Source organism: Lissotriton helveticus, chromosome 6, assembly GCF_964261635.1.
Source record: "Lissotriton helveticus chromosome 6, aLisHel1.1, whole genome shotgun sequence".
Classification (NCBI taxonomy): Eukaryota; Metazoa; Chordata; class Amphibia; order Caudata; family Salamandridae; genus Lissotriton; species Lissotriton helveticus.
The window spans coordinates 1,607,836,550-1,607,908,638 of record NC_136067.1 but is presented as its reverse complement, the minus strand read 5'-3'; positions in this window follow the sequence as shown (position 1 = coordinate 1,607,908,638).

Sequence of the window (72,089 nt, the reverse complement as noted above, 5' to 3'; positions counted from 1 at the left end):
AGGTCATGCTCGTTAAGCATGTCATTAAGAACGTTTCCCTGTTTAGTGTGCTCAAAATGAAGTCCCGATATCAACAGACAACCCAATGTCCCTATGGCATTAAGCTTGGGGTCGCCCCATAGATGCACGTTAAAGTCTCCTGTGATCATCAGGTTCTTCCTTAGAAGGCCACAGCGCTGATCAACAAAGTGAATCAACTTGGTGATCCCTCACCCCTCTTTTGTATGGGTAGCGTTCTATAAATGTATCACATAAAGGCTACAGTCTTTTTGCCCCAGAGAGATAGCCTGTATATTTCTGTTATCGGAAGGTATAACCCTGATGCTACATCTTAAAGCCAGCGAGGTAAAGATAGCCAGACCTCCCGATGCTCTACCGCTACTTGCTCGAATCGCTGGGACAAAGAAGGCTCTATACCCCACCAGAGAGATGTTGCAGTTGACAAGCCACGTCTCCTGGAGACATATTATTGAGAAGTGGCTGACAAACTGCACCCATAAGGTGTCCAGAACCTTCCCCGCCAACCCCGTGATATTCTAGGATAGTATGTTATGCTCCAGGGTATACTCCTTTATGCTCATGGGATCATCGAAATGCTCCCCAGGGGGAACAGCCAATATATTTTCAGTGGAATTATCTTCCCCGTGCCCTATTTTAGGGTGGAAGCAGACGTTTCCAGATTTAGCTCCACAGATGGCAACTCTGACACTGGACTTTCTTCAGAGAAGTGCCAGTCAGATGGTAAATTAATGCAATTTTGTGGGACTAGAATTTCTTGTTTCCCTCGCAGTCAATCGCAGTCATTAAGATCAGAGAGAGAAGCATATCTATTTGGGCCCGCTGGGAGCGGAGAGTAGCCGTATCCACCCCGTGTGTGGCCCATATTGCCTCAGGAATAGGGGACTCGTCCTGGGTTGACCTCTGTGATAAAGTGGCCTAACATGCTGACCCACATTCTAGTGATCCGAGTTGCCTCGGGTCGCTGTCCTATAAAAGAAACCTAGTGGTAATACCTCTATACCTTGACCCCTGAATGCTGTTCCTAACTCCACCTCCCTGAATATCCTTTCTACTGGCATGGGACTGTTAAAGTTTATCACTATGCAGTCTCCATTTCTCGATTTTCTAGAGCTACCCAGCCATGAGACTCGACAAGCCATGAAGACATTGTGCGCAGCCATATGTCACCCAACTGTATTTCGAGACAGCCAATGGGTTACCTTGTTTTTAAGTTGACTATATTCCTCGTTGACTCCCTCAGGGAGGGTTGTACATTTCCCAGTACTATCACCAATGGGGTAGATTGAGGGGGTAGGTCGATAACGGGGAGGTTTCCCACCCAGCGAGTAGTCTTGTCTATATTTAGATTTCCCTTAACCTGTGTGTGTGGTGCAGTACTAATTTTCCCGTATTTTCTATTAGACCCCTCAGCATGATTGTTTCTGAAATCTCCCGGTGTTTTGAGTCTCTCAACACCTGTACTATGTTTCCGGTTAGTTGAATTACCTTGCTCCTCAACTGCGCTAATTGGAATTGTGCGGGGCATAGGAGGTGAACTGTTATTAGACTCTGTACGTTTTCTGGAATATGAGACAGGGCCCCTGGTATTCATGCAAGTTGACAGGCTTTCCAGTTTATGGGTGTTATCTAGGGTAGCCAATTGTAGCTTTCCTAGGATCTTGTTTATTACCTTGAGTCTCTCTACAAGTGGGAGCATGAATGACTTTAATAACTACTCCATTTGATTAACAAGTCCTTCGTCAGTATATGATACAGGTATAGAGCGTTTAAGTGGCTGTAGGGTGGCATTGGGGATAGTTTTTGAGAGTACACTCTGCGGGACATTGGGGGCATTAGCAGCTGAGAAATTTACAGAGGGGGTTAATTTAACAGCAGCATTGGCTGTTTTGGATACCTTTGGACGTCTGCCCTTTTGTCGTCCCCCCCCTCTTTTTTTTCCCGAGATGTTTAGGGCTTGTTAATGGAATATTTACTGAAGGATCAATTCGGGCCTTTGTTGAACTTATTTCAGTGGGCTCACTTTCTTCAGATGATAAGCTGCTGCCTAATGTAATATTCACAGAGGAAATAGTGTTCTGCCCAGATGGACCTTTGCTCACTTCTGGCAAACTGGTCCCACTGTATCTCTGACTATCTAAATGTTCTGGAGTTACAGTGTTCTTCATGTTACCCAATGATGACCGCTTTGAGCCAAGTAATTCCAGTGATAGCCGCTTTTCGGTAAGGGCTATTTCACGTTCTAAGACAACCGCTATTCTGGTTATGAAGTTGTCTAGTGTCCCGGGAACGCTACCCCCTATGTTGTTCGGCACAATCTTCCTCCCCTTCTTAAGGCGAGGTGCCATGATCATTAAATCTGAGATTACTTAATAAAAACAAAACGAATACCAACAGTGAAGCAGACATACAGTATTTACGACCCTGTTCACATACAGACACTCTCGCCTGCAATTCAATACACGTTAAAGGGGTGGTCCAGCCCGGCCTGCTCTGGCTTGTAACGGCCTTGGATGGTCCTGCCCTTGTCCCGGGCTTAAGCCGGCGTGATCCGCTTGCGATCCCGCGACGCGGGGGCTCAGCTGTGATTTATGCGCCTCCGGGTGCAGTGAGGGCGGAGGCGGCTTCCGCCGCTAGGGATCCTGGGTCTTATGGTCTCCCCGCTCCTCCTCGCCATGCAGCGTTGTTGTGGGCTGCGGTGGCAGGAGGGGACCAAAACAGGCAGCAGCAGGGCAAGAGAAAGCGGCAACTCCACAGTAAGTTGTCCCTACAAGAAGTATCTGGACCCCCGCTCCACCGCGGCTCAGCTGTGATTTATGCGCCTTCGGGCACGGTGAGGGCGGAGGCGGCTTCCGCCGCTAGGGATCCTGGGTCTTGTGGTCTCCCCACTCCTCGCTTGCCGCGCAGCGCTGTTGTTGGCTGCGGCGGCGGGAGGGGACCAAAACAGGCAGCAGCAGGGCAAAAGAAAGTAGCAACTCCACAGTAAGTTGTCCCAACAAGAAGTATCTGGGCCCCCTGAGGACAATAAGGCATTACCTATCACAGAGATTGGAACAATACACAGAACACAATGACATGATTATGCAGTTGTTGGAACATTGTTTAACTAACAATATCTTCATGTACATCAATTTGTTATATCGCCAGTTGCAGGGAGTGGCAATGGGGGCCAGTTTTTTACCAAGCTACGCCTGTCTCCCCATGGGCAGCTGGAAAGAACTGGTCCTCAAAGTCAAGTACCAAGCGATATGGGAGGAGAAAATTGTTAAATGGTTACGATATATTGATGACCTGTTTGTTGTGTGGAGGGTGTAATGACCTACTTCTCTGTATGTTTTGGTGCTTCTGTCAGTCACCAGGCCATTACTTACCACACCCTTTCTCAGGATCCAGAAAGACACCACATTTCACAATACTTACCCAAGAAAGGAATAAACACTGACAACATATCAGACCATTGCCGAGGAGCTTGCAAATAACAACAAGTCACAACACCTCCCCATCCGAGAGGGTATGCAGCAAATCACAACACTTCCCCATCTGAGAGGGTACACAGCGCATGCTCCTCCTAGCAATGTATGGGATAGAATAATTAGACTTTAGACATCCCTGCTAGGAGCCAATTTCCCTCTCGTATCAACAATTACCCATTAGAGGGGAATCGCCCATCCCTCTGTAAGTACTTGGTAAAAAAGGGGCCTGACCTTCCTTCACAAGGAATAAAGACAATGATATGCTTCAAGGGTTCTTTATTACATGATAATAGGATGACAAAAGAAAGAAATAACTAAACATCACAGTAAACATTAGTAGCAATCATCAACACATACATATACATAGAGCCTGAAAATAAAAGACATAGTTAGATACAATAAGTATACATGGAACACCTCACCATCTTGTCATATGAAGAAGGGTCCGTCACTCTTTCCCTCTCTGGTTGGGTCAGGACTCTCTGTTCCACAAACACGACTGCACGTCTGCACCGTGATGTATCATCAGACCGCCAAAACCACCAGACTAGCATCTCGCCCTCTCTCGGACCCCCTTTCTCTAATATAGAATGCAGCTCTCTATCGAAGTTTCTTGCTAACTCCGCCTACAGTTCTCATTGGATTCCTGTACCACCTCGTACCAAGAGAGCACAACAAGCAGCTGGCCAAGCGTTTTGCTATGACTCTGGCATCGAGTGAGCACATTCCTCTGATAAGAACCGGTCCTTTCTGGTTCACTGCTGGTGAACGTCACATGAAAATGTGATGCCCTGCACTCCTGAACTGTTAATGTGGTTTTTTATCTCTAGTACTCTTACTTAATCCACTCTGTTTTAAATGTGGTGCTGCCACTCAAACTGACTGGCTCCTGTCAGTACAAAATTACCCAAACGAACAGTATACTGCTCGAGAGTGGCGCACTTGTCACCTGCCCCGAGGGTGCTCCTTATAAAAATATTTTGTTAATACTATACTATTTTGTACATCATACAGTGATACCTTAATTGATAAATCAAAAAATTGATAAACAGTAAACACAATTCAATGAACAAATAACACATATTGTGCTTCTTCATCCAGACATTTTCTTTATACGTATTCTTCTGTTGTATGCAATGAACAACATTACATCATGTTTTCTTTCGTTTCACAGCATGTTGTATTTTCTGTCCCAATGCATTTCGGTATATTGATACCTTCTTCAGGGGAATACTGTAATTAAACCAACAGAAACCAAATCTATATCTATAAACATGAATATTAACATTTATAGGGATACAATAGACCTTCACCATGGATTTACTCCAGTGTGTGGGTGATTTTGTTAAAAAATTAATCAAACCGAGATTATCCAAATCCGTGCTTCCATCACAGTGGTGTTACTGCGTGCTACCTTAATCCTTAGCATTCATCTATCAAGTACCTTAAACTGACCTGTATGCTGTGATGCTCCTAAAAACAAACATAAGTACGAGCGTCAACTCCTTGCATCTTACGGAGTAGTTATGCAATATTTCATCACTGTTCCTCTGTCTCTATCCTACCTGAGCTTCCTTTTGCAATCCTCTTCTGATGAAAAAATCGCGTTACAGGACCATAAAGTTTCACTACCCCAAATACTGTAAACACAAAAACGCAAAATGTATGGTATCAGTACTTCCTACAAGCCTCCATGTGCACTACTACACACAAAACCATATGCAATCGTACCTGAGTTTCACTTTACTTGTCGCCCTTCACTATGGTAACGGAACCGATCTTCTCTGTCCTCACTCGACATTGCAATACAAGTACAAAGCGCTTAGTCCAAGTGTGTCCAACACGTGAACCTCCAAACATCGGACCCACTCTTTCACCCCCATCTTACCTAGACGCTGGGGGTCACGTAACTACTTTCCTCCTGACTTCTCGATACCTCGTAAACCGCGCTCACTCTCCAACCCGTCAACATACCATGTATGTATCGCGTCTGACGTCATAAACATAGACACTAAAAGCGGACCACCATAGTACATGGCCAGCATGATGCCGCCATCTTAGACTAGTAAAAAGACGAAATCCCTTCTAACTGAAAATATATGCGATTCTACCCCTGTCGTAAACATTATTCTGAAAACAAGAAAGGGAATTGCTAACCCTGGAAATGAATGTTGTTGGTGTGCCCATGTATAATCGATCTAACTATTTATAATAGCTGAAGCAGAAAGTGATAATATTGCTGCCTAATTATATGGATCCAATATCTTTCAAAAGTACTTGAATGAATCCCTATGGGTAATCCTAGGAGATTAAGTGTACAAACCACCTAACTCCTCTGTAGTACAACCTCTTTGATTCATTTTCCACCAAAATATAAACCTCACAATTTGATATTGCAAAATTGGCCATTGAAAAACAATTGCATATAATCCTAACTAACACATTTGCATTAAAAATTCAATTGTCATGGTTTCATAAAAAACATAACATATCCAATTTGTCATTCAGACCACTCGGTTCAAGTGTATTCAAGTGACGAATCCAATATGTTTCTCTTTGGGACAATTGGCGGTTGACATCAGCATGACATGTCTCATCAATTATTTCCAACACTGTAAATCGTAATTGCGGAATAGAGTTTTGTCTGTCTTTCCAATGTACTGCCAAATTGGACTTTGAATTGCAGTTTCTGATCATACTCTTATGCTCTGTGATGCGAACTTTTACCTTTCTAGTGGTTTTACCCACGTACACCAGCCCGCAGGGGCATTTTATAGCATACACTACCATGTGTGTGTTACAGTCCGCTGTGTGCCTCAGCTTAATTTGTTTACCTGTGTGTGGGTGTGGAAACACATCCCCTACTATGACGTTACCACAGTGACTGCAGTTATGGCATTTTACCATTCCTTTGTGATGTGATATGCCCTGTCTGCCATGATGTTGCTTAAAAATTTCCTTCAATTTTTTTGACCTGGTGTGTGCAAACATAGGTTTGCCTACAAAGACTTGGTGGAAATCTGCTGGTGAACAACACATGGAAACTAAAATTTACCTCTCACCTAAAGAGGCTCAGAAGATGGCTACAGTTTGGAATATGGAGTTTCTCAAGCATAGGCCTCTACTCCTGCAAAGAGCTAAAATTAGTATGCAAGAAGACATAAGATCATGCCAAAGCCAATAGGCAAGTCCCTTCAGGTCTACACATCACTATGTCTATGTGATGATATGAATTGCAAAGCAAGATAACATGAAAGCATGTCAAAGGCAATAGTCAGCACTGCCATAAAACAAGGTAGAGTCAGAAACAGGCCTAAATATCACTATATTAGGCTAAAATATGCTGAGATGGTGGTGGGCAACGGTCATAATCAGACCGATTATCTACCAAAAATATCAGTCACTACATTCCACCCATGACCATTGTCCAACACCATCGACGCTTCAAACAATATGCAAACAATTACTGAAATAATAAGAAACATAACTGACAGAATGAACAAAAGCAGTTCTAGAGCAAAACATATTCAAAAGACTAGGCACACATTGAATACAACAGCATAATGCAACTAAAAACGGATTACTAAAAGATACACCACCCAAGATAAAACAAAGCATCAGGTAACCACCCAAGGAGCTAATCCCACAGTCCTTTATCAAGTGTCTATTGAACTGCAGATGACAATCGTGCAAAGCAGTGATATGAGACTATAAAAGTAACATCTTTATTAACCTCAAATGAGGGAGACTACGTCACACAGAAGCCTTAGCAACTGAATGAGGCTGTCTGAGGAGTACAGAAAACAGAGGCCTTATATATGCTTAGGGTTACATAGTCAGCATAAGACCAAGGGGCAGTCCTGGCAAATGTAAGCATGCAAAAATGACTAATATGGGCAGGCAAGATCTGCTTGCTCAACAAAGTGGGAGGAGCTAACAGCTGTTAATTCTGGTGAACACATCCTGACATTCATAGACTAGAAACAGTTGCAAGGACAGCTGCAAGCTCAACAGAGCATGTGCGAAGGTAGAAGATGCTAAATATAGTTTGTTTCTAGGCAGATTACAAGAGCAGTCAACACTGAAGGAGGACAGAGCACATGGCGAGCACGTGGCAGCACATGGCAAACAAGATGACTGTCAGAAATACAAAATGGCTTTCAGCTCATGCTAACAAATCCCTCCAATATTTAACAGATGGTCCTTTTAGCATGAGTTAAAGACATTCCTATGATGCAGTAGGAACATAGAAAATATTTGCACATTAATTTTCATATATTTATCAATATCCTAATTCATTGCTAGGTGGGCATTTTCCATTCTAAACATTTCATTAAGCGGGTATATGTAAGGTATAAGCAGGAATACAAAGAGAACAAAGCATTAGGTCATAATTAACATACAGACAGTAGGAGAGAGTAATGACCACTATCACAAACAGAATTATCATTTTTCTAGTCCTAAGCAAAAGCAAATCCTAAAACCATCTAGTAAACATTTCAGGGCTACTTGTCCATTTTCCTTTTATGAGGGCTAGAACATCAATCATATCTGGGACCAGGGGGACCACACAGGGCCATAGGAATTAGGACGAAGAGCTGCAAAGGGCTGCTCCTCCTCAAAAATGGGATGACTAAAGGGGTACATTATTGACAAGAAAAACAAGAAGTCCTTGGGGAAATTGAAGCCGCTGTACAACCAAGCCAGAGGGGAGTCTTCTCCCTGTGCCCGTTTGAGCCTCACAGGCAGTTTCTTATTGTTTTCACGGTGGAGCTGCACAACTCGCAACTCAAAAACTACAGCCCAGTTTCAAGAAAAAAAAGTCTCTTCTTTCAGGACAGGGCAGTCACCCACCAGACAAATGCTCTTAGCGATCCTGTCCAGTGTCTCAGGCAGTGCACCAGTTTTCTTCACTTCAATCTAACAGGCACCAGAGACACAGCACCTGTACCCTGAACTCAAGTCCTTCCCTAACTCCTGTATTGCTCTGCTGGCGCACTGCTCATTCGTTGGGGCCACAAATTACATCCAGTGTGCTCAGGTATCTCTTGACCAACAAACAAAGGAGCAAACTTGCATTCACTTTAGGACCAGGATTCAGAGGCCTGATGCTAGGATCTCTGAAGGAACCCTTGTTTCAAAAGGGGTCACCTCAAGCAAAGCCTCCTCGCCATTCTGGTCGGTCTGTGACTCTCAGCTGGGCATGATCCACAATTTCTCCTTTCTGATTTGTGACCCCGTCTTTCGCCCAAGACAGCGGCAGGGGTACACTATTCATTTCAGGGATTACGCCTTCACTGAGGTCCTAGTTGGCAGCAATGCCTGTGCTGGTTACCTTCACTTTGGTTTCAAGCTGGACTGGTGCTGACGCTGACTCCCCAGGCTGAATCTGATGTCCGGGCCCCTCTGGCAATGGTTGTAAAGCAGCAAATATCTATTGGTGGACAGAACAAAAGGTCTTTAGACAAGGCACAGAAACAGTCTATCAACAGAGAGGATAGTGTCAGAATACCTCCTAGTCTTGGGACGCCCCATATATAAGCAAGGCCCCCAAGAACCACTTTCATCTATATATGAGAGAGTAAAAAAAAACAACAGCCTGGACCTATTGGCAGGTATAAAAGGAACTCTTTGGCAAGAGTAATACATCACCCAATCCCAAGCAGCCAAGGAAGTCTGTATTCATTTACTAAATTGTGAGGAAAAGAGAAAAACAACACAGACATACACTAAACCCTTACATTGGTGTATTCCTGTGTGCTAATCTGAAAACCCTAAAAACAAAAGAAATGTTCTACACTCATAAACTTTACATTACTTGTACAGGACTGCAGACACTTCTAAAATGAGTCTTCTTAATAAAAACACCTACATTGTACGCTTAGGACCATGTTCTCATGTTATACGAGCAGCAGGAAAATCTAAAACTGCTAATTTAACAGGTTTCTTATCTATAAAACAACATTTCCTTTAAAACATTTTTTGCAAAGGATCATGGGCATCTTCCCTACGTTCTACTTTTCATGATCCAAACTATGCAACATCAGCTCTAATAAGGACTGTCAGTTTATTTACACAGACTAGCTAATAAAAAGCTAACGATGCCCTTGCAAAACTATGTAGCATGGAATAACATACAATAATGGTGTTATCACCTTAGAATTTTAGAGAAAAATCTCCTCATTACCTGTCTACATAAATTGCAATTTACATATTACATACATACTAATCAAAAGTTGGCCAACGCAAATCTGAGCCACAGTAAGTGTTACTAAACTACCTTACCAATCCAAGGCATCAAAACCAACAGCAAGTGCCGCAGAACGACTCTTTCCAAACAAATGGTTGTCCAAATTCTAACAGCCAAGTACTGAATGACCTAACGGTCTTTTTAGAATACTCACGCCAAAAAGGTTCTCAGTCAGGAGTGACATCATATGGAGGATCAAAATCAGAAAGACCAGAAATATACTGGGCTGCAGATACAGAGAATCCCCAGAATCTCCGTGCACAGAGTACTATGTAGATTTCTGTCTCCTGACAAGATCAATCCTTAGATAGCCACTTCTATGATGAGCCCAACGTTGGGCGCCATTTGTAGAAAATAGAAACCTTCTCAGGGGTCCCACTGATTCTTGGTCCCTTTAAACCAACAAAGAAGAAATTGGCACAGAAGCTGAAATATAAAAGTAACATCTTTATCAACCTCAAATGAGGGAGACTACGTCACACAGAAGCCTTAGCAACTGAATGAGGCAGTCTGAGGAGTACAGAAAACAGAGGTCTTATATATGCTTAGGGTTAAATAGTCAGCATAAGACCAAGGGGCCGTCCTGGCACATGTAAGCATGCAAAAATGACTAATATGGGCAGGCAAGATCTGCTTGCTCAATAAAGTGGGAGGAGCTAACAGTTGCTAATTCTGGTGAACACATCCTGACATTTACAGACTAGCAAGGACAGCTACAAGCTAAACTGAGCATGTGCGAAGGTGGAAGATGCTAAATATAGTTAGTTTCTAGGCAGATTACAAGAGCAGTCAACACTGAGGGAGAACAGAGCACATGGCGAGCACTCAGCTCATGCTAAAAAATCCCTCCAATATTTAACAAAATGACCCTGTGATAGGCCCTACATTACCTTGCAAAGCATCATTAACTTTCAGTAGAGCACCATCCATGAAAGACCGCTTAGTAAACACGAGTCCCGAAGTTATTGGAAAAACATCCTGGCTTTAAACGAACAGCGGTTTTTATAAATGTAAGACAAGTAAATCCTGTGTCCATGGCATTAATGTCAAAACCTACAAGGATGCATTCAGTGACAAGGAACATCAGATCAACAAAGTGTTCACATGTAAAACCGAATTTGCTATATACGTTTTAATTTGCTCATGTGGATTAAAATACATGGGTAGTACTAAATTAGCAGTACATAAACATATTTTACAACATCTCCGAGCCATAGCTAACCATGATAAAACTTATCCTGTGGCGAGGCATTTTAAAGAAAGTCATTGCAGTAACAATTCAGGCTTAAAATACTTTGTGATTGATGCAGTCAGTTCCAGCAGAAGAGGTGGGGCCAGGGAGTCTAAGTTGAGTAAATTGGAAACCAGATACATTCTGCAACTAGACTCCAAGAGTCCCGGAGGCCTGAATATCACAGAGGACTTACATACTTGCTTAATATAATGACCTTCATGAAACACATACAGTAGAGGATATATAACACCTTAGTATTTTGTTGTATGAATACCAAGCAGTCACAATTTTAATATCTTTTATATCTGCAGTATGCATTTTATACAGTTGTTAGTGTTATTTATTCTATTTATAGCTCTGTGCGTGTTTTTATATATGAAGTCACCAGTGGATAGCGAGTGACATAGAGCTGCATCCGTCCATTCCCCCATTTAGATGTAAGAATATGATTCTTTTTAAAAAAAAGATTTTTATTTCAGTTCATAGCAGACAAAAAGAAGAAAAATAAATAATTAAATAAATTAAAAAAATAAGATGTAAAGTCTAAAACATGAAAACAATACAATAGCATTATAACAGATAATAAACAGATAATAAACAAAAAGAATGTTATCCGAATGACAATTCAAAATGTTGGAGCATTGGTTGCCATATCTTCAATCCCAGTTGGTTTTTTTTCGTGGATTTAATACGATATAAATTATATTCTAAATGAAACACATTATACCTTGGCTCTCCACATTTCAAAAGCGGGTGGTTCGGGTTTCAGCCACATTGTGGCAATGCATAGTCTAGCTACCGCCATAGCCATAAAAATAAAAAATCGATGGGGATAATAGTTCTGTACAGTGTCGTCATCCATACCAACCCCAAAAAGCAGCAATTCACAGCTTACATGAAATTGCACCTTCATAATCATAGATAAGAATTGCTCTATACTTAGAAAAAAAGGAGAAAGTGCTTTACAATTATAAAATATATGAACAATATCAGCAGCATCAGCTTGACATCGAAAGCATTTACCATCATAAATACTTCCCCATTTCATCATTTTTACCGGCGTATGGTACAGATTAAATACAGTCTTATAATGCTGCGTACGCAAGTTAGCAGACAGAACTATTACCCCTGCCATGTCAATGGAGTTTTGCAAAAATACACCCGAACATCCCAGTCGGTTTTGCCATTTGGGATCCTGCAGTTCCATATTGTCCGATTGTTTTGATAACAAAATTTCGTATAAGACACCAATCCTAGCACCTTTTGAGAGAGCTTCGATGAATTCATTAATTACAATGGGTTGTGATTTGCGTTTATACATAAAATCCCGTATTTGCAAATATTTAAAGAAGTCACTTTTCGACACCGAATACATCTCCATTAAATCCGTGAATTGAACCATTGTACCATCCTTAAAGAAATTACTCAGATGGGATATCCCTTTGCTTTTCCAAATTCGCATCTTAGCGTCCCAAAAAATGGATGGTAATATATTCCTAGAATCTAAGGGTGTATAATAATTAACCCGCTGAATATCCAAGATTTTCCGAAGTAACTTCCATCCCTTATAGGCCGTGATCATAATTTAAAATCTGGTACGTTTAAAACAACTAGGCTCAAAAAATTTCAACAGGGCTTTACGAGCCGGTTCTCCAATTAACATTTGATACACATTAGGTGTCTCATACAGCCGTGTGGTCCCCCCAATTAGCATAAACCTAGAGTTTTGTATAAGACAAACTAAATAATAAAAGAGAAAATTCGGGACACCCCAGCCTCCACGATTTAAAGGTAATGTCATGTATTTAGATGCACGGCGAGATTTCTTCCAACCCCAAATAAACCTATCCGAGATGCCTTGCAATTGCATCAATTCTGGTCTAGATAACTCCAAGGGAACTGTCCGAAAATAATACAGTACTTTGGGGAGAATACACATCTTAAGTACGTTACGTCGCCCAACCATTGACAAATGCAAGCATTCTAACTTTTCTAGCTGGCTCTTAACCGACCCTATTATATCATTCCAGTTAACATCTATTATCTCCTGTATACACATTCTGATTTTGATCCCCAGGTACTTAGCCTCTTGCGTCACACGTGGCTCACTAGTGCACAGCCCAGTTGAACAAACAATTTGAGTTTTTAAGATATTGAGTTTGTAGCCAGCAACTTGTCCAAATGACTGCGTCAAAAGTTCAACCTCCCGTATTGCTGGCTCAGGATCTGATGTTACCACAGCGATATCATCAGCATACGCGAGTACGCGAGTACACGTGTTTCATAGTCTCCTACCATCATTGATTTTATTAAGTTAGTAGATTCCAAATGCTGCAATAGTGGCTCAATATATATCGCAAAAAGTAGAGGCGAGCAGGGGCACCCCTGTTGCGTCCCCCGGGTAATATGAACTGTTGCTGACTCCTGTCCCATAGTACAAGTTTTAGCCCGGGGATTCCTATACATAATCTGAACAGCCTGCATAAACAGCCGCCTAAATCCCATTCTTCCCATTATAGCCCATAAGAACGGCCAAGCAACCCGGTCAAAGGCTTTCTCCGCATCCCAAAAAATAATACCCATATTTTTTTGTGATGCGGTTGCGTGATCAATTAACGCTATAACACGATGGAGATCATTTATAGTACTTCTCCCAGGGAGGAACCTGTGCTGGTGATGAGATACTAACTTTAAAATAACTTGGAGTAATCGTGTAGCTAGAATTTTAGAATATATTTTTACATCTGCATTTATTAATGATATGGGCCGGTATGACCCGGGAAGTTCGAGTGGCTTATCTTTTTTTTTTAAAAACTACAATATTGGCATCGTCCTAAGATGCCGGCGGACTACCTCGTTGAGCCATAATAAAGGTAGCTAGCATGTCCTCCTTAATAACACTAAATAATAAGTGGTACATCTCTAGAGGAAGTTTATCGGGCCCAGATGCCTTTCCTAGCGCTAGGTCTTCAAAAGCAAGCTGTAGTTCTTGTATAGTAATTGGAGCCTCAAGTATTTCCCTCTCAGAGAGCCCAAGTTTAAGAATATCCAAGTCGTTAAGATAAGTTTCAATCTCTTCTAGAACTATGGTATCTTGTGTATATAATTCTTGATAATAACTACGAAAGATTTCCAGGATACCATCTGGGGTTTCAACCGGCTCTCCTCTAGCATTCTCCAACAAGGAAATACGTTGAGCCGCCTGTTTACCCCGCATCCTGTGAGCCAGACATCTCCCCGTTGTCTCTCTGTATTCGTATCTTTCGGTTTTATAAGTATTATACTGAGAGGCTATATTTTGACTCCACACCCCATTGATCCTAGCTTTACAGCTAGCAACCTTAGTTTGTTGCATATGAGAGTCAGCATTAGACTGGATTATCGTCATAAGCTAAAATTCTGCCAGTCTGAGGTCATCTAGCATTTCAGCTATCCTAGCTTTTTGAATTTTTTGTTTAGCCCAGCCATAGCTACACGTTTCCCCCCTAATCCCCGCTTTCAAAGAATCCCATACCATCGGCTGACTAGCAGTGCCTCTATTAAAGTCTAGAAATTGTGCAGCCCATATCTTAATATGCGTGGCAAACTCGTCATCACCTATAAGTTTTTATTAAAAGTAAAAGTATGGATTGGACGAGTCGGCTGCATACATATCACCTCCAGGACAATCGGTCTGTGATCTGACGTCATTCGGGGCATAACTTGCATCTTCGCACCTATAGTTAAATATTGGGGCATGAAAATATAGTCCAACCGTACGTATCTAGAGTGGGGAGAGGAAAAAAATGTGTATCCTGAATTACTAGGATTTAGTTTAGCCCATCCATCAATTAAACCATGTTCGGATACTAGCTGATAAAATGCCCGATATACCTTTGGCTTACGACCGTAATATCTCTGAGGCCGGGAATCCCAAGTATGATTATCTCCGTGAATATTAAAATCTCCCAGTAGTATTAAGGGCAAGGGCCATTGCACTAGCTCAACATTTAAAAATTCCAGAATATCTGGCTCATCAAGATTAGACCCATACACAGTGCATATCTTAGCTTTCATATCCCCCATAATACACTCACAAATAGCCCAACGTCCAAAATTATCGACCCGTATCCTACTCGTACCAATTACGGCCTGGCTGCCCATTATGGCTACCCCGCGGTTCATAGTAGATTGTTTGGACACCGCTAAGATTGAATAGCCTAGTTCTAATACAATTTTGTGATTAGACCAAGGAATATGCGTTTCCTGCAGGCAAAGTATATCTGGTTTGATTAAACGTAGTTCATGTTTCACCCTTTTTCTTTTCATAATATTGTTGAGACCACAAACATTAAATGAGCAGATTCGTAAATTTCTAGCCGCCATATATAGGAATAATTTGCAGGGCATTAATAAACATATATATTTGAATCCTTGCTCCCAAAAATCTAAAACCACTGCTATGAACTGATAGTTTTTCCCTTTTTCCCCCACTACCCCCTACCCCGCTATCCCAGCAAACCCCCCAGTGCCCCCCTGCTACCCCAAATCCACACTGCCCCACCCAAAAAAAAACCAGCCTCCAACAGTGCCCCCCCCTTAACTAAGGCAATTGGGCAAATGGCCCTGTGATGCTCGGTGAGTAGTTCCCATGCTGCTCGGCTCACCAAATCGGAAGGGAAAAGAACCAGAATATATATGTCTCTTTTAACCTTAATTAAAATGCCAAAAAGGTAAGAGAAATGTAAAACAGAGAATAAGCCAATATCAATTAGATCCAAAGTCAAGGGCAAACAGTCTACAACAGTCAGTCCGAAAATGAAGCCACTATTTAAGCCCATCAAGAAACAGTTTGCATATAGGCATTAAAATCGGCCTCAGATGTAAAAAATGACTCTGGCCCTTATTCACAATTTTTAGAGTTGCAGGTTGTAGTAAAAAAACTTGTAACCCTTTAGCTTGTATTGGAGCAATCAGCTGACGTAGTTTCCATCGCTTTTCCACTGTACAGTGACAGAAGTCTGGCCTTACGAAAAACTGAATGTCTTTCCCTGCAATCCTTTGTCAGGCCGGGCCTTGTCATACAAGAATTGTCTCGCCAAAAAATTATTCAAGGATAACAAAATGGCCCGTGGTTGTTGTGGGCCAGCCTGGCCGCTGCGCATTGGTCATTGCCGAAAAGGAAACCTATGGGCTCGCTGTATCTCGTAGCTCCAAGTCCATTCAGTGGTTTCAGGGAATGCCTCCTCAAATAGTTATATGACAAATTTACGCATATCCTGGCCCTCAAGGCCCTCTGGTACGCCTAGTAGCTGTAAATTATTGCGCCGGAGGCGATTTTCTAATTCAGCCATTTTGTCATGTAGTTCTTCTTTATGTGCCTTAATTTCAGCCACATCGGCTACCTGAGTCACCATATGGTCTTCAAGTGTTGAGATCCGCGCCTCAGCCTCAGTCATGCGATCTGTAAAGTCATGGCAAGTTTTTGCCAGGGGCCGAACAGTATTTTGGAGCTTTCTACAGGCAGTATGAGTTTTTAAATGTCCGGCTCTAGCCTCTAATCGATGGTCATTAATGGACCGGTAAATTTCCTCCAAAGAAACAGATCCAGTTATTTGGAGTTGACTGGTTAGCCATCCTCGTGAGTTTGACCAGAAAGATCTAGCTGCTCCAATACCTGTGTTTTTACAGATACATCACAATCTGTCATTTCTGTTGGAGTGATGGTGGGATCTAAAGCACCAGCCCTGTCCTTTTTTCGAATAGTAGAAGCTGGTGCAGAAGTACTAGTGGAGAGGGTATATTCCGACGTTGTTGGGGTATTTTCCCCCATCACATCTTCTGGTAACGAAATTTCCTCCAGATCAGATCCTTCAGAAGCTTCGGAAAGTGAATAGAATTCACCGTCCTTACTGCTCGGCGGTTCTTGGATTTCATCATCGCTGGTCACGCCACCCACCTCCTCCGTTACAACTACTGAAACCACTGATGACCCAGGGGGCGCAGGAGATGATAATATAGAAGTATTTAGTGTTGGTAACAATAACACATCCTGCCCCCCCACCAGTTTCATTATCTATATTGTCGACCACATTGGCTACAGATGTATTGAGCAAAGAGCTATTTTTTGGAAGTCCGGTAGCCATTTGGAACATTTGAGGAATCTTTGGCTGTCCAGTACTAGAGTCTTTAGGCAGAGCAGAGCAGCACTGCCAGCCTCCTTTAAACACTGTATATCTTTCTGTAGCTCCTTTTGCTTTGCAGCAATAGCGGCCCGCGTGCCGACAGTGTTATCCCCTGCAAGTCGAGTTTTCCCCCCACGGGCAACCTTAGGAGGCATAGTGAGCCTATTCAGATTATATTACTGATGATTGCGTTATATTCTCCTTCCACCTCTTATTTTTTTTTTTTTTTTATAATAAATGTTTTTTAAATTTTGTCCCTTAATCCTTTATCTTTCTGTCCTTAATTTCGCTCTAGCACCTGTTTTAAGTATTTACCAATTGCAGCTCGCGTTGTCAGACGGAGAGCGAGTTAAAGTTAAAGTTCAATTAAAGGAAAGTTGCACGACGAGCCATACAATGTTACAGCCAAAGTCTCCAGCACAGCGATATTTTAGCACTCACCACTGTGGTTTTTTTTTTGTGGCAAACTCAGCTCCCCCAACAACAGTCCGCCAAAGCCGTTTTCATCCACTTCAACTATCCGCTGTTATCCAGGAGCCGTCAAGCCATACAGCCATCAGCCGTTGAGAATGTTCGTGCTGCAGACCAGGATGACCCGCACCCAAACGCCGGCTCCAGTACTCGGCGTTCGCCCTCTGAGATAGGCTCCAACTCCAACACTCGTGAGCCGCCCTTCAAGCACCGGGGTCCGCCGGCATAACGGCAACAGCATAGCCCAAAGATTCGTCAAGTTGAGCAATGAAGAAGCCGACCGTCTCCAGCCGTCTACACACTCCGCCTCAGTCCAGTCAAAGCGAGCAATCAGCACGTCTCAGGTGAGCCAAGCATCTGCACACAGGAGCTCCTCACACAAACGTCCACGCGGCGGACGCCATCTTGCCTATGATTCTTGAAGTAGTGGTCCAGTACGAGAGCCACTTTTTGGCAATTACAAGCTTTGCCTTTAGGCATTGCAAATAAGATCCTATGTTTAGAACAGAATACCATCATGCGATACTGCTCACAAGTGCTGAGCAAAATTTGAAACAGGGGGATGGAGTAACACATACAGAATAAAGAATATTTATTAAATTCTGTACAGATATAGAAATGAATCTAAGGAACAGTAACAAAGAAATTTAATCATGAACAGAACCTAACGGATGTTAGAAGGGTTTTTAAATTTTGACACTTTGTACATTTAGGCACTTTTTTCATATTTAAAAACAGATCCAGTTGACAGTAGACGCACAATAAGTGATTTACATCAGTTTGTACAAGTCTCAGGGATATAGGAGGATTACCATTTTGTATTTTCTTTCCCCATTCGTTGAACAGAGGTCATTGAAATATGTTGACAGTTCATGTCTATTACATGAATAAAACACGGGATTTAGCCCGTCATTAAGTATGACGTGAACGCAATCAGGGATGTTATCCTTAATGGTGGTAATAACATGCATCTTTGACCCCGAGCTGTTCATTGATTTCACACAGAAGGATGTGGGATGGTCAAATTGGGTATGGTTGCTAAATTTTAAACATGCTTGCCCTATCTGGCTGGACAGGTTACCCTGAATTATGGTTCCGCCTGGTCCAACATGATCGGACAGAATATTCTATAATACAACAGAACTGACAATCACCATGATAATGCAGCATATAGCAAGAGGCCCAATAGATCAGTTAAGCATTAAGTAGCAACATACGCATAATAGAGGTTGTAAGGGACCCCGGCCATTGAAGGCTCTTAGAAAGAACTGCTAAACCATGGTAATAATCGGCAGGGCAGGAGATGCAACTGCCGTATAATAATTTACATGCTTGATTTGCACAATTGCATTTTTTGAACAGATGGTCATACATTTTAAATACATGTTTTAATATGTGTTTTAAGATGTGGCGCAGTGTATAATTTCTAATATTATATATGCTCTATTCATTTATTTGCGAAAGTTGCACATGCTTTTCAATCAAGCCAGATAGTTGTTCAATTTTGAAATTAGGCTGTTGATTACTGCATGAAGTAAGGGTGGTTGTAACTGCGAAGAAGCAGAACGACTGTTTACATTTTGTCTATGTCTATTGCTGGATCGGTCACGTGATACACTTTTGAATTTGGCACGGTCACTTTCAAAACTGTAGTAAGCCAGAACCACATTGTCATGTGATCAAGGCTCGGAGGAGCTGAAACGTTATGGCGGCAGTTCACAACAAATAAAGAAGAAACTTGCACTTACCTTTGGTCCGTGTCTACGTTGCTGCGGTGGGGACAGGATTGCCTTTGCCAAAAGCTGTGGATTGTGAGATATATATATATATATATCTACATAGGCACATATATACACCCACATATATATATGTATATATATATTCACTGAAAAAACCATAGGTTATAGATTATATATAGTTAGGAATTAGCATTTACAAAACCTTGAAAATTCACTCAAAAAACCATAGGTTATAGACCATATATAGTTAGGAATTAGCATTTAAAAAACCTTATTTTACTCACACAAAACCATTGAAATTCCATATATAGTTAGTTGCACTAACTATATATCGCGCACCCGCAATCCACTGCTGATGATGTCACATATTACATCATTCATGACATGGTCAGTGACATCACTGATGACATCACTGATGACATCTCAAATGACATCACTGATGATATCTCATTTGACATCAATGGTCACATCAATGATGATATCATTAATGTGACAATACAATGCATCTCCTCACACTTTAATATAACCTCTGTTACACCCAGTGTTAAATACAGAGTATAATTTTTGAAACCATTGACACACCAATACTAGTTACTACATACGCACTCACTGATTCCTACGTCTACACACACATTCACTCATTCACCCATACAATCATTCATACATACAATCACTCATCTTTACAACACTATCATATGCACTCATACACCTATACAGACACTCACACTCTGCCACTCATCCATGGAGTTACTCACACACCTAGTCAGTCCTGTAAAGAATCAATCACACTTCCATTTTCTAATCTACACAGTTAAACATAGAGTACCTTACATTTTCAAACATATACTAACACATACTTACTCTCTTATAGAATCACTGATACAAGTACACATTGATCTGCACAGAGTCACACACCTCCCAGCCAGCCATACACACACTCAGTCTCCCATACAAATACTTGTGCAACCAATCAATAACCCATATAGCTACTTATATAGCTACTGATCAACACATGCAGCAGCTTGCACAACAACAGACATACTGATGCACACTTTCAGACAGTTTAGTCACTAACCCGTGCATTTAGTAAGACGCATTTAATCACTCACTCATACAGTCAATCACGCACCTACTAAAACCTTCATTCAGACACTTATACATCCACTCATTCTTCAATATGTAAAACATATTTAAACTTTACAGAAACACATAATCACTGGATGTTGTCATCAGTGATGTCATTTGAGATGTCATCAGTGATGTCATCAGTGATGTCACTGACCATGTCATGAATGATGTAATATGTGACATCATCAGCAGTGGATTGCGGGTGCGCGATATATAGTTAGTGCAACTAACTATATATGGAATTTCAATGGTTTTGTGTGAGTAAAATAAGGTTTTTTAAATGCTAATTCCTAACTATATATGGTCTATAACCTATGGTTTTTTCAGTGAATTTTCAAGGTTTTGTAAATGCTAATTCCTAACTATATATAATCTATAACCTATGGTTTTTTCAGTGAATTTCAATGGTTTTTTAATAGCAAATATCTGTAGCTGTAAAATGTATTCTTCTTTAAATCCCAAAATATATTTTATATGTTTATTAATAACTTTTTTTTTTAAAATTTTTTTTTCTTCGTTCCCACTTCGTGAATCGGGAAGCTTCCCGTTAGCTGACCTTGATGCCGCGAAATAGACCGCGAGCCGGTAAACGTTTCTTTACCGCAACTGCCGCGTTAGAAAACAACATCGTGACGCCTCCCGTCCGCATGACGTTTCGCGTTGTCGCGTGATACGTCATATGACGTACTACGTTAGCAAACTGGTACGCTTACCGAGTCGCAAAGCACAGGTTTCTGGAAGCAAACCGGGAGGCCCTGCAAAGCGTGTAACGTAAACACAGCAGGTCATGTGACTTGGTAATAACACTTTTCATTGGTTCATTTCACTTTTGGTTTCCTAATGATGTAAGACTAGGTCATATAATCTAAAATGAACACTTTTCATTGGTTGAGAACTATTGTTTTTCCCAAATGATGAAAATCCCTCTTTCTTTCCTCACTCTGACTTTCATCATTGTGAGAGAAAGACCCTTTGTTACCAGTGAGCAATGGCTTCTTTAGTAGCTTCAGCTGGTGCTTCCCCACCACCTCCACCACATCCAAGGAAGAGTGGACCGATGTGTGAATGTGTTCACTGTATGCAACAACTTTGACACTTACAGAAGCCTCACCTTCTCCATGCCTCCTACACAGTTCTACATGTACATCATAAATGCAAACAGAACAGAATTAATTATACATGTTAAATGGTTTATTTTTGCTGTTCTCAGAATGTATCAAATTTCACTAAAAACAGTGACTTGAAGGTATTCATCATATAACAGCGGGGAAAAAAAACCACAATCAAAATGATTGTGTTTAAAAAACCCATACAACATAACAAATCAGAATTCAGAACTCCTTAAAGTTAACTTACTTTCCATGACGGCCAAGGATGTCCTATGAACAGCTTACACTCTGTTGTGCTGTTATCACTTTCAACCCGCCACTTTCTGAAAGAAAACCTCCATCGTTTTCAAAAACATGTTACATACAATAAATGACTTCTTGCTCTCTACCACAAGTTTCCACAAGGCCAAATCTTGTCAGACCCATTTATAACTCTTGGATTTCTTGTAAGCCAATCCCGTCTTTTCGCATTTCCGCAACTTTCAGAATTAAAATGTTGAAGATCATTTACACAATCCTGGACTAGTAATATCTTCCCCTTCTTGCTCAATCATGTTCTACATTTCCTATCACACTGATACTGCTTACTATGAAGCAGACTTACACTACCTTTATGACTAGTACAATTATTTAATTCTCTACATCACTTTTAATCACAAAGCAATGTAAAACAGTAGACAGCATTGCAGACTTACATTCCCTCTACTCCATGTTTTGATTGGCTGCTTCAATTAGCTTATAAAAAGAAATAGTTTTTCTGAACTCATTCAAAGTGCACGTATTTCTCAATGACGTCCAGTGTTATGGTAAAAAGTTATGTCTCTGTACTACACTTATCCTCAAGGCCAAATAGTGTAGGAGCCATGAGAACTTCTTGAAATTCCTCAGAGCACATCCCGAGATTCTTTCCCTAAAATTTTGGTTTTAAAAACACCAGGTAAGAGTTTTTAAGGTCATATGGCAATTTTTTTTTGAAAATTAAAACAGAATCATTGCAGAATGACCAGCCATTTCTACACTTTAAATAAGCTGTATAATGTCCTGATGTTATTGAAGGACCATCATGATATATAATTGCTACAGTTACAAAAGTCCTTCCTGATATTGACAACTGTGAAGCCACAAAATTTTTAATTAAAGTTGTCAATTTTGTTCCATCAGGCCTACATCGTTGGAACATTAAAATGACATACTGGCCATATGTTCGTATAAATAATGTGGACATCATTTCAGATTTACATTGGCTACACTCCATGTTGTGATCAGCTGCTTTTACTAGCTTATTAAAAGAGACTGATTTACTGTCTGGCAAAGTTAAATATATAAATCTTTCTGAGTCTACACTAGTAGTACTTGATACCCTACAGTTCTCGCAGTCATGCTGCCATTGATAAGAAAGCCCAAACAGGTGATCTACATCTACACCTTCATCATGCAATACATCAAGCATATACATTAAAAACTCCTGACAATCTTGCTGACTATTTTGAGAGAATTGTGTTTGGCCTGAACATCTGTCTAACAGATTTCGAATTTCAGACACACTTTCTATGTTTGTTCTATCAGTGCTACATTTCTCTAACACAGAATTTAACAAACTGCAAAATCTTTGATCAGAATTGACCACAATCTCTTCTTTTACATTTTCTAGAGAAAACAAAACATTAACCACTACATTAGCATAGCAGTTGACACCAGAACTGTTTTCAAATTGAAAACCAACAACATCTTCAACAGAATCCTTTTTGTTTCTGCTTATAATTTCAGGTTCATCGACTTTTCGTCTTTTTGCTACAACCTCCCCAGTATTGGTCACATTTCTTCGTTTCCGGCCTACCACACGTTTCTCAAACAAAGGATACTGAGGCAAATGTGGCGCATACTCTCTTCTCAACCTATTGTATTCCTTAACACAATCTAGATCCGCACAAATGTTTGTGACATCACACTCAATCAAGTACAATCCCGATAAAGTCCTAACTCGTGACAATGCCACATATGCCATACCCTCCTTGAACACAGAACTGCCAATATTCACCAATGCACAGTCTACACTTAAACCTTGCGATTTATGGATTGTCACCGCATATGCCAAGCAAACAGGAAACTGCTTACGACGAACATATAAGTCTTTTACAAGCAAAAATCTAGCAGAACAATGAGCAATTAGCTGTACTTCCTCAATGCCATCAAATTTAATTTTTAAAAATTCAATTCCATCTCTATTTCTGTATTTCACAAAATCAACAACATTACCCATTGATCCATTTACCAGACCTCTTTCAACATGTAAATTCCTTCTTAAAATTATACGGCAGTTCAAGCACACATTCAGAGTCTTTTCAAAACCCGCAGTTTTAGATATACTCTTCTCTAATGAATCCAATTTTGTTTTCAGATTCTCAGACAAAATAATTGTTGATCCCATATGCTCTACTCTGTCAATAGCTTCCAGTTTCACAATCTCTTGCTTTTCTAAATGCAACATTTTGTTGTTGAATTTGGCACATTCTGCAAGAGTTGGCATCAAACATATTCCAGATTTTTTCTCAGTAACTTTCTGAAAAATATTCTCAGGCACAACATCTTCGTCTGGATATAAATTTGTCAGTAATCGTGCATGTAAAGCTTCTTTCCCATGCTCGGTCACTTTTCCAATTCTAACATCTTGTAGAATAGTCTTGTAAACTTCATCCTTTGCCTGACACATATTTTCATGCAGTTCAGCATAATTGAAGTTTAACCATATATTGACGTTGCCAATGCTCCCTAAGCACTTCCTGGTATCTTCATGCGTGAGCATTTTGAACACAGGTTGCCCTTTCACTGGTGTCAGCTGCAGAAGATCTCCGAAAACAATGATGTGTTTGCCACCAAATAACACATCATACTCTGTTTTGAGAACTTCTTGCATTCTCAAATGCACAAAGGCAAGCATGACATTGGAAACCATGCTTACTTCGTCAATGATAAGAAGTTTCATTTTCCTCAAGACTCTTGAAACTTCAAAACAAGCATCTCCAGATAGCTTGTGATATTCTAATTTGTTGTCATGCTCCACAGGCAGCATCAGTAAACGATGTAAAGTAATCCCTTTAATGTTATGTGCTGCCAGTCCAGTTGGAGCGGTGACAACACAAGACAGCGATGACTCTGTCCTTTCCTGCAAATAACATGAAATTGCTTTAATAAGGAAACTTTTTCCAGTTCCCGCTTCTCCACTCACGTACAGTCAGACAGGCTTCAACGACGTACATGAGCACTCTTTCTTGTCATGACTTAATCCATGATCAATTTGCATGGTAAGTTCGTCATATATTTTCCTCTGCTCAACGTTGAGTTGTCTTTCCAACTCTTCTAAGTTAACCGCATCCTCCTGAGCATGTGCCATGGCTCTTTCCACTTCATTCATAGCAGTGGCAGCTTCATTTTCGATAAGAGGTCCTCCTAGTGGATCCTGACTCAATGAAGCAGAACTCTGACTGTCCTGAGAACTGTCTCTGGCAATCTCGGCTGCAATCGTTGCTTCCTGCTCAATTTCCACATTCAACATTTCTACATATTTGGGAAAAGCAGGACATTCTATGGTCTCCTTGGCAGCATTGAATGAGTCTTCGTAACAAAGGAAATCTCCAAGCAGTTCCTCTTCTGCACGCCAAGGCTTAAAAAGTTGCAAAAATGCTAAATAGAAAAACTCCTTTTTTTCAGGAGATTCGCCACTCAATTTTCGATGGTTTATCAAGTGGCATTTTCTTTGCTTGACCAGACATCCCTCACTTCCTATTACAGCATACACTCCTTTCTCAGTATCTTCTTTGATGTTCCTCTTGAATATGTAATTTTGCAGAACCTCATACAGACAAACATTCTCGAGGTGACTGCTTCGATTTGGATAATATGTATCCAACATGTTGCTCTTCAAAATGTCGGTACTGTTTGGCTCCTTTTCCGCCAAATACTCAATTTCCCGCACAGGTTTCAGAACTCGATTACGCGTTGCAGCAAGACCAACACTCTCCCAAACGATACTCCTGGACTTGGCATAGAGACTTGCTGAAGACAACCGGTCAGAACATTCGTAAGCTCCGATTTCTCGATGCGACAACATCTTCAGACTGAAACTGTACAACTTCTTGCTGAGGCTCTTTTCATGGGAAATGTCCTCCCACATATCCTTCAATTCTGTCTTCTCTTTTTTGGTGATGTAAGATGTCACATACCGAGCCACAGCCATACAGTTATCAGCCACAAACTGTATATCCATGTTAGCATTCCACATGGACAAAATCACCGGGTTGTAGTCGTTGATGTACTTAGACTCTTCGTTCCTCTTCAAATTGTATGTGTTTTTAGGTGATTTCTTCATCACATTATGTCGCAGCGAAGACATCAAACTGTTCACTCTTCCTTTAGAAATCACCGATCGTGGAAAGCCGAAACGACATTTGGTGTAGAACTTGTCTTTGTTCCGGAATTTACGACGACAGTACTTTCCACATCGATGGCTTTGGAAACGTAGAACTTTTTCTCTTAGGCTTTTTTTCTCCTTTGCGTTTGGAACAGCACACGTAGAATACTGTTCTATGAATCTCATCACTGAGTCTTCTGCATCCGTTCCAAATTTAGGTGCATCCTTGATCCACAGCAACATATGTATATGAGGAGCACCTCTTGCTTGGTACTCCTTCCTCCAGAAGAAATCCAACACCTCTCCAAGAGGTGGATTCTTCTTATTCATGATGAAAGACATCATACCTTCAAATCTATGATTGAAGTACCTACATACATTGACTGGATCCAAAGAGCACAGTTCTCCGGTGTCTTGAATTCGATGTTTTCTACGTTAGCATTTGCCTCTCGTAGAAATTCAAGTAAGTCTTCCCAGCCATACTCAGCACAGCTCAAAGTGAGGAACCATGTGGGAGTTCCTAAGTTCCTCAGCATACATTTTAAATCACCATGACGACGGTACCAGTACTCATTAGTACCACGCTGACACGCCATGAGATTAATCAGGTGAGAATCCAAAATACTGTCTTGGACATTGACTTTATCCATAAAGTCACTTGCCGAGATGTTTTGCATGTGTATACCACTTTTCAAGATGTGGTTCACTGCATATGACAGTCCAGACAGATCGCTTTCAAACAGGAGATGAAACAAATAAGGAATGCATTGTCGAAACCTAGGATCTCCTGCATACAATCGCAAAGTCCGGTATTCAGAAGCAGGAATTTGATGAGGTCGCTCATCATATCTTCCTCCCTGACCTGTTGGAAAAAGCTGTGGGAAACACCGAGCTTCCAAACTTTCGTCCCAAACACTAATGGGACTCCCTTTCGCTTGTTTCATTTGAAACAACTCAATAGCATTCCCCATGACTTCCTTGGAATGCAAAGGATGAACACTATAATGTTCATATATTTCTTCACTAGTACAGGGTTCTACTTTCTCAATTTGACCAGCACACAAATCGCTATCCTCTTCCTCACTTACTTCCTCTTCTGCAACATATACATTTTTATAGTATTTATTATATTTTTTCAAATACAATGTTGCCCTTTTGACTTTCCTAACATCTACTAAATCTTGCCATATTTTCTTATTCTTTGTCGGAACCCCATTAACTAAGATAACAAGAGGTTCCTCTTCCACTTTTTCTACTCCAATTGTGTTAATGTTTTTCTTCAAATCTAGAGGCAAATAAACAACTCTTCCCTTTAATCCTCTCTGTAAATCTGATGGAGGCAATTTCCCTGTCTTTGGCTCCATTCTTACAATAGCCTGAAAGGGATGGATACTTTGAATCAAAATAGATTCATAAGTATTTAAATCCTTCAATTCAGAAGGAATCTCAACCAATTCCAGATTATTATGAACTGCTCTAGCAGGCATCTGGTTTTGATTTAATTTGTTACAACAATAAGTACACACACGTTGATCCAATCCCAAATCAAAACAATTTTCTACCATCAAGTATGTTGTAAAATCCTTCCATTCACTATTATTTTCCCTTTCACTTTTTCCATATAAATCCACTAACTTAGTCTGATTCTTATAATAAGTGCGTCGACAACACACACAAGTGAAATTTGGCCTCTCACTTGATTTCACCTCAAACGTCGCAATTTCCCTCTGGAAATTATCTGTACTGGAAACCTGTACACTATCTTCCACATTACTCTCTTCTTCTTGGTCAATTTCAACATTCTCCTCTTTACTTCCAAAGTAACAAAACTCAATTTCTTCACATATATTCTTCACATCTATTTCAGAACCATGCAAAAGAGCAGCGCATAATTGTTTAAGCATAATTGCTGGACTCTTAGCATAATACAACATTCTAACTAATTTCCTCACTTTATTATGATGCACTGCTAGCATCCTGAAATGATGAAAAACACTCTGGCATACTCTCCTGGAAAGACAAGCCAGTGAATGACCATGCAAACCTATCACTTCTCTCACTCTGCAAGGATCTAATTCTTGCAACAACTTCATTTTCTGCTTCAAACTTTTCTTATTAAATGACCGTATAAAATCACAAAGCAAATTGATGGAATCCTGTCGTACACTGCAAATACTACTACACTTCCAGGTGTACACAGGACCCTTAGGACGTCTCCCTAAAACCTCCTTACCTAACACCTCTTCTATCTCTGTTCTCACAAGTTTTTCTTTTTCAACTGGACAACCATCTTTCACTTCATAAGCTCGACCACTGGTGTCAACTGCATGCACCAAATCATTATCCTGGAAATAACTCTCCTCATTAAAAAATGCCTCAGAGCTTGAACTATGCATCCATTCTCCAGAAAAAACTTCACAAAAATTACTACGATTAACTATTCTCTTCCATCTACTATTTCTTTTGAAATCATAAATTGCCTTGTTTAGCTTCCTAATTCTATTGATTGTCAAAATAAATAACTTACGTTTAATTTCAAATGCCTGATCAATAACTTTCTCAACTATTTTTTTTCTCTTATAAAAAAACACTTTCTGTTGACCTTTCTTAATATTTTTTAACAAATTCCCAATTATCCTGTTGCGGAACATTCGTTTACGAATGTCCCTAAACTGTTGTTTCCTTCTACTTTCATGCATAGAGTTATCTCTTACTCTAGCAGTAACATTTCTCATTGGCCTTTCCTTACCATTTGAATTGTTTCTCCTTTTCTGGACTGAAACATTTTCTGTAGTAATATTTTTTTTACTAGACATATTTCTTATGACTGTTTTTGGACTCTTACCCGGTGCTTTCTTGGTGACTTGACAAATCTTTTTGTTAGAGGACTGCTGCATTATTCCATGGTCCTGCTGTCTTTGACGTTTTGCAGCCTTTCTCACTCTTTCTTTGCTTGGCATCCTAAAATCTTGAAATAATCTGCAGTTGAATCTGTGGTAAAATATAATAAAAAATGTTATTAACCACTATTACCCAACAGTAAATTAATAACAGTCATCAAAAACTTAACACACTACTTAAGTATATAATATACTGAAGCCTATCTCCAATTTTTCACTGAACAGGACTCATCTCTTCTTAACCTTGGATAAACCTCACCTACTCTGTGTCCCCTGCACATAATTAAATGTAAAGGGGCAGATTTATATTAACTAGCACATCCCCAGGGATGCACCAGTTAACGTGCACCGCTGCTCTGCCACCCACGGTGTGCCGCATTTACAATCAGATAGGACAAAGCTACATCAAAACCCTGCGCCTGCTTGAAGCAGGCATAGATCTTGACGCAGGTAGGCTGAAAGCTAAAGCAACAACTAAGTGTCATGTGCAGAAGTTACAAAAAAGGAAAAATGGCGTTTAAACCAGTAATGAGCCCATGCTAACTTAACACAGAGTAAAAATATCCAGGATCTACATCAGTTTGGGGTTCACGAACCTGGCAGGTACAAGGCACTAAGGCTTTCCACCGTGCATGTCTCATCCCAAATCATATGTTGTTTGTGAATGAAACAATTTCCCAGACCAAATGCTTTGGATTCGCTACTTCTAAAAAATTAAACACCCCTACTATCCCGGAGTTAGAGGAATATGATAGTTGGAGTAATTTTACTCGTTGTCCATTAAAGATTTACAGGCCCTACTCCGTAATTCTTCCTTTAACATTTCCAGTATAAATCCAAAAGGTTGACTGCTTTGGCAACGTGCCTTATCCACGGTTTAATAACGCTGCCTTTTGCTTTATATAAGTTTTCAAATTGTATGAAATATATACCAATAGGTCGTTATTAACCTTTAGGTAGTGGTTTTCTTCATGAGGTCTGGTCGCTTCCATACACATACAGATTTTCAAAGATGATCAAGAAGTTTATCTGAATGGAGAGGAATGCACTGAGACGCCAGATCATTCACTAATGTGTAGGCACATACAGTTACACGGTTCATGCAACAAACACCGACCAAATATGGCTTGCGTGTTGCAAGGCACACCAGTTCCTGCTATCATCCCCACGTTCAAGTTCTTGGAAAATGGTAGTTATTTGATGCTCAATAATGAAGGTTGTTCTGGGTTAATTAAAAGTATTCATTTTATCGTAACAGTAAATGAACGGATTATTTGCTGCAGAAATGTTCTATTTCCTCCCACACATGAACATACGGAGTTTTCAATCTGGCCACAAATACCAACCTTGGGAGCACATTTCAACGGCATGACAAGAATAAGAGCTCTTTTGTCTCAGAGAGAGGTGGCCTTGACTTCGGCCCGTGAAACTTTCGTGCTTCACATAGCGAACACCCGTACAGAGTTGCAGACCCTTTTAAATACAGATTCGCCTTTCCATTTCAGCAAGATGGTTCGGACTATCTCTAACGCGTCCTCCACAAAGGGCCTGGCGCACTTTTTTAAAGTTGTTACCAGTGGTCTCGTGACTTCATTTGAGAAAATCTTTGGAGTCATCCCTGCTTTCTTTCATTCTATTTTTTCCACTCTGCTTCGTGGATTCCCATTTTTACTTGCATTACCAGCGGACGCTCTTGTGCTTTTTTACATTTTTAAATATGGATGTCCCTCCTGTGCAAGCTCCCGCCCTGCAGCTGCTGACACTGTTCCGCAATCGCATGCTAGAATATTATGGCACAATGCCGTTGGCGATATTAAGCACGGCATATGGATTATCTTTTCGATTCTCCTACTTCACCTGTGTCCAGCCTGTATTTCACTGCCTGACCTGTGATTTCCATTGGGCCATTGATTTGTGTCTCTGCGGACCGGTTTCTCCTGACGTCGACTTTAATCAGCTGATGACTCCTATCATTACTCACGAGTTGGTTTGTCCTGGCGAAAGGATTATGGCTGTGGCATTGATGCATGGACTAATTGGTCCCTGGAATTTACTGGCGGCAACACAGTCTTTCTTGGAACAGAGCTTTCTTGAAAACCCACCGAGCTGTCCTCTGATGTTGATAGAGGATCCGGTGCTGGGAGAGCACGTATGTTCTTTTCCGCTTTTAAATTGGATGGCTGAACTCTTTTCGGATGAAGACGGTGACTTCCTATTGGAGGCTGTTGCAGCTTATTTTGCATACACAGTTATGTCATAGACCTTTTTCATGTTTGATATGCTGAGTACTAGCATTTCATTGACAATTCATTGACTTATTTGTCAAGTTTTTATTATTTAGCTTGCCTATTGGCTTAAGACTCGATAAAGTACTTGGCTGTTTTATTTTTCTTTAGCATTAAATTTTCCTAGTTTTTAATGTTTTACCTTGCGGACCGTCCACATATAAACTTGCAATCTGCTCTCATGAGATGGCACTTCTATTATCTTATTCAGTTCGTTTCCGGATCATGGGGAGGTGTCACCTAGGTCCTGGATATCTTTACACCGTATTAAGTTAGCATGGACTCATTACCGGTTTAAACGCCATTTTTTCCTTTTTTGCAACTTCTGCACACGACACTTAGTTGTTGCTTTAGCTTTCAACCTAATAGTTCATCGTGATTTACATGACAATAATATGTTATTGCTCTACTATCTGCTTTACTTGTTAAACTATATCTGTACAGCGAGTGCTGAAGTTTCAAGAACAACACGATACAGAATTGTTATGAGGTCTGATCTCCACGACTTCATACTCATAACATAAGTGCAGCTTCTGCCAATTCTGGGCATGAGGCGGGTTTTATATTGCTTTGCCGAACACACATACACAACACTTGATGCGGTTCACATGAAGAGAGAGCTGGTGTATGCTGATGTGATTCCTTCAAATCTAAGACACTAAAGTATCGGCACGCCCTAAACCAACACAAAGAGACCTTCTTAGCAAATAATATATTATGTGTATTAGGGAGGGTGAGATATAAGCAGCCGCGGGCCGTGGAGGGAGTTACGGTGGGGAAGGGAGGCGGGGAGGGGGAGGGGCAGGGTGGAGCCCTCTCCACCCTGCCCCTCCCCCTCCCCGCCTCCCTGCCCCACCGTAACTCCCTCCACGGCCCGCGGCTGCTTATAAGTGTTGCTAACTCTTATTCATTTACAGCATGTTAACATACTGTCACCATTCGCTTTTTATGTACTACTAACTATGCTGGTAATTTTGCTACTGATAATATGTGTACTTGTATAATCTAAGATACTACGCCTGAGAAGACGGCATTAGTAAATAAACATTTCAAATACACATGTGTTCTTCTTAACTCCATGTTCTGGTTTCTAAGAAATATATAACGACCGACTGTTCATGAGTTCCACGTATCCTGAGGTACTATAAGTTCATATTCTGGATTGTCTAAACATTGAGAGTTTGTTATATCCAATGTGACACTGTACCTAGCTTGCTAAGGGGTTTTGATTACTAAGGTGAGTTTTGGGACTCCCTAATTCGCCGAGGTTCCAATCCTCTGTCCACAGTTCTGTCTGAGAACAGAAACCCTGCGACAGGGACACCCCTGAGCCTTGCTGGAGCTTCATCACACTTGCGATACAACTCCAGCAATGCGCCACCTTTACGGCACAGATACGTCACGCATCTGTGCTGTTTTTGCCCCATGATGCGCCACATTGTAAATGCAGCACACCATAGGTGACGGAACAGCGTCACAGAATGACTAACACATCCCTGGTGATGCGCCAGTCATCATAAATCTATCCCTATGCTTCTTATCTTGTTAGAAATGAACCGCCATATGTATCATCAAAGTTTTTTGCATTTCCTAAATAGCGAACTTTAAGGAATAAATAGCGATTCTTTACCATTCCTAGTTTGCGATGACCTATTTGCTAATTACAAATTACCCATTCATTTCCATGCAGCAGGAGGCCCATAGGAATGAAGGTGCAATTTGCGATTAGCAATTACCTCATCGCAAATTACGAATTTTTCCGAGGGTGCAGGGGTGTCTCAAGAACACCCTGCTGCACCCCTGAAAAAGAAATTTGGGGGCATATGGCGCACATAAATTTTGAAAACATTCCTTTACCTCAAAAACGATTTTCAACTCATAATTTGAAAACACTGCACATGGGGAAATGACTTAAAATGTCCTTAAGACACATAAAAGCGTTTTTTGATTGCCTTTGCAGCATGTTTCAGTCACCTTTAACATGCCTATGTAACGCAAACATTCAAAATCTAAATTTGCCATGCACAGGTGGGAGCATATTTACAAGCAATTTGCTCCACAGACAAACTTCTTACATTGAAATGGGAAAAATAACATCAGAGACTCTCAATTACCTTATAAAGAAGCAGACACCATTATGTCCTTCTCATCAATATTAAAACCATTGCTTTTTCTCAAAAACGATTTACAAGTCATAATTTGAAAACACTCCACAGCTCCTATGCACATAAAAGCCCTGTCAGTACTAATACTTCACATTTTCTCCAATTACAATTTCTCAAAGAAACAAAATCTATTTGTAAAACACTTGAGACAAAGCAACATTTGAAAAACACAACTTTCTTCATAATTTTCTCCTTAAAGCACACTATTTTCTATCTAAATTAAAGAAATCTTTTCTCACCGTAGCAAATACTTTGAGTTTCAAAACAGTCTCAGAAACACACCAATTTGTCTTCAGCAGAGCAAAAGGTATGCACTCCAGAGTCTGCAGCTATCAAAAGCACAGAAACGCTGTAATTCCTCACACATATCTCTCATGTCACCCAATCAAAACTCTTCCCTCACTTTTTTTCAAATGAAAACCCTTCCCCCCTCTGCCATTTCATGCCTTTTCTGCATAGCAACCACCTCTTGCAAGACCTCTGGTGTTTGCAAGTTCACACAACTATGTTGCAATTGAACTCTGAACTCTCAGTGCACCTGCATATCCAGAGCATTCTTTCATTTAATGATTTTTTCTTCGCCACTCAAAATACATCTTTCAACGAACTCATCCATGCACACTAACTTTCTGTTTTCAGCAATCAAAATCCACCAATCACTCTTACTGCTTCATTAACACAGAAACTCCTCAGTTTTTTTCATTTTACACTCTCATTTTTTCAACTGCCATTTCATTGCCACACTTCATCTGACTGCAGGAGAACCTTCTCTCGCCATGTTTTCTGTCTGGATTGTTGGACATAGTTATATCTATTGGGCTCAAAGGTACGCTGAAAACAGGAATTTACCTAACCTCAATTTACAAGATGTGGAAATTAAGTGGTTTGGCCACAGAGGATTAAAATGTCACCAATTGATACCATTGGTGAAAACCTTTATGCATTTGCCAAAACCTGACCTGTTAATTGTGCACTGTGGAGGTAATGATTTGGGCACTTTGACTGGGGTAGGTCTGGAAATGCTTTTAAAGGACACCTTTGAGCAATTGATGGCACTTTTTCCTCAGACTGCCTTGGTATATTTAAATATATGCCAAAGACAGAAATGGAGGTGGTCGAACCAATTTTGTCCACAAATTGAGAAATCGAGGAAGCATGTAAACAAATCTGTTTCAGCTTACATGAGAGACCATGGAATGGGCTCCCTGTACAACAATAACTTGCGTTACTACATGCAAGATATCTACAGAGGAGATGGAGTTCACTTCTCAGATGAGGGCAACAGAGTTTTCATTTTGAATTTAAGACTGTGCATTGGTACCTACTTATAAGTACCTAAATGTACCATAAACCCAAAAGCTCTTCTCAGAGCTACCCTACATCTGATCACTCACAATTATTATTTTACTCTAACTTTTTTCACTAATTTTCAAGAAAGTACGCTCCCCAGAACGCTTCCCGGTTCGCGAACCGGGCGCACTCCACGCAAAAAAACTAAAAAAACTGTATATTTTTTTTTTGCCCTGCGAGACCCTTTCAAAGCCTCCACATCAAACCTAGGGGGTCAGGGACGATCTACTATGCCCCCTTATGGTCATTTGCCCCTTTGCTTTGGCCTCCTCTTGTCTCTCGATCCTACCGAGAGACAAGATGGCGGCCGCTACGGACTGTTTGGAATGTTTACAGACGCCGAAGAACCAATCAGCTTCGCAAACCTCCGTAACGCGAAAAGTACGCGAAGCGGAGCGCTGTTACAGATATATATCTTTTTTTGAACGTTAATTTCTCAAAATCCACTGGAGCACATATATTGAGACCTAGCAAAGGCACATCGGGCTACCAGTCCCTACAATTTTGCCAAGTTTCGTGCAAATCCATTCAGCCGTTTGATTATTATTATTTTATTTTTTTTTGCCCCGCGGGGCCCTTTTAAAACCTCCACATCAAACCTAGGGGGTCAGCGACAATCTACTATGCCCCCTTATGATCATTTGCCCCTTCGCTTTGGCCTCCTCTTGTCTCTCGATCCTACCGAGAGACAAGATGGCGGGCGCTACAGACTGTTTGGAATGTTTACAGACGCCGGAGAACCAATCAGCTTCGCTTCACAAAGCTCCGTTGCGCGAAAAGTACGCGTACTGGAGCGCTGCCCGGTCCGCTGTTACAGATATATATCTTTTTTTAAACGTTAATTTCTCAAAATCCACTGGAGCACATATATTGAGACCTACAAAAGGCACATCGGGCTACCAGTCCCTACAATTTTGCCAAGTTTCGTGCAAATCCATTCAGCCGTTCGGGCTAAAAGTGAGGCCAACCGCCCTATGGAAATTAACATGGGAAAAACGCGTTTTGGGACCCCCCTTTTTTCTCGGCCCCCCCTTGACGAACCCCCCCAAAATTTTCAGGGGCTGCTCAGAAACAAAATGTGCCATTTTCCTGAAAATTTCAGCCAATTCCGTCCACAAACGCCAAAGTTATTAGACATAGAATTTTCAAAAATCCCATAGAGAAAAAATCCTAACTATATATACCTACTGGCGACCGCCAGTAGGTAATATATATATATATATATATATATATATATATATATATATATATATATACACACACACGCACACACATATATATATAGTAGGTAGGTAGCGATAGGTATACATGTTTCCATAAGAAAATAGTTTTTTGACTTACATATATGTTTCGCACCATTTGACAAATATTCACAATATTTTCCCCAAAAGTGCCCCACTGATTCTAGTTGTGTTTGGAAAGTTTCAGGGTGATCCATGAAGAGGGGTCAAGAAAAGGGGGGGTCAATAAAGTGCATCTCACATGTAAATTCCGATAAGTATTTTGAACATAACTGCTTGGCGGAATTATACCAAATTTGGCAGGAAATTAGCTCTTGGCCCAGAAATAGTTTTTCTTTTGTTATTTGGTGTAAATCCATCCAGTACTTTTGGAGTAATCAAAAGAAATCCGAATTTGTATATCTAGGGACACGAAGGCTCTGCTAACCCTCCCGATCTTGTGCTGAGGTCTGATAGGCTGCCAACACTTCAAGCAGGAAGTGCTGGAAGCCATCTCAGGACTCAGCTTAAGTCATGTACTGAAAAAATGTTACAAAAAAGAAATGGTGGCAGGATAGGAATACCCGAACTCACTAGCCGTGTGGTCCCAGAGGAACTCTGCCAGGGTAAAAAGCACTTTTTATTTTTACATTGTTGCCGTGAAATCACAACAGAGCCATGAATCTGTTGTTGAAGCAAAACGTTTTTTTTTAAAGTGCAGGGGCAAACTTATATAAATGAAACAAATTGAGGGAGCACATGGGGTCCCCCTGCTAGAACACTTTAGAGCCCCTGGGACCACCACATCCCTGGGGCTTAATAATAATTTTGGAAGGTGGTGGTGCAGACGCCCTCCATGGGCTTAAAATAGCTCAGTGACCACCACCTCCCTGGGGCTTTATTTAAGTGATGGAGTGGGCTGCACGGACCCACCTGCTGGGGCTGTTTGAAGCCCTGGGGTCCACCACCTCCCTGGGGCTAAAATACAATTAGTGGAGGGGCCAAGCAGACTCCCCGGACCCCAAAGCTCACCATCTCCCCAGGGTCAAATCACTTTAAAAACTGGAAGGGGGCTGTGCGGCCTGCCTATATGGCCCAGGGATCGCCACGTCCCCTGGGCTGGCCCATGCTGAAAAAAGGATGGGGACCACGAGGCGCACCTCCTGGAGCTATATATGGCCCTGGAGACCGCCACATCCAATGGCCGGCTCCTGCTATCATTGAAGTGCCCACCCTCGGGAGATAGATGTTTGCTTTTGCTTGGCAGGAGCTGACAGCTCCCACGAAGTAAAAACAAACACTAACTCCACTTCCAGCAAGCAAGACCTGCCTTTGTGCTCCTGCTTGCTGAAAGCTGAATTTTAATACATTTTTCTGCTGGCAGACATGCAGGCAGGGAAAGAGGTGAAAGGATTGCTCTCGCATGAAGGGAGCTCTAGTTCCTGCAGCTCCCTGTGTGCAAAATCAGTGCCGGCTCCCACAGTAGGTGGGGAGCCGACTGGGTCCACGGGTACCTTGAGGCTCACCCGCAGTCCCATAGCACACTGTGTGTTATGGGTGGGCTCCAGGCTATCCAGGGAGACATGGCCGGGCCCCAGGGCCAGAATCAGCTTGGGGAGAGGGGCCGTGCAGCCCCTCTCTCCTGTTTAATTGTGTCCGGGCCCCAGAAGATGGGGTCCCTGGAATCAAAATCAGCCTGGAGAGTGAGACCACGTAGCCACCTACTCCATTTAATTGTGGCTGGGCACCAGGGGATGGGTCTCTCAGACTGAATTGGCCTAGGGAGGTGGCCTTATGACCCCCATCCTTATTCAATTGCGCCTGTGGTCCCCAGGGACGTAATTGGCCCACGGGTGGCGACCATGTGTCCTCCCTCCTCCACTCAATTGTGTCTAGGCCCTGGGGGATGGGGTCTCCAGGGCCAAAAAGAGCCTGGGGATGGGGCCACGTGACTCCGTTCTCCCATTCAATTGTGGCCAGGCCCCAGGGATGGCGTTCCAGGGGCCAAAAACAGCCTAGGAGAGGACCACGTTGATGAAAATGGGTTCAGGCAGATCAGGTCGTTTTACCCCTTTTCTAGGTTTGCCCGGCGTTAGCCGCTTCTCACCCAACTCACGATTACCAAATAAAGAGGCAGGCGCTGGAGACTGGAAGGCAGGAAACAGGAGTTTATTTCCGACGGAACAGAACACGTCAAATCAGACAACAGGGTATCTTCTCGAGGTGCTCTAACAAGTTTCTCTACGGCTCCGTCTTTTATACACAGGTTTATGATGTACAAACATTCCTTATTGTAATAAAGACACTTTGAAGTACGAAAAGGCATGTTTGGAATCCCAGCTTCAGGCCTATTCCCATACCGGTCGCTCTGATGTTGATTTCCCCTCCCAAATGTAACATGTGATTGTAATCTGCAGCCGGACGTCCCAACAGGACACGAGGGCAAGAGGGGGTGGTCAGATCTAAGGTTGGGCAGGCGATAAGATCACGTTTCGCTATGCGGGGCCGGAGGGAGTACATCCACGAGACCTAGTTTTATGATATGGGACTGGGTCGAGAGGCCAGGTGTAGCCGGGGGGGTCGTCAGAAGAGAGGAATGGTGTTCCTGGGAGGAATGCAGGGGTGTTGGTCAGATCTAGGGGTGTGAAGGCCTTGATTAATCACCGCTCCTCTGATGTGTGGCGAGGTCCTACTGTAGGGAGCAATAAACTGCATCTGTTGGACTAGGTGATGGCCTGGGATCAGGCCGGGCAATCGGGCAGGGAGGAAGAGGTTACCAAAAGGGCCTGTTCTATGGGTAGGATGAAAGAGCGAGGGGGCAGGGGTTCAGCACGGAGACAGGGTCGTGTTTAGTGGTGCGTTTATGGCCCAAACAGGAGAGACCGGGGGCTGTCGGGGCGCGGGGGGATACTTGCGAGGCTGGGGGGAGAGAGAGAGAGAGAGAGAGAGAGATGCAGGCTATTGGCAGTGGGCAGAGAGGTCATGACACACAAAATGGCTACTATCTATGTTCGTGATGGGGCCTAAAAGGGGACAAGATGGCGGGGCCACTGTGCCGTGACTTTCGCTTTACCTTCAACAGTGGCGAGGGTGAACACAAATGAACGCCGCTTATGTACATATACATTGTCATTTTCCACAACGTGGCCCTCCCCCCCGTTTTCTTTAGTATTAAGCAGAGATCTTCCGGCCTTTTCTCTCATTGATGGACAGATTAACAAAATGCCACCAAGAGCGTTTCCAGCAAATTTTGCTGACACATTTTTGATGCGGGGGTCTGCAAGGACATGTCCTCCAAACAAAGAAGCACATACTTCATTTACATAAGAGGAAGTACCCCTGTTCGGTGTAGATTCCCGTCTTTGTAGACTCGTCATCTTCTCTTGATGAGGATTCATGTTATCATAGATTTTTGAATGAAGACACTTGAGGAACTTTCACATTACTGAAATTATATGCACACAAGTTCACTGGAAACATTGCCTCATGGTCTTTTGCGCAGCCGTAGTGCAGAATATGCATGAGACATTTACTCAATGAGGTAGCACTTACTAATTAACATGAGGAAAATACGCCACTTGGGTAGAAGCTTTCATCAAAGCTGGGGACTCTTTTTTTTACTGAGCAGAATTATGATAGGAAGAAACTTTCCATCAGCAAAAATATGAATTTCCCATTAAATATGATACTTAAAAGTAGTAAGATAAAAATACTTTTAAAAAGATACATCAAGCATTTTAAAATGTCATCCTTTGAAAGCATGATAGTATCCAAACTTCATACTAGACAAAGTGCTAATATTAAAGTGCAGTGCATTCCGGTCCTTTAAAATACCACATCTCCTTATTTTAATTTATGGAATTTAAGATCTCATACTCATTCTATTTACATTAAATATTACATCTAGTCTCATAGATGCAATCGACCTGTATAACAGAATACAAAATCACCCTTTCTAATTACAATACTAAACATGTTCAATAAAGTGCAGAAAAAGGGCTTTTAGAAATTCGACAGTTATCATATTTATACCATCTGGCTTAAGTTGGCTTCTGACTTTCTACTTTATCCATATACTTCCAGACGACTAAGAATCTTTTTGTAGCGCCCACCCTTTTTGCATATGCTTCCTCAAAATTTCTAGTACAAATCATTTTATTATGCTAATTTAGATAGTCCTCCAATTCTGTAGGATCAGGTACTGTGCCACAAGAGAGGTAATTGCTATAAATGCATCCTCTCCTTTAGAGGTTGAGGGTTTTTGCCTCTGTCTTACTATTTAATTTTTTTTATTATCGCCTCTGGTTATAATTTCCTCTGTAGACCATCACTTATGGCGGAGAAATCTTTCTCCCAGAAATGGGCCAGCACCGGGCAAGTAAAAAAATGATGATGCTTGCCCCCTTGGTCTAATTGATGGCATCTGAAGCATCTATCCTCTATTCCTGGGTGCATTTTATGTAGCGCTCTAGGAGTATAGTAAGCCATCCAACACAATAAAATAGTTTTTTGTTTTAAATTAGCTGCTCTGAATGCCTTGTTTCCATGATGCAAATTCATCTACCACTCAGACTCTGACAAAGTGCGCTGGGTTTCTTGAGTACTTCTATCTAAAAAACTTGTTATTTAGTGCACTCCCTTTGGCTACCAATTTCCCACCCCCTTAGCTTCATTCTAAAAATGGCAGCAAATATGGGGACTGTGGCGAGACTAAATGAAGATCAATATCTTTTTCTCAGTTGAATGATTTGAAGATACCCTAAGAAAAAAAGCTTGCACCGGGCTCCACCTAGGCTGAATCTCCTGCCAATTTAAAAGTCTCCCCCTACATTAAAATGGCCAAGTTCCTTAAACCCCTCACTTTCCCAGAACTTTATCTGGCTATTCTGAAAATACAGGCCCAGACTCTTACATTCTGAAAGCTTCAAATATTCATATCCAGAAGTATATGTCTGCATGGAGTAAAATGACCGAAGTCTAAACCCATACTCCTTCAAAGTCTTGCATCTAGCTTTCTTTGGGAGCTTGGTCATTTTAATAAAAACCGGAATCTGAGATCCCGCTTCCTGCACCATTTGTTCCACAAAAAAACTATCAAAGAACCCTTATAATCTATCAAATGAGCCATTATATCCAGTAAAGAAGCTTCATAGTAAGTACGAGCTTGGGGGAGTGCCAGCCCCCATGACTAATATCTAATTGAAGCACTGAGAGTTTTACCCTTGAAGCCTTCTTACTCCAAATATATTTGCGGAAGATTGCCTCTATTTCTTTAAAATACAACATATTGATTTTAATTAGGACATTAGTTAGACGAAAAATCATGAGTGGTAAAATCGAACTTTTTATGAGTGCAATTCGGCTAATTAATGTCAGCGGGTGGAGGGTCCGTCTATCTAGTATATTTCTAATCTTGGTAAGCATTGTCCCAAGATTCAATTGAAAAAGAGCCTCATAGTGGTTAGTAACACAAAAACCCCAGATATTGAATTGGGTCAGGGGAGCAAGCTTGTCTTTGAAGATTTCGCGGAAGGATTTGGCACTCATAAATAAATAACATAATTTCAGTTTTATCAAAATTAATTTTATAGCCCCCAAATTGATTCAAACTGCACAGACTCTGCGAGCATTGTTTCAATATTCTGCTCTTCAGGTCTAAGCTTGAAAATAATATCATCCGCAAACAGTTTTAATTTTTAGGCATCCCCTCTGTTGGTGCTTTTATCTCATGGTTATTTCTGATCCTAACCTAAAGTGGTTCTATAAAAAAGTAAATAGCACAGGAGAGAGGGGCACCCCTGCCGAGTTCCTCGATTTATATCAAGCAGCCCTGGTGGGCAAGAATTTATAAAAACCTGGGCCAGAGCCCCTTGATGTAGGTTTCTTTAACATGTCATATATTAATAATGGGAACCCCATTGTTCTAAGAATATAAAAAAGAGCATCCAAATTGACAAAATCAAATGCTTTTTCAGCTTTGACCGTCATAATTAATGCAGGGGTTTGGTTGATATGAAAAAAATCAAGTGCTTCGACTAAAAACCCTGGGTCTGACAACATTGATCTGCCCACCACAAATCCTGTCTGATCCTTATGGATCACCTTCTGTACTATTAGAGAGAACAGTTCACCCAATTTTTCAGCAATATTCTATAATCGACGTTCAACAGGCTAATTGGCCTGTATGCGTTGATATCTTTGGGATTCTTACCCTTCTTTACGAAACTAACTATAATGGATTTTTTAAAAACAGATGGAGCCTAATCCCCCACTTTCACGAAGTTGAAAAGCCCAACCAAGAATTGTATTAGTTCATCAGAGAATACTTTGTAGAACTCAGTTTGAAGGCCATTGTTACCACAGGCCTTCCCGCCAGACATCGAGGTGAGGACACGTTGAATTTCTGCAGTTGTAATTTCAGCTGTTAATTCTTCTACCTAAATATTTGTTAACTGAGGGATCTTAGTGCCATAAAAGTATTGACTGATCGCCTCATTTTATGCCATATATTTTGTTGTGTAGATCTTATGACAATGATCTAAAAAAAATGTTGCAATCTTTTCCTTATCGGCTACCAAAACTCCGGTCCCTGGTACTTCCAATTCTAATATTGCTGTGGCCTCCAGCTTAAATCTACTTGACCAAGCCAGTAGTTTCCCCACCATCTGATTTTCCTCATATAGGCACTGCTGGAATAACCGTGAGCTATTTATCTCTTCAAGGATGAAAAATTCCCTTAACTCCTGCTTAGCTTTGGTTAAGTGCTGCTCTACTACAGCATGTTGTCCCAAAGTACTATTTCTCTGTGTTAAAGCTAAATCAACTACCTGTTGCAATTCTGTTTTACGGCCCCTTCTATTTTTAGATTGTGGAGCCGTAAATATAAAATCCCCACCTAAGACTATGAGACCCACAGCCCACTCTAGCCAGCTCACTGATCTTTATAATAGTTTTGGGGTCGTCTTCTATTGGGGCATAGTAGTTCACAAAATTATAGAGCGTCCTGTTCACCCTAGCGACAACCCAAATCCACCTTCCCTGGGGGTCTCTCAGGACTTGCGAGACCTCCCAGTCAATACCTTGCCCAAAATAAATAACTATTCCTCTTATTGCCAGCCCAGCTGAGGCAAAGTACGCCTGATAAAATATTTGGGGATAAAAAGTTTTAGTGTATTTGTATATAAGTATATAGTGTATTTGTTTTTAAATGAGTTTCCTGAAGAAATAAAATTTGAGGGGAAAGAGAAGTTAACCGTCTAATCAATATGGCGTATTTTTGTTTGTTAGAAACTCCATTTACATTTACAGAGACTATGCGGATTTTAAGAGCCATCATTTCTTACAGGTAAAACCAACTATCAACATTTGGAAATTAAAGCTTCTACATAATAAGTCCATATATTTTTTTCACTTTTTGCTCTCCTTGCTCACAATACCATTTTCTACTATAATCCTGCTCTTTTTCATTATTGCTCCTAAACGCGCCATCCACCCCCTAACTCCCTCATTCCTCCAAACCCTTACTACCGACAGTGCTCCCACCCACCCTTGGCAATAGGGGAATTACCCACCAAACCCCTATCCTCCCTCAGTTAGACCTTCGTCTGGGTACCATGGTAATGCACCCTAAGTGTACTACCCCTTTCCCCCATCCCGTCTAGTCCAAAACGATAAAAAAGTTCACTTATGAAAGAGCATCCTCAATTGTCGTTTCTTGCAGTGGCGTCACTAGGGTTGGTGTCACCCAGTGCGGGTAACTCATGGTGTCACCCCCTCATACCCCATGAATCCATGATGGACCTCCTCGAGGAGATGTATTCATCTGTGTAGCACCCACGGAGGGGGACATTCTTCTTCTGGGGCATTTCCAAGCCCACTCCTCTACACCGGAGTCTAAAGCAATGCAGAGGTGTTACCCATCCTTTCATAACTCCTCCTCTTGCTCCTTGGAGGCCATGCATTCTACTCAGAGTATTTCCCTGCTTGCTTTAGGTCTTCCCTGCAGTGTGGCCACATTCCTGTCTGCACCCTAGCTTGCTATCACTACTCTCCCTGCTTCGCTTCCGTCTCTCTCGCTCCCCTTCACCTGACCTCCAGTCTGGCGGCACTGACCCTGTCTGATGACGTCAAAAGGCCTCCTCCTATCTCTAATTTTGTAGAATTTGCGTATGATCCCACAGATTTTACGAATCAAGGGGCCATGACACAGAATTTTGCAGAGATATCATGTTGAATTGCAGACGTCTGAAAGACCAGCTAACTGTGTCACATCATTTTACTTTCTTATAAAATGTCAATTTTGGCAGACTTAAGAAACTGGACAGGAATTTGCTTTGTTACTGGATAGTGTCACAACATTTTGCAGACTTGCCAAGTGATGTAAGAGAGTTTTGCACAAATGGCACAGAATTGTGCTTAATAAATAATAATGTACCGGTGATGTTACGGAATTTGGCTGAATTTTAGCATTGAGGTGTAGGAGTTTTCCAAATAACCCAAGAGCTTTATGTAATTTCCGCATTACTTCCAAATGGTGTTCCATGGGCTTGCAGAGCGATCGTATAACGCCACAGGTATTTTAAGCATATGCAAGCGTCACAGAACTTTGCGGAATTTGACATTTGTTCCGCTTCGTGACTGCACAGAAATGTAATTTTGAATCAGAAGTTATTTTAACATGATATCTGTAAACGTTGAGGCCGTTTTGAGAACAGAGTTGGGTCTTAGTGCTGCGGACCTCCTGAGCGCTTTTTCTCTTCACACGCTGGGCCTGGGCAGCTGTGATAAACACATACACCCCCCTTGATCCCAGCTGCATCGTGTCAATGATCCCCTGCAACTTCTTCCCTTTGTTTTTGTATTTAACTAGTAGGGTTTACATGTCACTTCTTCCTGAATACCTAAAGTCCTATGGGTCCAAACCCTGAGTGCCGCAGCCTGATCTGACGTAAACCACCTGTGACCGGTCGCCTGGTATTCGGCACACAATGACCATGTTTCTGTTCCAACCTTACAGGGACACAGATGCGACAGAACAGTGACAGGCGAGCCCCTCTCTGACAATATAATGAAATAAATTCCTATTATTACAATAAATTTAGTTTTATCGAAAAGATCTGCACTTTTCTTTTTCATGTGAGCCTGTCTCTAGATCTGATCTAGCAGCAGACACTGTGGACGGGTAATCGTTGAGCAGTCCCGGCGTCTCTCTAGCCACACGTGTGATCCCAGTCATAAAACTAGTAAACTGCGCCCCCTACCTTGCAGTGTCGTTCCCATTATGTGGCAAAGCCAGGTCCCGTCTCCAGACGGGTGCTGCCAGCCTGCAAGTGGGCACATTTAGCCTTCGACCCCCACGATCTCCTGAAGTTCACGGAGACATTTTTAAATTTGGTTCTCTTTTCTTTCAGCACCAAGAGCCTCTGCTGGCGAGCGATGCGCTATAAAGAACTTAACACAGCGCTCTGCAAATCTCTGTTAAATGGCATAACAGTACACTAAATAAAACAGCCTACTCGATCATTTCTACTAATAGGACATTCCACTTAAAGGACAGGGGCGCACAGCCCAGCGAGCCAGCGAGCCCCCATATCACTGCTATTAAACTTCCCCCACTGTCTGATTGTCAGTACAGCGCCCTCTAAAAGACAAGTGTGCCAACACCAGGCGTAATTTCCCAACACGCCTCCCACTTTAAGTGCATTGTTCTAGTTGTATAAAATCCTTCAAGCTGGGAGAGAAAACTATCAAGTTTACTTCTTGGAGGCGAGGTGAGACCCGCACTACTGACAGTAATATTATTTTGCATTTTGGTGTCACGGACCACGGTGTCACCCCATGTAATGGTGTCACCCGGTGCGGTCCGCACCCCCCGCACTCCCCTAGTGACGCCACTGGTTTCTTGTCTACTTTTCAGTAGTAATATCATGCATCAGCTTCATCAAGATTTGTGAACATATGGAACCTCCCTTGAACTAATACTCGTAACTTGGATGGCTGAGCAATAGCTGCTTGAGCACCCTGTGCCTTAAACAAATACACAAGTTTGACAAATTCCTTGCGATGCAGTTGCTGCTGACATGTCCGAAAACATGTGGCAGCTAGGTACATCACTGGTTGAAAATTGTCTCTTTTAAATGGTCCTAGTGAGTATCTGTTCTCTCACATGTAAATCTGCTAAATTAACTAAGATTTTTCAAGGCAGCTTTGAGTTGGGGAAGGGCTGTGCTGTGTGTTCTCTTGTAATAGTTAGATCTCCTGTAAACTCCGTCAATACGGTGTTTTTAATAAATGTCTCAACCCATTTATGGGCTTGTGCACCTTCACATCCTTCTAGGACTCCCACTAAGCCCAAGTTGGAACGTCGCAAATGATTTTCCAGATCTTGGAGCTTACTTTCAAGAATGATTTTCAGTTTTTTCTCCAGCGTAGCCTCACGCTGCATCATACTCCTTTGATCTTCAAGCTGGGAGATCCAAAATTCGGCCTCTGCATTCTGGCCGGATAGCTACTGACTGCCTCTTCAATTTTCGACAGGCGATGATGTAGAGATGCAATCTCACTTGCTTGTGTTGCTTTAGGCTCACGTATCTCATCAAGAATAACATTTAATATGGTTTTCATTTCATATCATATTGGACAGTGTGTTCTCTTTCTTGCAGTGTTTCATGGAGTATTTCTAGCACCTGGTTTTCTGAAGATACATGTAAGACTGGCCGCGCCTGGTCATGCTGTCCTCTCTGAGGATTTACCTACATCGGAGACTGTAGGCCATGGCTGAAAATCCATAGAGGCATTGTTCTGTGGCTCAAAAAGTTGAGAAGGAGCCTCTTTTTTTAAATTATAAATACTTTGTGGCAGAACGAGAGATTGGTCAGTTCGAAGCAATCCTGATTGTAAATCATTGGTGGATCCTTGTTCTTGTATTTGTGCTGTAGCTATTAACATTGGAGTTGTTTTGGGCTTCATAAATAAAGGATATTCCTTAGATTTTTCTTGATTTGCCCTCTCCCCTGTATTTTCTACTATCTGGCTGTCTCTGTTGGAAGTGTCCGTTTTCCTGGCTGGGCTAATTTGAGTCAGAGGTTGCTCCTCAGAGCCTCCTTCTTCTGCCAACCTTCCCTGCTGAGAAGTTTCCAAAACTCGTCCATCCTCTTTAAGCCCCACTCCATGCTCCACCATATCCTCTTCCGAGCTTAGGGGGCTAGATATTGGGACTGACCCTCGGCGAGATTTTTGAGAGTGCTCGCTCTTGCTGAGGCTAAAACAATCTTCATCTGAGCTGCATGAGATTTAGATTTAAGCCCCACATTGGAATCAACATGGGCCATTACATTAGCGATCTTTAAATGCTTTCCCATCATAAAAAGAGCCAATGTGAGTGGTCCTATAGGCAAGGCCACCCAAATTTAAGGGAGCATAAACGAAGAAGAAAGCCCAGACTGCAGTGTATTTCTCCTCGTAACACAGATGGCAATCCAAATAGCATCAAAGCAGGCAAGATTATATGTATGCTTCCCTGTCACTTTCTCAGTAAGCCTTCAAATTCACCCACTTAACAGGTATTCAAGGGGGTCAAAGTTCAATGGACAGAAGAAACACCCTCATAAGAGAAGAGACTGCCAAAATTAAACCAATAGCTCCAGAAATTAACTTCTGACCACAATTAAGCACCACAACGCCTGTACTTGAAGACCACCGTAACTCTTGTGGAGTGGCAGTAGCTACCTGGCACTACTTGCCGCAGGTTTTCTCCCTCGTCAGGTGCCTCCACCACTCAAGCAGCACCGGCAGGCATCTATCATTCCTCAAGTGCCGGTGACAAAAGGATGGCTGTCAGGCGTCTGCCATATCCAAAGCGTCTCGTTGTTTCCATGGGCGCAGATCCCTGCAGCGTCTCTGCCCTGCGCGAAAGTGCTCCAGAAGTGGAAGGAGAATTACATGGGATGAGGGGAGGCAGACAGGTCCACTAATGGCAGACCATGCTGGGTTGTCTGCCGCCCGCAAAGCTGGGTACTCTCATGGGAAAAAATGAGACTCCAGTATGGGCCAGTTGTGCATTTCACATAAACTAAACCTCAATGAGAAGGACTTACAAATATATACATAGCAGGTACCCCAGTTGAAGCTCCATTTCAGCAAAGCACAAACGTTCATAACTTCTTGGGCTTGGCGAAGGCAAAACAAATGTGTTTCCTCTCATATTCCACGTTGAAAAACAATAAGGAATCCTGAATGGAGGTGAATGCATCGTTGATCAAATGGAACACAATCGGATCTGTAGTAACTGAGACGAGTGGTTTCTTTCTTGTCATCTCCTGGTGAGAACAGAGAACGTGGTTCTCCCTTTTAAGTACCCTTAGTATTCTAATGCCCAAAATCCATAATGTCACTCACACATCCAGCCACAGACTGATAATACCACTCACAGATCCAGCACAGAACCACACTGGCACTGACACACCCACTCATAGACACACACAGTCACTCACATACCCACACACAGACACAGCGTGAGGCAGGACCAGAAAGTGGAGAACACTTGATATTCAGGAATTTATATCTACTTTGGCCAGTCCTCTTCCCTCTGTTGACACTAATGCTAATGTCAATGCTATGGAAAATGGTATTTCTAACTGGCTATTAGCGGCCAGCGACATCCATGTCCCACTCACTAAATTCTCCCGGGCGAGACAGGCCGAAGCCCATAAATGGTTCACCACCGAACTCAAATCCCATAAACTACTTCTGCGTCAAGCTGAAAGGAAATGGAGGCATAGCTATGCCAGTGATGCAAAACAACTTTACCTTATAGCTCGCAGGGCCTATAAGAAAGCCTTACTGGCTGCTAAGACCTTATACTTCTCCGCAAAGGTGCTCGCTGCCCCCAATAAATCTAAAGAAATCTTTAGAATTGTAAATGACCTTAGTAGCGAAGATAGAATTTTACCTGGCTTGGCCCCTACCCAAGAGCGGTGTAATGCATTGAACAGTTTTTTTGTGGAAAAAATTGAAATTATCAGGGCGAGTATCCCCTTAGTAGCGCATGAGGAACCTCTAGGGGCTAACCCTGATAACACCTGCATCATGGATCAATTCATGGAGATTGGGCCTGACACCCTACTAGAATTAATGTCTCGAGTCAAGTCGGGCTCCCCCAAAGACTGCTGTCCTCCCACCATTTTGAGGGAAGTATTCTCGGCCTTACCGCATAGCCTCCTCCCCCTCCTTAATGAATCCCTGAGGAAAGGGGAAGTACCTACTGCTCTAAAAAAAAGCCGCCCTAGTTCCCCTGCTCAAGAAACCAGGAGTAGATCCATCTGTTTCTGCCAACTACCGACCAATTTCGCTACTTCCCTATTTGTCAAAAATCTTGGAGGCCTATGTGGCTAGGTGTATTTCTAAGTTTATTGAAAACTCTAACTATCTAGAACCAAACCGAGCCGGTTTCCGGCCTGCCCACTCTACGGAATCGGTAATTTTGGCGGTGATGGACACTCTTAGAGCTAACGCTGACAAGGGGACCCCGCAGGCACTTGTGCTTTTAGATCTGTCGGCTGCGTTCGACACGGTCAATCATAACATCCTACTGCACCGTGTCGAACAATCGGGGATCCGGGGAACAGCATATGCATGGATAAAATCTTTTTCAACGGGTAGAACCCAGGCGGTGCGTCTTGGAAATTATATGGCTCCTGACCTAACTACCTCATGTGGAGTTCCGCAGGGCTCATCCTTGTCCCCACTGCTGTTCAAACTGTACATCCGCCCCTTGATCTTCTCACTTAAGGCCAGGAACACAACAGTATTTAATTATGCTGACGATCTTGAGCTGGTCTTTAAGTTAGACTCTCAAAATGCAGCTGCTGAATTTCAAGCCACAATGCTGCATATCCAAGGCTGGATGGACCAGAACCAACTGAAGCTCAACCCCTGGGAAACCGAACTGGTGCTGCCTGGAAAGAGCCTTACTAGTTGGGGATCTCATTTCTGGCCTGGCGAATTAGGCCGCCTCCCGTTCCATCCTCATCGGTGAAAAGTTTGGGAGTGACTATAGATTCTGACCTTTCTCTGAGGGGTCATGTGGGCACAGTGATCTCTTCCTCTCTGTTTCAACTACGGAAAATAAGAAAGATCGCTTACCTGTTGTCTCATCAAGCTTTGATCCAGGTAGTGATTGCTCTGGTACTCTCCCGCCTCGATTTTCCAACTCGCTGTATACCGGTCTTCCCCTGGGCCTGGTCAATCACCTTCAAATAATCCAAAATCAGGCAGCAAGATTGATTTACAAGCAGCCGAGATGGCAGTCCGCCAGGATGTTATTGCGCACCTTACACTGGTTACCTATTGCGCAACGTACGGCGTTCAAGTCAGGCTGTATAATCTTCAAGGCCCTTCCCTGCACTAGCCCCAAATTTCTTAACAGCCTTATCACGAGACACCCCCCGCACGTAACCTTCGTTCCGCCCATCTTCATCTTTTGTCTATTCCTTCAATCAAACTAAAACAACAAGGTGGGCGTAGGTTTTCTCATCTGGCCCCCAAGCTTTGGAATTCATTTCCACTTTCAGTTAGGAACTGTGATAGTCTCCTGGGATTCAGAAAGGCCTTGAAAACCTGGCTCTTTGCGCAGTCAGGCTAAATGGGACCCTCGCAGCTACTAGTGTTTGAATAGCGCCAAGAAACCTACGGTGTAAGTGCGCTTGACAAATTCATTTTAACATAACATAACACACAGGTACTCACACACCCAGTCACAGCCCCACACAGGCCTCACACACCCACTCAAAGACCCACATAGCCACTCATATACCTACTTACAGACCTATAGTACCACTCATGTACCCAGTCATACACTTACACAGTCATTCACACACCCAATCACAATCCCACACAAGCACTCACATACCCACTCACAGACCCATAGAGCCATTCAAACATCTGCTCACAGCCCCAAGCAGCCACTCACATACACATTCACAGACCCATACAGCCACTCATACACCCACTCACTGACCTGTACAGTCCCTCACACACCCAGTATACAGGTTAAAGGTAGGAAATAAAATGTTGAAATACTTTGGAATTCACTGAAAAAGCCAAAGGTTCCAGAGAAATTATAGTTGGGAAATACAATTGAAAAAACCTTAGAAATTCACTGGAAAGAAAAACAAATGTTACAAGGACATTATAGTTAGGAAAATGTTTTTTTTAAAACATAGAAATTCCCTCACAAAACGTAAGGTTACAGGGATGTTATAGTTAGTCTCAGATTTCACTCGTACAAAACCATAGAAATTCAGCAATTATAGTTACCTGAGCTAAGAATAACTTACATCTCCACAATGCACTGCTTATGACCTCACATATTACATCATTCATGACTTACTCATTGACATCACTGATGACATGTCAAATTACATCACTGATTACATAACTAATGACATTATCCACGGACCCATTTACACCCATAGAATGTCTCATATAGCCACTCCCACTCCCACACAACCACTTACATATCCATTCACAGACCAATATAAGCACTCACACATCCACTCACTGATCCATAGAACCCCTCACAAAGCCACTAACCCACACAGCGACTCACACACTCATTAACTCACTAACTAACTACTCCTGCACCTGCTCACTCACCAATACAGGCACTCATACATCTAGGTATACAGACATTTACACACCCACTCATATACCCATACAGCCACTTACACACCTATTCACTCACCTACTACAGTCATTCACACAGCCACTCACTCACTCACTCACTCATATAGTTGCTCACACACCCACTCATTTAGTCATACATATACTAACACATGTAGGCACTAACCTATATATCACTGACACAATCACATACTCACCCATACAGCCATTTCCACATTTACTCACATACCCAGACAGTCACTCACACACACACTCACTCATCCATACAACACTTATGCAGCCACTCACCCATACAGCCACTTACATACCTCATCACTCCCCTATATAGCCTCTGGCATACCCACTTACTTACCCACTCACTCACCCACACATAGCCACTCATTCACCCATACAGTCACTCACACGTCCACTCACACACCAGTATAACTACTCACTCACCAATAGAGCAACTCAGACACATACTCGCACATGAATACACACAGACACACAGACACTTGCATAATATGTGTTACAAATAGTATCACTCACCAGTAGTACACAAAGCTTACTAATTTAACATTTGTAGTATCTTACTATATATCTTTAACATTCAGAAACTTTTAGAAAGCACTCAAAGTCACTGGATGATATCATCAGTGATGTAATATGAGATTTCATCAGTGATGTCACTGACCATGTCATGAGTGATGTAATATGTGAGGTCATAGGCAGTGCATTGCAAGGGCATAAATTAGTCAGGTTCAATGGAATTATGTAGCAGGGGCGGGTCAAATTATGAGTCAGGGTTGAAGAAAATTATGCAACATTATGCAGCACATTTTGTGATACTATAATTTTATTATTTAGTTATTATTAAACTTGGTAACACTGTCTGGGCGGTAGTTGTACCTCATGAGTACCAGTTTAACCCCCAAATATAGCAATAAGCTACAGAAAGGTGACCAGTCAACCTTTGCAAATATAGCAATAAGCTACAGAAAGGTGACCAGTCAACCTTTGCAAAGGTCCTTTGACTTAGCAGCAACACTTGCCATTGCTTTTTAACTAACTTTTGAAACATTTGAGCTAGAAATTATTATGCAACAGCTTGTGGATTATGTGGCAAATGTAGCAAATCTAGAATTAGGCAACAATCACTGCACAATCACATAATTCTGTGGCCCTGTTTACAGTTAAAAGTGATACAAAAGGAGATGATGGACGGAGCGTTTGAGCAAATCGAACACTCACCCCCAGTCAGCTGATCTGGGTTTAATCCATCACCATTCTTTAGCTCACTCTTCCACCCCAGTTCATACATGGCCATATGCAAATCAGTCTGACCCTGTGCCTCATGGGAACAGTCCAGCTCGAACTGCCAAGCCATGTCTTCCCTGGACCGGAAACAAGCATCCTGAGACCGGTTTCTGATTCATAATCCTCATCAGCCAAGCTATCTTGAATCCAGTGGCAAAGTGAGCAAGGGACTCACGTCTGAGCATACCATGCCAACTTAGGGCGAACAAAGCAATACAAAAGGGGATGATGGACGGAGCGTTTGAGCAAATCAAACACTCACCCCCAGTCAACTGATCTGGGTTTAATCCATCACCATTCTTTAGCTCACTCTGCCACCCCAGTTCAGAGATGGCCATATGCAAATCAGTCTGACCATGTGCCTCATGGGAACAGTCCAGCCCGAACTGCCAAGCCATGTCTTCCCTGGACCGGAAACAAGCATTCTAGGACCGGTTCAGGAGGGATGTATGACTTTACAACGCATACTTTTACATCGCATGCCTTTACAACGCGGTATTTACAACGAATACCATTACAACGCATAGTGCTTTTAGGCGCTGGATAGTGATTTATTTAATTTACTATTCCAACTCCAGTCCCCGTGGATAGTAGGGAAGGTGTTGGATAGTAAATTAAATATATTCCCTATCCTAGAGCGCCCCCCAGCGCAATGCGTTGTAATGGTTTGCGTTGTAAAAGTTGCGTCGTAAAGGCACTGCGTGGTAAAAGTTGCGTTGTAAAGGTTGTACACCGTTCCGGATTCATAATCCTCATCAGCCAGGCTATCTTGAATCTAGTGGCAAAGTGAGCAAGGGACTCATGTCTGAGCATACCCTGCCAACTTAGGGCGAACAAAGCGATACAAAAGGGGATGATGGATGGAGCGTTTGAGCAAATCAAACCCTCACCCCCAGTCAATTGATCTGGGTTTAATCCATCACCATTCTTTAGCTCACTCTGCCACCCCAGTTCAGACATGGCCATATGCAAATCAGTCTGACCCTGTGCCTCATGGGAACAGTCCAGCCCGAACTGCCAAGCCATGTCTTCCCTGGACCGGAAACAAGCATCCTGGGACCGGTTTCGGATTCATAATCCTCATCAGCCAGGCTATCTTGAATCCAGTGGTAAAGTGAGCAAGGGACTCACGTCTGAGCATACCCTGTCAACTTCGGGCGAACAAAGCGATACAAAAGGGGATGATGGACGGAGCGTTTGAGCAAATCAAACACTCACACCCAGTCAACTGATCTGGGTTTAATCCATCACCATTCTTTAGCTCACTCTGCCACCCCAGTTCAGACATGGCCATATGCAAATCAGTCTGACCCTGTGACTCATGGGAACAGTCCAGCCTGAACTGCCAAGCCATTTCTTCCCTGGACCGGAAACAAGCATCCTGGGACCGGTTTCGGGTTCATAATCCTCATCAGCCAGGCTATTTTGAATCCAGTGGCAAAGTGTGCAAGGGACTCCCGTCCGAGAAAGCCCTGCCTTTTTATAGTTAGCTCAAGTACCTATAACTGCTGAATTTCTATGGTTTTGTGCAAGGGAAATCTGAGCCCAACTACAATGACCCTGTACCCCTTGTTTTTTCAGTGAATTTCTATGTTTTTAAAATTCTAATTCCTAAATCTAATATTCCTGTAGCCTTTGTTTTTTCAGTGAATTGTGTTTTTGTGTGTGTGTGTGCGCAACATGTTCGGATGGCAACATAGGGCTCAACCATCAATGGCTTTAGTTCTGGGTTGGCAGGTACCATTCCTGCCAAATATTGCTGAGGGATTGCTAATGTGGATTTATTTGGGAAGTGGTCCAGTGACAAACACCTAACTCAAAGATCCAAACACCATGGTGTGTAAAGGTAAACTTAAATACTAGACTATCATACAAAGTGACAAATGATATGAAATGCAAGATATTCTTAGTCTCTCTTCTGAACTTATATACTAAATGTATATATATCTATTCTTTTTTGTAACAATTTAATAGACAGTCATTTATGACATAATTATTCAGGAGATTTTCAGTGGTACATAACCCTACATCATATTAATATGTGATCTTCCGGCCTATGATGACCCTACATGTAAATCAGTGCTTTATACCAATGAAGAAAGACTATAGTAAGTAACATTTTCAAGTGTAAGTTAAAGTTAAAAAAATATTGAGTCAAACAACATAAATATATTCACGACATAATACCAGTATTCACTCATTTTGTGTGGCAACAATCAATCCTTATCACCCATTTGTTCTATGTGAGTATTCCATCCTGCCCAAGTGGACTTGTCCATTGTAATCAATTTCCCACTATTCTGTTATAAACGTGTCTAAGTGTAAGCTAATTTTGTGGAATGGCAGTTATTCCAATATCTTCATGCTTGTACTTGTCATATGATCAACAAGTACTAGCTCATCATTTAAATACACAAAGTGTTCTTTCTCTGATCATCTTCCACATGATACATACTCCAGGAACTACTGTTAATTCAGTCTCTTCATTTTTTGCTCACATGGTCGTGAGCAATGTATCCATTGTCCATATCACATATGTATCCCTCCACATTCTCATACCAAACCAATTCACAAATGTACATGCCCATGATAGTCAAATATGGAATATTAGTAGCAGCTTAAAGCAACATGTCTTGATTTACCCTACAACATTGACAATCAAACAATAGGTAGTAGTGTTCCCATCAGGGAAAAATTGAACATCAAAATAACAGAATGTAGTAGGTAGGAAGTACAAGCGTGAATAATAATCAAACGTAAAAATATTGGGGTGCTTATATAGCTACATTACCTACTACCAAATGGTGCTATCGGCAGGTTCCAAGAAACATGCACATATATATTTACAAAGAAGCTTGTTGCAGCACACCCTTATTAGTTGTAATACATCCAAAAATAAGTGTATTAGATATTTCTATCTCATTGCATATAATAATCACTCCTTAGAGTCATGCGGCTACTGTAATGTATTCCAATGTTGTAGAGGTTTCCAAAGATAATCCACGAACATCTTTCATTGAAAAGTTCTTTTTATTGTAGTATAAGAATTTCCCAGCAGTTATTGAAGCCAACATGTGTTCTGTCTGTACAAATTTGTATTCAGACTTTCTCAAGGCACAATGGCAGTATCGTAGTCAGACGGTCAGTGGCACATTGGGTACTTCAAACAGGTGATGATCTGTTGTGAACTCAAAACAATCCTGAGTTCAGACCATAAATCAAATAACATGTGTAGTAGCGAATGTAGAGCTACTCTACATCTTCAAATATCCATATCAGGTCATACCCCGTTAATCATGGCCAACTCCGAAGCAGTCCCCTAATATGGCCGCTCCAATGTTAACCAAATTCGTGTGGAATACGTGTATGGTAATATTAAATAGAACACCAGTTTTTGCAGTGTTATTCAAGCATTGAGAAACCAGACCCTGATAAGTCGTTGTTCCTCGGACAGTCACACACATGCCCGGTGTGCTGCCGACTTCAGTTATTTGTGAGGGGACCGACTTATGACTAATGACTCTAGGGAGTGATTATTATATAATATGAGATAGAAATATCCAATACACCTATTTTGGGATTTATTGCAACTAATAAGGGTGTGCTGCTACAAGCTTCTTTGTAATTATCCTACAACATATTCACATTATCCAATGTGCACTACAAGTTCTTCTTCCATAGTTAGCCCTGCCTAGTGTTTAGTTCCTAGCTTGATTATGTAACATGATTGCAGTACTCTCTGTTTCTTCATCCTATTGCTCCTCCTTTTCTGCATTGCAAAATCTTGTCCACACCAAAAAACTGCAACAGACCACTGTTAGAATAGTGTTTCTTTAAAAAATGTCACACTATAGGGCAAGTCTGACCTTTGTTCTTAATTACATCATGCACTCTAGGACTCTCTCCTCAGCAGGAACAATGATGCTTCTACATGTCTCTGAGCACAAGGGCAAACTAGTATGTACACACAAAAATCTGATGTGCATGTAAGAGTTTTGTTGATAAATCTCCTCTGTCTGCATACAGATTCATATTGCTTAATGTTCACACTTTTACTGCATTTTACATTTGCTGCATTTTACAAATCCTCTCACAGCATTTGTCCAATTTTCTCCAATTTGATGTTTGAGGTCAGTTTTCAAATACATCACTCAATGACTTGCTTCTGTGATTGACACATTTTTACCTAATGTATTAACAATGTACTGCCAATAATATTGTGGCCTTTGAGGATAGTCCAATGGTGATGAATGATCTTACATATGTGATCAGAAGCATGGTTATATGTGGTAAAGATTTTAATTTCACTCTCTTTCTCTCTTAAGTTTTCTCTTAGTCTGACCGAATAGAAGGTATTCTCTTTTCTTCTCTTCAGTTGGTGAGTAGCCTATTTCAGAAACCTCCATGGACAACCACTACCTAGGAATAATCCTACAATGACTTGTTCCTCAGTTTTGTATCCTACCTCTGCGCTGCAGTTCCTTTTTGCTCTTATAAGTTCCCCATAGGGAATGCTCCACTTAAGGTTGGTACGGTGGTACATGAATAGTAGTATAGTATATAGTACTACTAAACGTACTGCAAAGTGCATTTTGTTAATAGGCCCTGTGTGGAGTGAGAACAAACAATGCTGTGGAACAATGACACTTGGTGGGAGTCAACCAAAATTCTATCATTTATAGAGATCTGATAAAAAGATTAAAGCTACCAAGAACCGAATCCCTTATGCAGTTAACACCTAAAATCTCGACTCAAGCAATAAACATGCACAAAATACTAACTAGCAAAGTACTAGTATTCCCTAACAATCAAACAAAACACTACCTTGGGTAGATAATATGTATACTCATTTAAGAAAAAACAAAACCGTAAAACCTAAAGAATTCACAAACAACACTAAAAACACATAAAAAAATAAAAACAATGTTTTTTGTAAATTACTAATGTAATTTTTTATTCTGAAGAATTCAATACATTTTAAGTAAAACATTAAAACATAAACATGATTAAAATAAGTAAATGAAATAATTTATAACAAAATTACAAGATAAACTAAATATTTTTAAAAATGCTACAAATAAATACATATCATAATTATGTAAATAATAAAATAACATACCTTGGGAATAAAATATACCATTCAAATATTTTATTTTTTAATTCAGTAAAACATAGAAAACATTACATCAAAATGCACCCCAATCAACTTTTGCACAATTATACAAAAATATGATTTATAAATTCGGAGCAGGGGTCTTTTATTAACAATCCAGTATCCAAGCTCAAAATTATAAATACAAGACAAAAATATAAAGTAAAATTATCTCCCCAAAATACAAAAATACTTCATGTAAAACAAATAATCATATAAATTCCATCAATCGTTCTAGGAGATCTGCACAAATCCAGGAAGATATGTTTAAACAAGTGGGTGAAAAATCCCAACTTATTTTCCTTAAATAAGTTGCTGCATCCAAATGCCCTGTCTTCACAACCATAAAGGAATCCTGAGAAGAAAGAAAACATGCAAACCTATCCCAGAAACACAAACAATGAGTACAGAAAAATATAAAACATATGAAATAGCAATCTATACCTCAACTACACATGCTTGACTTGCGCATTAGGGCCAACCGCAAACACAGCACTAACTAGCTAAATTACCAAGTCTAATTACCTACAAATCTTAAAGTAAACTATTTAAACAAACTTCCTTAAACCGACAACCCACCATGCACCAATATACCTCAAAAAGTAGTTGGAAAATGTTCACACCTGTACCAGAGAACCACAGTGACAGACTGTCACCCTGAAGTATTGCGCCTAAAAATAAATAAGGAACATTTTGAACGGAAACAACTTTATTTCCATTCTAACAGATAGAAACCTAATCATTAAAATGGGTATACACCCATTACAACGCATTTTTTACAACGCACTACCATTACAACGGAACTTTTACAACGCAAATACCATTACAACGCATTTATTTACAACGCATGTTTTTACAACGCAGGTACTTTTACAACGCATACCATTACAACGTAAGTATTGGTAAGTATATAATTATATTTAAAATGTTATATGTTAGGTTTTTTTTAAAGGGGTATTTTTAGGGTTCAGGGTCAGTTTTGGGTTTTTGGGTAAAGGGGTATTTTTAGGGTTGAGGGTCAGTTTTGGGTTTTTGGGTAAAGGGGTATTTTTAGCGTTCAGGGTCAGTTTTCAGTTTTTGGGTAAAGGGGTATTTTTAGGGTTCAGGGTCAGTTTTCAGTTTTTGGGTAAAGGGGTATTTTTAGGGTTCAGGGTCAGTTTTCAGTTTTTGGGTAAAGGGGTATTTTTAGGGTTCAGGGTCAGTTTTCAGTTTTTGGGTAAAGGGGTATTTTTAGGGTTCAGGGTCAGTTTTCAGTTTTTGGGTAAAGGGGTATTTTTAGGGTTCAGGGTCAGTTTTCAGTTTTTGGGTAAAAGGGTATTTTTAGGGTTCAGGGTCAGTTTTCAGTTTTTGGGTAAAGGGGTATTTTTAGGGTTCAGGGTCAGTTTTGGGTTTTTGGGTAAAGGGGTATTTTTAGGGTTCAGGGTCAGTTTTCAGTTTTTGGGTAAAGGGGTATTTTTAGGGTTCAGGGTCAGTTTTCAGTTTTTGGGTAAAGGGGTATTTTTAGGGTTTAGGGTCAGTTTTCAGTTTTTGGGTAAAGGGGTATTTTTAGGGTTCAGGGTCAGTTTTGGGTTTTTGGGTAAAGGGGTATTTTTAGGGTTCAGGGTCAGTTTTCAGTTTTTGGGTAAAGGGGTATTTTTAGGGTTCAGGGTCAGTTTTCAGTTTTTGGGTAAAGGGGTATTTTTAGGGTTTAGGGTCAGTTTTCAGTTTTTGGGTAAAGGGGTATTTTTTGGGTTCAGGGTCAGTTTTGGGTTTTTGGGGTACAGGGGTACAGGGTAAAAATAAAAGAAAATTAAATTTAAAATAAATTAATTAAATAAAATTAAATTAAATTAAATACAATTAAATTAAATTATATTAATTTTAAATAATATACAATTAAAAAATATATATATACTTACCAATTCTTACGTTGTAATGGTATGTGTTGTAAAGGTACCTGCGTTGTAAAAAAAAGCGTTGTAAATACATGCGTTGTAATAGTATTTGCGTTGTAAAAGTCCCGTTGTAACGGTATGCGTTGTAAAAGTATGCATTTTAACGTCATATATCCATTAAAATGTATTATATTAGAAATATATTTATAAATCTAAATAAAATAAGAAAAAAAAACCCTCATCTTTACAAAGTAATTGCTAAAAATGCTATCAATTGTTGATAAATAAAGGGAAAACATTATTTAATTTACTAATATAATAAAATACATTGACTAAAATGTATTTGCAATATATGTTTCAAATTGGTAAACAAATGTTACGAATGAAAATGGTAAAAAAATAAATGTATAACTACAGGGTAATATTTTATACAGAATAGTTCACTGTTTACAATTTTTCCAAACTTATAAGAAGTTACTTTTTAATTTTTCACAAAACATTGAAAATGTGTAAAATATATATTGATGAAACATGTCTATAGATGTTGGATAAAAAGAAAATAATAAATAATATAAACAATGTATTGTAAAACATATTGGACTCTTAAAATTTAACTTTAAATACCTTGGAACACGCACAGATGGACTGAGCTTGCTGACAGTGTGTGGTGGTGGCACAAAGCCAGGAGAAGGATTGGGAGAAGGAGTACTGTAGAGTGGAGGAACTGAGAAGTGGATCTCTTTGCATGTGGACCAGAGTGGAGATGTCTGTTCTCTTCTGGAAAGACATGCTGCAGGAGGTATTTTTATGTGTGCTACATATTTGTACATTTAGTGCAAAAGTTACTCTTAAAGTGCTTGGGCCAGAAGTTGCATCCATTTGGAGGCTTTAAGCTTGGTGAGCTTTTTAATTTTAAAGGTTCATGTGCTGCTGCTGAGGCTGAAACTCGCCACATGCCTACGATGCTAAACTTTCTGAAAACGTTGGACTCTTTTCCAGAATCTATGTTTTGTTAGGCCCCTTTGTTGTTGTTTTTCTTGGGCAGAGAACTGTGTCCAGTTGCTCTGAGAAGTCACTTATTAAATGTAATATCCTTCCCTACAATAAGAATATTATTAGGAGTTCCCTTAACATAGCTCCCTTGAGAGATCACAGTGGGCAGTAAGGAAGAGGAATAGTTTGAAGAATGCTGACCAGAACAGCGAAGGAGATGCTAGTAAGTCAGTGATGAAGGGGATTCATCGTCCTAATTTGGCCCTCATCCTGGCTAAAAATGGAGGTTGACAGGGCAGAGTGAGTAAGGAATGTATGTTTATTCTCCCAGGCAGGCTGGCAATCAATAATTCAGAGTGCTCTGGCTTACATGAATTTCCTCAACCTATACCTCAATCTAATAATTCCCTGCTGTACGAAATTGGGTCACTAGTTGAGGGGGTTGAGACCTTATTCAAGCAGCAACCACAATTATTATCAGTTAAACAGAAGCAAACCCAAATTAACCTTGCTTAACCCTCTAGTAGCTTGGTATTAGTATTTATGCAGCACTTCAAACTGTAATAAAGTAGAAGCACAACAAAGTAAACATCCAACACCAATTAAGTGTTAAACCCTTTATGAGTCTGCTGAGGCTGTGGCCTTATGATGTGTAAATGTGGTAGGTGACAGCTCCACCCATTCATTGAGTCAGAGATGGCCCATCCTGCCAATACCTATCCCCCCTTTGTCTCACTATCCGGCAATAATACACAATGCAATATAAAGGCATTTGTAAAGTGCGTGGCTACTCCAGAGGAGCGTCCAAGCGCTGATAGGAGGACTGTCCTAAAGAAACAGAAGGGAGGTAAGCATTAAATACGTGGGTCTTTAGAACTTTCCTGAAGAACTTTTCTGAGGGTGAAAGGTGAAGGCCGGATGGAAGCGTATTCCAAAGCTTAGCCGTTAAGAAGGTGAAAGGTGAAGGACCTCCCACTGTGTCTAGCCCTATGGATCCTCGCAATATGCAGGAGCCTCCGGGATTTGGACCTGAGGGATGTGCTCTGGTGCTAGGGCTTATCTCTCGTACAGAGGTCCTTTATTCTCCAAGACTCTATAAGAAGAAATGAGCACCTTGAATTTGATGCAACTTCTCACAAGGAGCCAGTGAAGCTGGCGAAGATGTGCAGACACCGAATGCCAAATCGGGAACTTGAGAATGGGTTGAGCTGTATCATTCTGGATAATCTTCAGCTGTTGCAGAAGGTACGCAGGCAAACCTAGAAAAAGACTGTTGGCGCAGTCCAATTTAGCAGTGACAAGAGCATGGATCACAGTCCTACGGGAAGTCACAGACACCAATTGCGCATCCTTCTTAGAGATATGAGCATAGTAACACAGCTAGACAAGACCAATTTGATTTGCAGTTCAAACAATAGGGCTGAGTCGTTTTGACACCTAGATTCCTGACGCAGATGATGGAGTGCGGAAGCCCCAACTCAGGCATCCACCAGCTCAGAGGGTCAGGGGTCGTACTTGTGCCCAAAGGAGAATTTCTGTTTTCTTGGAATTTAGTTTGAGGCAGTTTTGGCCCATCCAATCACATGTCTTTGAGACAGTCCTTGAAGGACTTGAGGGCATCAGGGTCTTTATCCTGAAAAGAAAGCATTAACTGTGTGTTATCGGCGGATGAAATTATCTTCAGACACTGCTCTTTAACCAGCGTGGCCAGAGGCTCAAGATAGATATTGAAAATCATAGCGCTCAGGGCGGAGCCCTGCGGCACCCCGTACGTGAGAGGTCTGGGGTCTGAGAGAAAGGGAGAAAGAAATGCAACCTGAGACATCTCCTCCAGATACAATTTAATCCAGGCCAGTGCATTCCTTTGAATTCCAATCCTATCTAGTCTATTCAGCAGGATGGGATGGGAGTCCGTGTCACATACAAATGACAGGTCTAAAATAACAACCATCGCAGATGCACCCAAAGTAATTAAGTAAGTATATCTATTGTCTGATTAATGAAAAACATCCCAAAATGGTGTTTTACAATACACATGAGAAAATAGATTGCAAACTTAGGTGCATGAAATAACTCAAGTTTAAACATATGTGTTCATTTATCCCAACACAGAAAGAACTATACAGAATCCTAAGTGCCGAGTGCTTGTAGCAGGGAACACACTACTATTCCTAAATTCTCTATTCAGAGACATTCAGCCACATTGAAATTAGAGCTGCCACCAAGAAACCATACACAACTTCAAAGTGCCGCATACTTATGAGCAGATGGTCTACTTATTATTTTGTCAATAAAAACACCACAAAATAACGTTTTACAATACCTCAAAATGTCACATGCTTAAGGGTAGATAGTCTACTTATTAATGGGTCAATAAAATCACCACAAGGTGACATTTAACATTTTACAGTACAAAAAGGGGTATATGCATTGCAAATAAAACCTGTCGGTAAAACAAATAGCTCAACTTTGGGCATGGGAATACTTAATCCTAATCAAAAGTGCCATGTTCCTTGAAATAATATAAAACTGTAACTATCCGATTATATAATGTATTAATGCAGTAGCCAAGAAAGAGCCAAGTGCCTAAACTTAAGAGAGGAAAATAGTTTAAACCTCAAAGTAAAACAATAAGCACTCATTGTTAAAAAAAAGACTTTAAAAATTAAGATTAAACTGCAGATGCAAGCATTCTTTCTGCAATAGTTAAAAACGTTATCAACTGACAGGCTAGTGAGATTGAAGCACCAGATCGACATAAAATAAGGGTCTGCCGATGGATCTCACCCCTACATTGAGAAAAGAGGGTTTTAAAATCACTAGTTGTCCATTGCTGGATCAATTTTGGTGTTCCGTCCTTAGTGGGATACCTGCCAAGTCGAACTGTTAGAAATTTGTCCCTCGGTTGGGGGGCGTGGCTTGGCGCCTGAGGGTAATGGCGGCGTCCGAGTGAGGCTCCGCTGCGGCTCCAGGAGACTTGTTGCTTTCCTACCGTTTCTTCCTGCTTGGAGGTTATGAAGCCCTGCCGGAACACTTTGTGATGACTCTGCGACGCTTGGGGACACTCCTCTTGCTTCACTGACGAAGCATTTTGCTGCAGTAAGTTCTGCGACTCCGCTACCAGTTCGGTCACCATTTTACGATGCTCAGCGCGTCTTCTCATCTCCCCCTCCATGCCGGCTCACGAAGTCTCTCTCATGAAGGAGTTTGCATGCAGCTCATTTCTTCTATTGGCCTATGAGTTTTCAGCCCTCACTAATGTCTTGAGGATTAGATACTCCTCCTTCCCTCCATTAACAGACTTTTCTGCTGCAGCTTGCTATGTCGCCCCATCACCAGTGCGACCGCCATTTTGTTTTTGCCTCACGTGCCTCTTCATTTTACCCTCTCTGACAACTTCTGAAGCATTTTGGGCGAAGGAGTTTGCCTTTTTATATATTTCTTGCTGGCCAGTGATGTTCTTGACCCTGCTGACGACTTTGTGATTAAAAACTTTGCTCTTCAGCTTGGCACTGCTCCTTTCTCCTGTTACTATCTGAGGATGGGCTTTTCGTGACTACTAGCAGGGCTTTCTGTTGCCACCGTGAATCTCTTCACCATCTCTGTGCATGTTGGCTGCCTTCCTCTTCTCTGCCAGGAGTGCCCTTTGGACTTTCTTTGTTGTCCGTATTGTCCAGCTAACCTTGCACCTTGAGCCCTATGAGTATGCAATTTAGCCAGTCTGCTATTTTCCGCATTTGCTTCAACATGCTCATTTGTGCACCAGTGCTCTCCATTTGCTCCTGCTTGTCCAGCTGTTTGTCATGAACTTTATTTTCCTCATTGAACTCATTTCATGTTAATTGCCTTACCTGCTACGTAAGTTCTGTACTTTTAACACCTGAACTTTGTCAATGTTACCTGAAGCTTCTTCTTCATTCAAGTTACTTTTCCTGCATTTATCACGATTTCCTCTGTCAGATTACTTACTCTCCTACGCATTTCTTGTGACAAACACCTTGTGACGTATAATTTATGAGTAGGCTCAAGTCTCTGTCACACTTGCCTCGCACAACAAAGACTGCCTTTGTGAAAAACTCTAAAGTCTTTTCTGCCTTCCCCAAACTAGAGGATTCCCTCACCTCTTCTGGTTCCGATACAGCAATGGAATCCTCCCAACCTATATCGGGGAAAACTAACACCAAGAGATTGAAACAGGATCCTCCTTCACCTCTCAAGCAACCTCCGCTTGTCTCTATGGAGTTATTACTGGAGGAAATTAGAGCCCTTCATCCTTTTATGGAGGAAACCAACGTCAAATTTCAGGTTCTCACTGACAATTGGTCACAACTTGAAACAAGGGTATCTTCCGTTGAAAGCTCCGTCACGTCTATTCAGGAAACTTGTTCCACAGTATCACATTTGAACTCTCAGGTGTCTGCTCTTCAGAAACAGGTGGAATATTTGGAAAATCGCAACAGGCGAAATAACCTTTGCATTTATGGCCTGGCAGAAGGACTTGAGGGCTCAGACTCACTTGCCTTCTTCAAATCGTTCCTTCCTAAACTGCGCCATCTGCCAGAGGGCACAAACCTCAATATTCAATGTGCTCATCGATTGGGTCGCCCATCTACTCTTGTTTCCCCTTCACAGAGACCAAGAGGCGTCATTCTTTACTTTTTAGAATATACTGATCTTTTGAAGGTCCTTGCAGCTGTTAAATCCTCTTTGTTCTTCGCTCAGGACTACGCCAAAGCTACTGCCAACCGTCGAAAGGCCTTCCTAAACATGAGAGAAGATCTCCGCTTGATGGGGGCAAGATATGGTCTCTATCACCCTTGCTTGTTTAAAGTTAATTACAATAACAAAACAACCACCTATGAAGATCCGGTGCGCTTACAAAGTTTTATTAATGCTCATAATACTTCTGCCACGGACTCCTCTGGTCCTTCGTCCTCTTTCCCTGGCTGAGTTGCAGTGTTGCTTGTTGTCATAATGTTATTGTACTTGTTTCTTTCACTTTTATAAGGAGTCTTAACATATAGACTCTTAATTTCTTAGAGTTGCATTGTTGTTTACTGTTGTTTATATTTCTGATTATACTTTTGTCTCTTACCTAATCTCTTGTTTTCCTCCTTCACCTCTACAGGAACCTTTTCCTCGTTTGATGATGTCTCCCTGGCTCCCCGCCCAGCTGACCTTGGATGTGTTGCCTTGCCTATGTGGTCCCATCCCCCCTCCATCCCTCCTCATTCTCTCCTTTTGTAGGTATGTTGTTTTCTTGTCTCTTCCTTATGTTCCTTTTTTGTCCTGTCCTTCTCCCCCTCTCATAATTCTTTTTCTCTCTTTGTTTATAGATGTTGATCTTATTTGTTCAGATTTTGCTCATTCTTACGTCTTTACATTTTGTATTCTTATGCTCTTTTTCCTCTTTTTCATTCTTGACCTGCTTCTTCTTTCTCTTCTTCAATTTAACCTCATTGTTTTTTCTTCTCTTTCCCTCTTCTTTACTTTCTACAAACATTCTCTTCTTCTCCACTCAACTTTTCTCAAGGTTTTTTTTTCTGATTTTGCTCATGGGGTTTATTATAGTTTACTTTTTGCAGTATGTCATTGAAAATACTTTCATGGAATGTTAAGGGTGTTAACTCTCCAATCAAATGACAGAGGATTTTGTCTCACCTAGCTAAACTAAATGTTGACTTGGCATTTTTACAGGAAACCCACCTCTCTGATACGGAATCTGAAAAACTTAAAAGAGGTTGGGTGGGTGAGGTTTATTATTCTCAGGGTGATGGTAAGCGTAATGGGGTAGCAATTCTATGTCGCAAGTCCTTATCTCATTCTCTCATTTCTCAAGAGTCAGACACTGAAGGCAGGTGGATGCATGTCAGACTATCTCTTAGAGGTGTTCCAATCTCTCTCCTCAATGTCTACGCCCCACTGATGGCACTCCTCTTTTGTGACCTGAGTTTTCCCACCACATTACCTGATTCGTTGATGATAATTTCATCCTAGCTGGTGATTGCAACCAATCCCTTGATACTTTTGTTGATAGAAATTTCGATGTCCCTCATATTCCTAATAAACCTCACAAACACTTTACTAAAGCTATCTCCCAACACAAGTTCATTGATGCTTGGCGCCTTTGCAATCCGACGTCGAAGGAGTTCCCTTTTTACTCTCCTTCCCATCATTCTCAATCACGGACTGATTACATTTTTGTTACTCACAATATCGCTCAAACCCTTACCAATGCCGAAATTGGTCCAATCTTACTATCGGATCACGCCCCTGTTTTAATCAACATTGATATACTCCCTAAAGCTGTTGGACCCAAACGATGGCGCTTCAACAATACCCTTCTCTTAGATCCCAAGTTTACTTCCTCCTTCACTACTTTTTTTGATGAGTTTTTTCTGTTCAATGATACCCCTTCCATTCCAAAACATACCATCTGGGATGCCTTTAAAGCTAGAGCAAGGGATTTTATTACTGGTTATGTGGCAAAAAAGCGTAAAGCTGCTCGTACGTTTACTGGGATCTTCTCCGAGACATCAAGAGATTGGAGCACGCCTATTTTACCTCACACTCGCAAGATAGTCTGACTGCTCTTGTTGCTGCCAAAATAAAATTTAACGAGAAATCTACAGAAGATGCCTCGCTGTATTTGCTGAAATCTAGTGCAAAGTTTTACGGTGGCAGGAACAAAGCTGGGAAAATCCTAGCCAATTATTTGAAAGTCAAGCACAATAAGTTGAATATTGAATCCATATTTGACACTAATTCTAATTTTAAGCACAAGGATGCTGATAGTCTCACTGAATTTTCCCTTTTTTACAAAACCCTCTACTCCTCTGAAACTCAGCCTTCCCCTCAATCTCTAACACATTTTTCCTCCAGCATTAAGAAGCCTGAACATTTTCCTCTTGATCTTTCCCACCTGGAATCTGACATTTCCCAGAGAGAACTGCTCACTGCACTTCAACATCTCAAAATGAATAAGGCCCCCGGCCCAGATGGTTTCATGGTTGAATTTTACCTTCACTTCTCCAAATTGCTTATTCCAAAACTTCACTCTCTTATAGACACATTTGTTGCCCTTGGTAGTTCCTTTCTCTGGGACCCCTTTCTCAGTACCTTGGTAGTTCCTCAGGCTCCTTTTCTGATGCTCACATTTGCCTGAAAGAAGGGAAGGATGTCAAATACTGTAAAAACTACAGGCCTATTTCCCTAGTAAACATCGACTACAAAATCTTTGCTAAATCACTGGCGGCGCGACTGGACCTTTTACTTCCCGACCTCTTAGCTTAGGAGCAGTCTGGTTTCGTAAAGGGTTGATTACTGATAATACTAGACCTTTGTTTAACATTTTATCGAAATCCCCACGTTTACAACACCCCCTTGCAGCGATTGCCTTGGATGCCGAAAAGGCATTTGACAGGGTTGATTGGTCCTAACTTTTCCATACTCTCGAATGGTTTGGTTTTGGTCCTAGATTTATTTCCTTGATCTCCCTATTATATTCTAACCCGCGTGCGGCAGTGTGTGCTAATGGCCTCGTCTCATCCTTTTTTAATCTTGGCAGAGGCGTTCGTCAAGGTTGTCCCCTATCCTCTTTTCTTTTCAACTTGGCTCTGTAGCCTTTTCTGTCCAAACTCCATCAGAACCCTAACATTCATGGTTTTCAAGCTACAAATACCCATATTAAACTTGCTGCCTATGCGGATGATATTTTACTCTTCATCTCTAACCCCACAGACTCAATTCCTGCTTTCCTGGAGGAAGTGCGGGATTACTCCCTAACATCTGGTTATAAACTTAACAATGATAAGTGAGAGATTTTGCCCTTGACGAAATTCACTTTTAAACCTGATTTCAGCGCTTCCAATTTCACTTGGAGCCCCTCGCACATCAAGTACTTAGGATTGCACATTACCCCCTCTATTTCAGACACTATTTCCCTTTGCCTAAATAAATGTATTAAAAAATATCAGATTTAACAACCAGATGGCATCCTCTCTACTTATCTTGGTGGGGTCGCCTTGACACCATCAAGATGATGTTATCCCCCATAATCCTCTACACAATTTTCAACATTCCAGTGCCCATCCCTTGTAAATATTTTAAGAAAATCAATTCGATTCTCTCTACCTTTTTATGGAACAACAAAAAGTCCAGGATGTCCCTTGGCAGACTAATTCGCCCCACATCAGAAGGCGGAGTCAACTTCCCAGACTTTCCGGCCTATCAAAAAGCTTTTCTGTTGCGGCAAGCTTCCTTCTGGTTACAAGATCCCACCTCTCATTGCCCTCTGTGGGCCAAGGTTGAATGCCTTTGCCTCTCCCCCTTTTCTTTTGCTGAATACATCTCCTTTTCGCTCAAACCCTCTTCAATTCCCACTCCCATTCATAAGTTTACTACCAAACTCCTTCTATCCTCCAGTCCTCCATCTCCTGCTACTATTGCTGACTTCCTTACTTCCACCATTTGGTATAATGCGCATCTCTTAATTCACAATAAACCCTTTTATTGGAAATCCTGGAGGCAAAGAGGATTAATCTGGATATCACAATTATTCTCACACTCTACCTTCTTACCTTTCTCAACTCTCTGCTCCTCCTTTGATTTACCTGCATCTTTTGAACACAACTATCTTCTACTTAAGGAAACGGTGATGGCAACTTACACTCGACTTTCACAAACACAGGCTCCCCTTATCCTTCCCACCTCTGCTCCACGACTCCATTCCCTCTTACGCACCACCTCCAAAGCTTCCACTATTTACAAGTACCTCCATGCTAAAGAGTCTATTAGGCCTAAGTCTAAGGTGGAAGAGCAATGGGAACACGACTTTGCCGCATCGTGGCCAATATCCGTGTGGGACAAGATATGGACTAAGAGTTGCAAATCATCCAGGGCGGCGACCTTGATGCAATCTCTGTTCTTCATATACAATAGACTCCTTCTTACACCCTCTGCCCTCAATAAGCGGTTTTCTACTACTCCAGACATGTGTTGGTCCTGTTCCTCTGCACATGCCACCTTGTTTCATATGTTATTCCTTTGCCAAGCTGTTCATGATTTCTGGCTACAGGTATGGGCTCAAATCAATGTAATTTTCCACACTTGCATTCCCTTCTCTTACATTCACATCTTCCTAGGAAGCCTCTCTCCCTGTTGGAAGGATACTGAACTTAATGTCCAAATTGTTGACTTATTGTTAGCTGTTGCGTTTCAACAGATTACTATCAACTGGAAAACTTCATCTAACGTTTCCTTCAAAGCATGGTGGTACAATGTATGTCATAATCATAGGCTAGACACTACTTTTGTCTTCCCTATTCATATGGCGGAGAAACGTGCGAACTTATGGCTTCCTATTACGTTGTATCTTGATAAATGTGCTAATCGTTCATTTCGTCCACAGCCTACCCAACAAGAAGTCTCTAAACCTCCTTGAATACCCTTCGCATTTCCTTTTTCCTTCATTGTTACCTATTATGTGTATACTCTTGCCTGAACATGTTTTGCAATCATTGTATCTCCTATGTTTGACTTTACAGCCCATGATTAGCTTCTGTCATTGATTTTACTGTATTGCTTTGCTTGATTGTTTTTGTTTTCTTTTTCCCTTTCCTCTAATTACCTTTGAATTACTCATGTATATGCATTGACACCTTGTTGTCTGACTAATAAAATTCTTTTCAAACTTAAAAGAAAAGAAATTTGTCCCTCATACGTGATGAGAAGTAGGTAGTCAAATAAGGCTGAATTCCCAAACTCTGATGCGAATTGATCGCTGCCAGGCATGCTTCTTTGCAGTTAAAGCCTCTTCATCAGCAATACATGTTTTTTTTATCTTTGTGTGTAAAAGCTGTTTAAAACTAAGCACATTCAATTCAAGGGACCCCAGCTACAAATCACAGCTTTGGAAACATGTTACGATGTAGGATCTCTATGCCCCAATATATTCAGGAAGATTTATTTCGTACCAATAGTTATTTGCTAAGGAGCCAGGTTCAGATCGGGAAAATGCATGTATGCATTTCAGAAATGACCCTTGCACCACCAAGGACTGTCCTCGAAGACCAAACTCCAGGTGCATGTCTGCTTGGCCAATTGATTTAGGAATTCTAATGATGGACTTGCAATAGACCTAATAACTTAGAGTCTTTTCCCTTGGTGATGGGTGAGCCATATGCAATGGGAAACATCCTTTACAACGCAACTTTTACCACGCAGTGCTATTACAATGCAGGTTATACAACGAAAACCATTAAAACGCATTGCGCTGGGGGGCCCTCTAGGATAGGGAATAGATTTAATTTACTATCCGTAATAAATTAAACTATTCACTATCCAGCACCCCAAAGCGCTATGCGTTGGAATGGTATGCGTTGTAAAAACTGCGTTGTAAAAGCATGCGTGGTAAAAGCATGCGTTGTAACGTCATACATCCATATGCAATAAAAAACAGCTTGTCTGCTGCCGCTTTTCGTCTCGAGTCCATTGCTGCCATTTTTTGTTTTTAGCGCACACGTTAATTTATAGCAACTCCTGCCGATTTTTATGCAAAGCGGGGTGTCTAGCGATCCAAAAATCCAAGCAGCCAATATAAGTAAGGAGGCACAAATACAAACACTTCTTACAAAATTGGAAAAATTAAATAGAAAAGAACTTGGCAAATGGTGGGAAGCAGAATCTCTGCAGAGATACATTGATACAGGACGAGTGCCGCGAGGCCTGAGAAATTTTACTGTCCCTACATTTGAGGATCCAGACCCGGAAATGCTAGATGAATGGTCCAATAACTCGGTGGCATGCTCAATGACAATGATGCGCATTTTGGTCAAATATGCGCTGAAAGACCGGAAGAAACTACTGGAACAAATTGAGGCATTAATTGCAGAAATAATTCCTTTAACTGGGAAGGATGCCTTTGATGAGTATACTAAAAATTTGGAAGTAAAAATGCACAAATTGGAGGAAGAAATAACAGCAAAAAAACAGAGAAAATTCCTGCGGGATTATAAAGATTACCAGGCGGGACGCACCTTAACCTTTCACCGAAAATACGACCATCTGTATGATAAATCAACCCTGAGAGTGAACAAAAGCGCTTTAACCCCTTTAGAGCTTGTAAATAAACCTCCCCAGTGCTGCGCTGTCCATTGGAACTAGTGCTGAATGGACGTCC